The following is a 72,089-nucleotide window of genomic DNA, read 5'->3' on the forward strand; positions in this document are numbered from 1 at the left end:
TTCAGCCCTTCTCATGTTCTTCTCATAACACCTCTTGTTGAGACTGGACCTTCTTTTGGAATAACTGTAGCAAAAAAAGCCAAAGAAAAGGAAAAACAGACGTGCAGAGTTAATTCTTAAATGCTCACTGAATTAAAGTATTCTGGCAGTCTCGAACAATATAATATCAGAGTCATGCATGATGTTGGCTAGTATAGGTGGGACCGAGTCATTGCTTTGCAAGTCACAAGTGAGTCTCAAGTCTTTGCCTTCAAGTCCTGAGTCAAGTCCCAAGTCAAGACAAGCAAGTCCAGAGTCAAGTCGTAAGTCCAACACTACGATTTTCAAGTCAAGTCATGTTAACAACTAAGTAATTATATATTTGAATACATATAGTATTTATATATTTAATTAATATATGATATACTTATATAGTTAGCATATAATATTTATGTATTAAATATATTTTGAAATCCATACTTATTCCTCCATCCATTCATTTTCTGTACCGCTTTACCCTCACAAGGGTAGCCGACCTCAACCTAATAAACAAAAACTGCTTTTCATTATTTTTCATCCATCGATTTTCTGTACCGCTTTATCCTCACAAGGGTCGCGGGCATGCTGGAGCCTATCCCAGCTATCTTCGGGTGAGAGGTGGGGTACACCCTGAACTGGTCGCAAGCCAATCGCATGGCATATATAAACAAACTACTCAAGTGCTTTGCTAACTAGGGAGCTGATAAATATTTTGCACCTTCAAAAGCGATCGTCAAGGTGGCGTCATCAAGTTTTTGTGCCTTCAAACCCGATCGATACTACGTTTTCATCCATCCATTTTCTGAGCCGCTTCTCCTCACTAGGGTCGCGGGCGTGCTGGAGCCTATCCCAGCTGTCAGCGGGCAGGAGGCAGGGTACACCCTGAACTGGTTGCCAGCCAATCGCAGGGCACATAGGAACAAACAACCATTCGCACTCACAGTCATGCCTACGGGTAATTTAGCGTCTCCAATTAATGCATGTGGGAGGAAACCGGAGTGCCCGGAGAAAACCCACGCAGGCACGGGGAGAACATGCAAACTCCACACAGGCGGGGCCGGTGATTGAACCCGGGTCCTCAGAACTGTGAGGCTGACGCTCTAACCAGTTGTCCACCGTGCCGCTCATAAAACACAAATATAAATAGATTTCAGTTTCAACTTGCCATTTCTTGTGAGTTTCAAAAGCATAAGGAATTAGTTAAGAAAAAAAAGGAACACAAGTTTGTCATCTTGTTATAAAGGCACAATTTTATTCAGCTGTGGTATCTCAGTCAGAAAACTAGGGGGCACTGCATAAAAATATTACGTCAAAAAGAAGCGAAGAAGAAGAAAGGGACACGAAGAAGAATGTTGAATAGATGCTAGGTGTGTCGATTGAAAATAAACTGAATAAAGAATAAATACAAGACTGATTGTTGAGAACACTACACTCACTAAACCAGACTGTAATGAACAGGAAGCCCAGACAGCGCCCGGCTGGCCTGCTGTGGAACTAGTTGCGTGATCGCTCACAAAACTAGCTGCTAATGCGACTGAAAACAACCATATGTGTCGTCAAGCCGCACGATTGTGAATTCTGTGCAATGTGGATTTTTTTTTTTTTAATAAAAATGTCCTCATTGTAACAATAATTGTCATTTCTGTCATTTATGTTGCACTTTATTTCTTTTTTTTTATAAACCCATTACTTTAGGTTGTGTCTGGAAGAGACCTCCTAGTCAGTTCATCACCTTTGTACATGCCCATCAGGGTGGTAACTATTAAAAGAATTAACCTCTAATTGAGCACGAGTACAATGGGACACTTCTACCTGAGTGATGCCCGATGAGGACATCTTTATGATTACATAATTCTGAAATTCTAATAATAAATTAATCATTTGCATGTTGAGCTAACGAGAGACACCTGCTGAGTGTTTGTTAAAAATTCAAATAGAAAAGCAAAACAAACAGTCGTATGACGCTCGCTGAACTGAGGTTGACAGGCAGTGATGTTCAATTTAAGAAGGATAATTTTCTGAAAATTTTGGGATCATTTCAATACGGTTTCAGGGGCATCAACTTAAAAGGTGTCACAGCACATGTTTATTTGTGTATACAGAATAAAGTACACTATATGACTAGTGCTCATCTCACAAAAGACCTATTCCTTGAGGCAACGACCTAAAACACTGAGTGAGCAATAAATCTGGCACCTAGGGGAATTTAAGTTTCTCACTGTTCTCAGTGTCTTCGAGTCTACTGCCCCAAGTGCTGTCAAATGTTCTTTGGCCCCACGACATCCGCTGTCTGTGACCCCTTTAACTCCTCTTTTGTTCTCAGCACTGCAGGCCCCTCAGACTACCCCCACCACCAATTCCCCCATCCATAAGACACACAGGCACAAAACCACCCTACATGGCAGACACCCCATGAGACAGACCCCTCTTGACAGTGTTCCTCCACACTAGCCTGGTAGCCTTTGACCTCAGCAGCACCTCTGCCTCTCTGTGTGGCTGCCCTTGCATTCCAGCACAGCTCTGAAACCTGAGCCCGCGGTGAGCTCATCGCCGACCCGCACATTTTCAAGAGTTAAATGATACCAAAAAAAAAAAAGAAATGTAGAGGGAAGAGAAAACAGGGAGAGGGGAAAAAAGGGAGAGGCATCCACGGGTTTAGGACAGGTCTGGAAATGGTTCTGTTTGTGTCTACTAGCCAAGGCAGCTCAGGGGTTAAGTTACATGAGAGACAGCGAGGAGGAAGGGGAAGAAGCTGTCTTTGCTTGTTGTCGGTCTCCTTTTCCTTCCAGGGCCTGACTGACTGCTACCTTCATTTTCCTCTTGACACGCGCTAGCAAGCCGGCCGCCCTTCCATATGTGCTTAAAATTTAACGACCTCATATGTGGGAGCCGCCCAGGGATGTGAAGGTGACCCGGTGAGCTTGTGTTTGCCACTCTTCTTCTCTGCGATGACTGCAAGTTGTCCAAAGACGGTAAGTTGCTCTCTTTAAAATGACTTTCAGTGTGTATTGAATAAAACAGGCCACAACATTGCACAATCTAGATGAGATGTGATCCAATACAGGAGCTGTGTCAAAAATGTCCACTGTAATGCAAATTTTTGATCGACACTGTCAGAGAGTACGGAGATAATGTTTTATGGTGTTGTTAATTACAGTACCTGCACTGTGTAATGCTGACATATGTAGTAAAACAAGGTAACCACGAAAAACTGTACCTCGCAGTGTGATTCGGTGCATTTCTACACCTACAAAAAAAGGCATATATCAATAAATAAATACCTCTCTGATTGTGTTAATCAAAACTGAGAATTTGTATCTTTGTAAAGAATGACCTCTGCAAGTGGTTATGGCCAATAAGTGTACATATATAACTTGCATGGGTGCAAATGTATTGTGTGTAAATTGAACTTTCTGGTACCTTATATAGAATGTTTCAAATCCTCCTTGATGAGTGCTCCGGCTTAATCACAACACACATAATTAAACCAATCACTCTCACTCTCCTGCTGAGTTTAAAGGATGTCTGAAGAAAGTGTGCAAAGTTGAAAGAGAAAGAGGAAAGAAAGAGAGTCAGCACCAGCTGAAAGCTCGGATGAATGCTTAAAAGTGGGACCTTTTTATTTCATGTATTATTCATGACTGCCTTGTTTCTTTCCTTGCCCCAGCCTGTTGTTTAGTGACCCGGTACACTTGCCTTGTCAACCTGGTTGATGTTTCTCTGAAGTTCACTTTAAAACACTTACTGATGATTTTAATAAGTGGCCCAAAATATAAAAGAATGAGCACACAGTTTCCCAAGACATAAGAGAATATTTACATCTTTTCATGGTAGTTTTAAACAGAAAATAACAATCATCTGGAGGGATTTCAATTTTATATTCATGAATCTGTCACCGTTTCCTCTCAACGTGAAAAACAATTTAAAGTAATTGCGAGCATTTTCATGCTATAACTTTAAAAGTGTCTAAGGTGAAACAGCAGCAATTATCTTGCAATGGTCTCATTATTTAAATGGGTGTGAAGTGCTCCATTGCTCTTGCAGGTAAACACACAATTCTTCATGGGAAATAATGACACGACTGTGATCAAAAGCTTTTTTTTTTTCTTTTTTCTGTCCCAGTGAGAGCTGCCCCAATAACTTCCATTTACAAAGCCTATTCACAGTATTCACTTAACAAACTAGCAGCAAGCCAGTACTGCCAATGAAGATGACGAATGAATAAACATTAAAGTGTACAGGGAATAGTAACCCATAACGTTATCATCCGCAACGCATAACCCCAACACCTTAATGACTGCATTGAAGTCAATGAGGGGTTTTGCGGACATGCATTTTGGCTTTAAGTTAGTTAATATTTCCTGAAGCTTCTCATGAAAATACAATGACAAATAACATTGTTACAAAACTATATTATCAGCAAAAGCAAGCTGTGACTATTTCACTCCGTTTCCAACATTTTCCAATTAAATGAGATCAAGCATTCTTGCTGATCTAACCTGCCCAGTGTTGTAAATGTGTTTGTTTTTGTTGACCATGTGCTCGGGTTGAGTAATTAATCAATGTTTTGGTTGCTTATTGAAATTTACACTCTGTTGTGCAACCAACTGTGGTGGTAGCCGCAGTCCAGCCACTCATCTATGAAGTCATTATTTTTCACTAATTAGCCAATTAATTGAAATTGCTAATCTAATTTTAAAGACTTGCTCCACTGAGAATCTTTATGATGCATTGGTAGAATGCGTATCTTCCAGCATATGCAATTTGTTTCAAGTGAGTAAATTTAAAGGATGAGCTGTCTGCAAGTTGTGCGTTAATGAGTCCATTATTTTATTGCTTAGAAATAATAATTCATGAACATTTTAAGTCGCTATCGTGAGGCTTACCTCATGTTAATGAAAAAATTTAACGTTTCGTACCTGAGGGATAATAATTACCACTTTAAAAGATTACCTTTTAAGAACTTGTATTATTTGCAAAAATCACATAAAACAAGTATGAAAGACAAAGACAAACTCTTAGACTTTGTTCTTGCATCAGAGCAACTGCCCCTCATTTTTCGCCAAATCTCTTTGATACATTGTCTTTGGGGCGGCACGGTGAAAAACTGGTTAGAGCTTCTGCCTCATAGTTCTGAGGACCAGGGTTCAATCCCCGGCCACACCTGTGTGGAGTTTGCATGTTCTCCCTGTGCCTGCGTGGGTTTTCTCTGAGTACTCCGGTTTCCTCCCGCATCCCAAAAACATGCACGCTAGGTTCATTGAAGACTCTAAATTTCCCGTAAATTGTGAATGTGAGTGCGAATGGTTGTTTGTTTATATGTGTCCTGCGATTGGCTGGCGACCAGTTCAGGGTGCACCCCGCCTCTCGCCCGAAGATAGCTGGGATAGGCTCCAGCGGCCCGCGACCCTTGTGAGGGTGAGCGGCTCAGAAAATGGATGGATGGACTTTGTCTTTGGACTAGCATTTTATATATATATATATATATATATATATATATATATATATATATATATATATGTGTATGTATAGGTATGTTCCTGTTCTTCACATTATCATGTCCTTCAAATCCAATCTTCAAGCAAGTAAGTATTTATTTTGGATACAAACAAAATATTTGTGACCTTAACTACACAGTGGTATAACTATTACACATATTCTTGAAATATGAAACAAAAACTAAATCCCTAGTGAAGGGTTAAATGTATGTATACCATAACTATTATATTTTTATTTCTAAAGCTATAATACATAAAGTAAAATATGTTTAGCCATATTTGAATATTTTACCTAACGCATTTAACTGACGTTGGTTAAAAAAAGAACAAACCTAACGTAATGTCTACAGATCACTCCAAAATCTGTGAATATCCCTAGATGAAAAACATTACGCATTTTCATCTATCATGTCTCATTTGATGACATCTGAAACTGAAATTGGGAAATGTTTGGAAGTTCGAGAAGAAACAAGTCGCGAAGCATCAATTAATAGAGAAAAATGCAAGTATGAATAGTTCTGGTGTAGTCTGATTGTGTGGATGAAAAATAGTTTAAGGTTGTAATAGAGTTTTTTAAAATTCATTTGTATTTATTATACTCATTATAATCCCTCAAGTAGAAATGCAATTTAGGCTTGTCTACATTTTGTGTTGCACATCAGACAGAGAACCAGATCAAACAAATGCAGGCATGCAAGAAGAGATGGAAAGAGAAGCGCAAACAGTGCTGCACTACTTGAGCTTGTTCAAAGGCACCTCAACAGAAGCCAGTTTGTCCAACAAGTGTTCCCCCTCCCCCTTTTTTTCTGTAACGTTCATTTTGAGGCTCAAATTAACAATTCAATATGAAAAAAATACAACAAAACATATCTAAGTATAACAAATTTGTTAAGTTGTTTTGTGGTTGTTTTTTTAGAATTTGTACTTTTATCATTATTCTGCAGTTATGTCATTCTTTGACCTGTTTACAGTAGAATTGATCAGCCTCCCTGCAGGAGGCTAGATCAATCCACCAGGCATCCCAAAGCTGAAGTAGTTTGGACTCAGCTGAGGTCTGAAGGCATGAATCAGACGAGTGTCTGGCGCTGGACATGACCCGAAGACTGAGCTCAGATATGCAGTGAGGGAACAGGAGAGCGGTGAACAAGCAGAGGAGTATTGAGAGGGTGAGGAGGGGGAGACTGGGTAGAGTAGAGACTGGTCACAGGCCAACTGGGAGATCCAGCACAAGGAGAAGCTTGTTCTCATTTTTTCTCCACTTGCACCGCCTGGACCTAGAAAACAATAATAATTCTGAAATACCAACGACAATGTAATTATAGACAAATAGAAGAATGGGGGTTAATTGGAGTTAAGTGTCTGTTAAAAAAAGATAGTTAATATTGTATGTGCATGTATAAATAAGTATATGTGGGTCAAACCTCCATTCTGCCAGTGGTGCAGAAGGAGCAGCATTCCTACCATTGCTTTAAAAACAAACATCATTCAGTAGTTCCGAAAGAATGCTTTGAGTGTATATTTTTAGGAAGATAATACCTGGCTATTTGAGGTCCAGTCATTAGATTATAGTCAACTTTGACATGAGATGATAATAATGTTGAAAACATGAAGCTGCTTTAGAGGGAAGAGAAATCCAACACTCCCGTTCTGTGATGAATTCCACCTCCTGCTGTTTTCATCCAACAATCATAATCTCCCACTCGTGACCATCCATGCCCTGTTTTTGTGTGTGTGCGGGAAGTATGGGGTGGGGGGACTTCACTCATAGCATGGAATAAAAATGTGACCCCTAAAATAAATAGAGGACAATATTTACTGCTTTGGTCATTCAACAGATTGTGTGATGAATGTCTTTCTCTGACATAAGCGTTACGGAAAATCACCCGCACGTTAGCGATGACGTTATTTTCGAAAACATTCCTGCATAACTAGTGTCTGAAAGGACTAACCCTCGACTAACCCTCGACTCAAGCATGCCATCGTTCCTTCTACAGTAATCAACTCTGACTTAAGCTAGATGCAAATATCTGGAGTAACACGAGGGCTTTCACCCAACAAGATAAACACCATGATTATAAAACTTAAACTACTACAGTACATATACACCATATAAACTATTTTTGTTGTATATTAGATTGCATACGCAGAACAGTGGTTCGCACATCTCCCTCACAGTTCTGGGGATCGGGGTTTGAATCTAGGCTATGTCATTATTCCTTTAGGTAGAATAATATTTTCTGGTTGAAGTGCTGCAATTTGACTGAAGTCCAACCTAAATTGTTGGATTTGAGGATCATTTTAGTCTCAATGCAAGGGACTTTCGACTCACATGATTAACCCATATATGAGCACACAGTCAGTTATTCCTTATGTCTCCATGTCTGTGAGGCCCGACAGTGCAGTGGAAATTATGGGGTATTGTATGAACGACAAGGACTAGCGGTCGGCTCGGAGTTTGAACAATCTGGTCATTTGCCATCACATCTGGACTTTGAAAGAGGTCTTATTATGGATTCCACTGCTATTCTTGGCAAGCCACGCCCTGCATACCGTGCAAGTTCTAAGACTGGCCGGAGACAGCTGACTCTCGCAAGTTTACCTTCTTCATTGCAAAACGTTATTTATCAGACAGCAAGATTATAGTTTATAATGATTTAACAGGCATGGTCTTTTCAAAAATATTTGCAGGTTTTATACAGGAGTACATCACAATTAACGAGACTTATTACCTCTTATCATCTCTTGAGACGACCTTGAATACAACCTGATGGCATATCGGGAGTTGTAATTCCACCAAATCATTGTAAAAATGATTACAGTACATTTTAAGTGCGCTGGACGACAAAATGCTAAAGCATTTTGTGAAGTACTGCGCTCTGTCTGACGGCGTAGGTTTGACATGCAAGTTTTATGGGCTGTGAGCGAGGCCATTCTTGTTTGCTTTGGAGCCTTCTGAAAGAGGCCCAAAAAGCCCTAGTGAACTCTATCCAGACCAGCTGCCAGTAGGAGTACAGCACACTACTTGGAGCCTAACTGCTTGATTTTTTTTGCTCCAACCACACTGAAGTTTTAGCTGACTCGATCCATTCAGCCGACACATTTTCGATTAAACAAAGGCCTCCATCCTCCTCTTCCCGGCCTACTTCTCACCTCATAAAAACACAATTTGTCTCTCGAATCTAATCTTTTGCAGTAAGTCCTTTTTTTCAAATTGTCATTTACAAGCAGTGTTCGAAGCCTATCAGCATTACTTCTTTTGTACTAATGCGTTCAGTGCCTCATGTTACATGTTTCCAGAACAGAACGAACATAGGAGACGTTGGATTAGAAAAAGATTGAAGATGTATCCTCTCACACACTCACATCAAAGCGAAAGAAGCCTCAGAGACGAGGAGGATTCATATGTACAGACATGTTTCATGTGGCAGGAGCGGTGCAAGCAGTTTTAGTTCCTTACTTCAATTTTCCCTATTTTTCCTTGTCATGGGTTTACTGGCAGGTCTGTAGTTAGCTGAGAGATAAACCATGTAAGCTTAAGTCTCATTTTATTTGTGAGATTCCAACTGTTGCAAATTTATTTTTCTTTGACTATAATCCCATCACAGACTCAAATAAAGCGATATTCAGTATTCAGTAGTCGGCTATTAATATTTAATGTATTCACAGAGACTTTTCACACCGACCACCTGACCGTACAAAAAGCCTTTAATAATTCACAAAAGCAAACACCTGTGTTACATCCATCTTCCCAAACTGTTTTTAAAGATCTAAGAGCCATGAGCAATGCAGTAAATAAAACGATGAGCCGACTAACCCCGAGTATTAAGCGGATATTAATCTGCATGATTCACGAGCTTTGCAATGAAGCGTTACAGAGATCGATTTGAACAGGCCAACTCAAAAGTATGCAACCTCATGATTTTCACTCATTATTGTCTAAAATACATCCTGACTTTAAATCTAGGTGACAATTATTCCACATGGGTTCCACAGAGCATAGAGGTATAATTTTTACAACAATTCTCAAGACATTTTAAGCAGTCAAAGAGTATCAATAGTTTTGTTCTCAAGCTATTTTCAACACTTTCAACTGGTTATAATGCATACAAATAACAAAGTGGGGACAGACCTATAGTATCGATTTGTCAAAAACTATGAAATCGACCACATTTGGACATGTACGGTTTCTTCCAGACAGCGACAAAATGCTATAAACTTCAATACGCTTCTTGAAAGGGCTACCAATGATAATTGCACTTGTGCTCCTGTATGTCAAATTAGAGTAGGAGGAAAGACTGGTATTTCAAAGGTTCTGTTGACATTCAGTAAATATGTTAAGTTCTTAGTTATTGTTACATTGAGCAGCAAGAGGCCATAATAATTTAAAATCTGATCTGGAGAAAAAAAATTTCTTTATGCAGCAGTTAGCTAAGATATCACTGTCATGTCTCATTCTTCTTTTCCTTTGGGACCCTTTAGGGGTCGCCACAGCACGTCATCCTTTTCCATGTAATCTCCTGCATCCTCCTCTCAAACACCAACTGCCCTCATGTCTTCCCTCACGACATCCATCAAACTTCTCTCTAGCTCTTTTGCCTGGAAGCTCCATCTTCATCGTCCTTCTACTTATATACTCACTATTTCTCCTCTGGACGTGTCCAAACCATCGAAGTCTGCTCTCTCTAACTTTGTCTCCAAAACATCGAACCTTGGCTGTCCCTCTGATGAGCTCATTTCTAATTTTATCCAACCTGGTCACTCCGAGAGCGAACCTCAACATCTTCATTTCCGCCACTTCCAGCTCTGCTTCCTGTTGTCTCTTCAGTCCCACTGTCTCTAATCCGTACATCATCGCTGGCCTCACCACTGTTTTATAAACTTTGCCCTTCATCCGAGCAGAGACTCTTCTGTCACATAACACACCTGACACCTTCCTCCAGCTATTCCAACCTGCTTGGACCCGTTTCTTCACTTCCTGACCACACTCACCATTGCTCTGGACGGTTGACCCCAAGTATTTGAAGTCCTCCACCCTTGCTATCTCTTCTCCCTGTAGCCTCACTCTTCCCCACCACACCTCTCATTCATGCACATATATTCTGTCTTACTTCGGCTAATCTTCATTCCTCTGCAGTGCATGCCTCCATCTTTCTAACTGCTCCTCCACCTGCTCCCTGCTTTCACTGCAGATCACAATGTCATCTGCAAACATCATGGTCCACGGGGATTCCAGTCTAACCTCATCTGTCAGCTTATCCATCACCACTGCAAACAGGAAGGGGCTCGGGGCTGATCCCTGATGCAGTCCCACCTCCACCTTAAATTTGTCTCACACCTACAGCACACCTCACCACTGTTCTGCTGCCCTCGTACATGTCCTGTTTTATTCTAACATAATTTTCTGCCACTCCAGACTTCCGCATGCAGTACCACAGTACCTCTCTGGGTACTCTGTCATAGGCTTTCTCTAGATCTACAAAGACACAATGTAGCTCCTTCTGACCTTCTCTGTACTTTTCCATCAACATCCTCAAGGCAAATAATGCATCTGTGGTACTCTTTCTAGGCATGAAACCATACTGTTGCTCGCAAATACTCACTTCTGTCCTGAGTCCAGCCTCAACTACTCTTTCCCATAACTTTCCCATTGTGTGGCTCATCAACTTTGTTCCTCTATAGTTCCCACAGCTCTGCACATCATCCTTGTTCTTAAAAATGGGCACCAGCACACTTTTCCTCCATTCCTCAGGCATCTTCTCATGTGCTAGAATTCTATTGAATAAACTGGTCAAAAACTCCACAGTCACCTCTCCTAGATGCTTCCATACCTCCACAGGAATGTCATAAGGACCAACTGCCTTTCCATTTTTCATCCTCTTTAATGCCTTTCTAACTTCCCCCTTACTAATCATTGCCACTTTCTGGTCCACCACACTTGCCTCTTCTACTCCCTTCTCTCTCATTTTCCTCATTCATCAACTCCGCAAAGTATTATTTCCATCTATCTAGCACACTACTGGCACCAGTCAACATATTTCCATCTCTATCCTTATTCATCATAACCTGCTGCACATCCTTCCCATATCTATCCCTCTGTCTGGGCAACCTGTATAGATCCTTTTCTCCTTCTTTAGTGTCCAACCTGTCATAAATGTAATCATATGCCTCTTTTTTGGCCTTTGCTACCTCTACCTTTGCCCTATGTCACATCTCAATGTATTCCTTTTGCCTCTCCTTGGTCCTCTCAGTGTCCCACTTCTTCTGAGCTAACCTTTTTCCTTGTATGTTTTCCTGTACTGTGAGGTTCCACCACCAAGTCTCCTTCTCTCCTTTCCCTCCAGAAGATACACCAAGTACTCTCCTGCCTGCCTCTCTGATCACCTTGGCTGTCGTGGTAGTCTTCTGGAAGCCCCGAAAAGCCGCACAACACTCGTCCTGTCTCAGCTTCCACCACATTATTCTCTGCTCTGCCTTTGTCTTCCGAATCTTTCTCCCACCACCAGAGTCATTTTACACACCACCATCCTATGCTGTCTAGCCACACTCTCCCCTACCACAACCTTACAGTCAGTAACCTCCTTCAGATTACATCGTCTGTACAAGATGTAATCTTCGACCTCCGCTCTTATAGGTCACCCTATGTTCCTGCCTCTTCTGGAAAAAAGTGTTCACGACAGCCATTTGCATTCTTTTTGCAAAGTCTACCACCATCTGTCCCTCCAAGTTCCTTTCCTGGATGCCGTACTTACCCATCACTTCTTCATCACCCCTATTTCCTCCACCAACATGTCCATTACAATCTGTACCAATCACGACTCTCTCTCTGTCTGGGATCCTCAGAACCACTTCGTCTAGCTCCTTCCAGAATTTCCCTTTCACCTCTCGGTCACATCCTACCTGTGGGGCATAGCCACTAATCACATTATACATAACACCCTAAATTTCAAGTTTCAGCCTAATCACTCGATCTGAGTGATTAGGCTGGGACGCCCAGACTTCCCTCTCCCCAGTCACTTCATCCTGCTCTTCCGGGGTGATCCCGAGGCGTTCCCAGGCCAGCCGAAGGACGTAGTCTCTCCAGCGTGTCCTAGGTCGTCACCGGGGTCTCCTCCCAGTGGGCCCCCCCGAACACCTCACCAAGGAGGCATCCGGGAGGTATCCGAATCAGATGCCCCAGCCACCTCATCTGGCTCCTCTTGATGTGGAGGAGCAGCAGCTCTACTCTGAAATCTTCCTGGATTAGCTTAGCTTCTAGCTTCTCACCCTATCTCTAAGGGAGAGCCCGGACACCCTGCGGAGGAAACTCATTTTGGCTGCTTGTATCCAGGATCTTGTTCTTTCGGTCACAACCCACATCTCGTGACCATCGGTGAGGGTAGGATCATAGATTGACCGGTAAATTGAGAGCTTCGCCTTTCAGCTTAGCTCCTTCTTTACCACAACGGATCGATATAAAGTCCGCATCACTGCAGACGCTACACCAATCCGCCTGTCGATCTCCCGTTCCATTCTTCCCTCACTCGTGAACAAGACCCCAAGATACTTGAACTCCTCCACTTGGGGCAGGATCTCATCCCCGACCTGGAGAGGGTATGCCACCCTTTTCCGACTGAGGACCATGGTCTCAGATTTGGAGGTGCTGATTCTCATCCCAGCCGCTTCACACTCAGCTGCGAACTGCTCCAGTGAAACTTGGAGGTCACGGCTTGATGAAGCCAACAGAACCACATCATCTGAAAAAAGCAGAGCTGCAATACTGAGGCCACCAAACCAGAGCCCCTCTACGCCTCGGCTGCACCTAGAAATTCTTTCCATAAAAGTTATGAACAGAATCGGTGACATAGGGCAGCCTTGGCGGAGTCCAACCCTCACCGGAAACGAGTCCGACTTACTGCTGGATATGCGGACCAAACTCTGACTTAGCCAACTCTTCTTTTAAAATAACCCCGACTCCATTTCTCTTCCCATCTACACCATGGTAAAATAATGTATACCCTGCCCCTAAACTTCTAGCCTTACTGACTTTCCACCTGGTCTACTGGACACACAATATATAAACCTTTCTCCTAATCATCATGTCAACCAACTCCCGAGATTTTCCTGTCATAGTCCCAACAATCAAAGTCCCCACATTCAGTTCTAGGCTCTGTGCTTTCCTCTTCTCTTTCTGCCGAAGAACCCGCTTTCCACCTCTTCTTCTTCGACTTCAACCCACAGTAGCCGGTGGCGGACGTTGTTAACCCGGGCCACGACCGATCCAGTATGGAATTGTTTTGATGAACGCTCATATTTGTTTGGCAAAATCTTAAGCCGGATGCCCTTCCTGACGCAACCCTCTGTATTTATCTGGGCTTGGGACCGGCCTACAGTTTGCACTGGCTTGTGTCCCCCATAGGGCTGCATTATTTCACTGTCATGTGTTCTTGGTTACATCCTGTGAGTGACGTAAAGGACAGTTAGAATCAGATTTAGATATGTAGGCTAACTCGGAAATTTGATTTGAATCAGATTTCAAACCACCTACAGCATAACTTGTAGTTATTTCTTGCCATTGCACATTAAAAAGGGTCTGATTTCAATCTTGATCAGCCAAAAACCATTTTGTCAGTGTAAACATAAGACATATTAGTAATTTTTGCCCTTTCCTCTAGGTAATCCACTCCGTCTGGCTGTCTTTAGCCTTTGTTTGACACTCTTTTCCTCACCAGACAGTCTGACATCATCTTTTTAGTTACTGTTGCAATATCCAAACAACACAATAGACCAACTTCACTTCTAAACTTCACAAAGGCATTATGCAACTCCCTGGACTTCCTGTTTTTGCTTAAGCTTCGTCTTTAATAAACCTCAACCGCAGGATAATGAAATACTTAAATATTTTTTTAATGTAATGCTTTAATACGAAGTAGTACTTTTTTTATATCTGATAAAACTGTCATTCATACAGCTGCTTTTTTTTTTTTTTTTTTAATTGGCATTGTGTGTGGGGCCGTTTACATTTTGTGCATCAAGATTCTGGCACCCTCCACCCTTATTTTATTACTTGTCACTCACTTATTTGCTTGCTATCAGGTGCATGCTGAATGATGCATTCCTTATGTCTCTAAAGATTCACGGTAATTATACAGTAATTGCCTGTCCAGCCTCTCCGCCCACCCACTCTTTTTGTACCTACTGAACTTGGCTGAAACAATACAAGTTCAAATGAAAAAATATTCTGCCCAGTGGCAAGACATTGACACATGTTTCAAGACCAAATTATTCAAAATAATCTTCACTATATTTATGCAGAAAGAAATAATCTCTCCCAGGTGGCATACAGTTTTCTCTTTGTTTTAGGAAAAATAAGCCTTCTTGACTGAACATAGCCGCAGGCAAGTATCCAGCTGAACCACATTCCACTTTCACATGACCTTCTCGCAGACCTGGCCTGGAGCAAGAGCTGCACCGTTCATTTTTGGCCACACACCCCTCGCATTTGACTGGCCTAGAAAATTTAAGACCTATTGTTCTCTTCTTTTTCTTCCTCAACATTTATAAGCTCAACTCTATTCCACCAGAAAAGCTATTGGCTTGTCAATTTCATTCATGTGCTTTTACAGGTGCATTTTACAAGGAACAGAAACATCTCTAGTCAGTGTGGGCCTTTGAAATTCATCATCGTGTCAGGCAATGTGCTTTCTCTCATAAGATGAATACGGTTTGTGCATGAGCATGTCCTGTGTTTGGCCAGGGTTAATGACAGGAATTAATCAGGCCATGCCCAAACTCAGGCAAATACCAATTAATCACTTAAAGCTGCACTAATACATGAACATTTATTATGTTTGTATTCATTATGTTAACACTAAGCAATTATATTGTTGTAACACTTGGATATGGAATATGTAGTGAGAAAAGTTTCTTGTACAATGTTGACAAGGGTTGCAGTGAAACATCCCCCTTCTATTACATCAATTAACCATGCATAGTGGACATTCGGTGTGTCAGTTGAATTCCTATTAGTTAAATGATGCAAAAAATGAAACACACTGTCCTAATGGCCATTATTCTCAAAATTAATGATAAGTCTGTTTTGGAGTGTTTTAGGGGTTTATTCTAGTTCAGTTGAATGCCTTCATCCTTTTTGTATTTTTTTTCTGGCTGTGTCTATTTCAAGTGACACTCCCGATTTGACTGTTTCATTGACAGAACACATGAAACTACTCACTTGCGGAAATGCCCAAATTACACATAAATAACCACACATGCATCAACAACAGGCAGTGACAACCGGGAGTAAACAATCATAAATAAATAATAAAAATATTAAATGTTACATACTGTTGAGTTGTCCACCGCTGACTCATACTCCAATTGATCTTAAATGAGGATAATAACCGTCACATTATTTCACTGGTTGATGTCAAGAATTATTTATTTATACAAATAACAATACATTTGTGTAAAGTGTAGTGTATTTAATGGTTTATGCTTTGGCTGTAGTTTTACAGCGGGTGTTTTAGGTGGTTAGGGCAGGCGAAGGTGTGTCTAGGTTGCAGATTGGTGTATTTTGTCATCAAGCAGTAGCGCTCTTAGCTTGAAGGGCACATTGTATGAGACCCCCCCTTTGACACCCCCATGTCCTCCTATTCACCACCTGCACACACACACACACACCGATGGAAAACACTGGAGTGGACTTTTATTTCTTTAAAATATATTGAATTATAAACAAACCTGCAAACTTTGCTTGTTTTGCCTGCTTTTATTTTCTTCCGAAATCGTGCACCTGATGGCTTTAATCTTTTCCTCTCCATGTTTACGATACTTTCATTCACAAATATGGGAAATGTCTCAAGCTCTACAACCATGCAATTTTGTGGAGAAAACTTAAACAAGCTCAGATAAAACTATATACCTGACTCACAAAGGTCTCATCCAAGCTGAACCTGGATCTTTTAGACTGGAGGGAGACATGCTAGACACGTGTTCTACCGTGCTGCCCGATCCCACTTCTGAAAAAAAATAAAAATTAAATAAATATATATATATATAGAGAGAGAGAGAGAGAGAGAGAGAGAGAGGTGGCATGGTGGAAAGTGGAAGACTGGTTAGAGCATCTGCCTCACAGTTCTGAGGACTGGGGTTCAATCCCCGGCCCCGCTTGTGTGGAGTTTGCATGTTCTCCCCGTGCCTGCATGGGTTTTCTCCGGGCACTCCGGTTTCCTCCCACATCCCAAAAACATGCAAGCAAGGTTAATTGAAGACTCTAAATTGCCCGTAGGTGTGAATGTGAGTGCGGATGGTTGTTTGTTTGTATGTGCACTCCGATTGGCTGGAAACCAGTTCAAGGTGTACCCCGCCTCCTGCCCTATGATAGCTGGGATAGGCTCCAGCCTGCCCGCGACCCTAGTGAGGAGACGCGGCTCAGAAAATGGATGCTTGGATTGAGAGAGAGAGAGAGAGAGAGAGAGAGAGAGAGAGAGAGAGAGAGAGAGAGAGAGAGAGGGAGAGAGAGAGGGAGGAATTGCAGGTTGGGGCATGCGATTTCAGATGTTTCAGTGTCGGTTAGGTTTGGGGGTGATGTTTAGTGCCTGTTTAATCCAATAGAGGTAGCAAAATTACACAGTGTATCGTCAAACAGTTATTGCAGTACCAGATTGAATGATAATGTTTTTGTAGGAGTATCTCATCCAATGGAAAATAATTAATAACCACAAGGAGCGACCACCTCTCCAAGATTGTGACTTAAATCAGACAACAACTCGCTTCATCAAGCAAAAATAGATGTGGATATCACAGAGCAGCATGTGTTTGTGTTGAGAAGTCAGAAACAGACAACGTAGAAATTTAATATCCCCAACAACAGTGGGAAGATGGGGCATCTGTTTGAAAATGCCACATCAGACGAAACGTGTCATCTGAGGTTTTTGCATATATCTCCCCTTGTACTTGACATCCCACAGGAAAAGCCAGGCGTGTGGAGAGAACTGATGCGTCCTCGAGGTTTTTGATCAAAGCTCCACGTGAAAATAAAAGACAGCAAACAGAACAAAAAGCATGCACAACTCCCAAATGAATTATCTTATTGGGGCTTGGTGTTCTTTTTCTCAGTGGAGGTGAAGGCAGGGATGTTTTTTATTTTATTTTATTTTTTACTGCGAGGGCATCTGGTGCACATTAAGGGAAGACCTGACGTTGCTTGGTGAAACATGACTCGGGGATGGATGGTGGCTTTTAGACCACTGTCTGCCTTCCCACACGTTGCTGTTCTTTATTTGCCCGTCACCCAATAAAACATACACGTTGTTATGTGACAGCCAAAAATCTCAGCAAGAAAACAGAATCCTCCAGATCTACTTATTTGTCTCTTTTGGTTTGTTTTTTTCTCCCGTACGAGGCAGGAGATGTGCCTTGGAACAAAGTCAAGATATTAAATATTTTAAATTAGCTGCACAGACTACACACAATTTATAGTGAGAAAATGTAATTTGTAAAGTCAGTAAATGTCTACTTTCTTCTTGTAAAGGAATGAACTAAAGTAAGACCGTTGGAGGTTTGGGAACGTGAGGGAATGTAATGTACGAACAATTTATTCCCAGCAGACACCAAATTACCTGCAAAAGTGATCATATTCAGAGGCTTTGTTTAGTTACAGTCAACATTGCTGTGGGTAGGACGCTTATTAGATCCTGCCTGTGTTTCCACTTGTGGCTGAGTTGAGGCCCCCTCGACAGCCTTTATCCAGTTATGTCTGGGCACAGCGCTCACATTTGCTCTTCTGTTGTGGGGCTGAGGGGAACCAATGTCCCTGATGCCACCTGCAGTTTGCGCAAACAAGACCTTTCACCACTCAGCTGGGTACTAAATGCAACAAGAATTGACTGGAAGTCTGGATTACTACATCAACTGATTGGCCACTTGGTTTAAGGGTATCCAGTGGAACCTTTGAGGTTAAACACAATGCGTTCCTGCGATGATGGACCTCCAGTTTGCTCAGATTTCTAAACAATTTTACCATAGGAAGTGAAGGAAATGGAAATAATCTGTTGTAGGGTCAAAATGTCAGCAACATAAAACGTTTATTAACTCTACAGGCAAATTTTATGTCACATTTTAATATTTTAAACTGTTTTTACTCTTTTGTTGAAGTGTGAAAGTAAGTGTAGTAAGATCTCTCTCTCACACAATATAGTACAGATTGTAGAATTGTTTTGTGTTATCAATTGCTCTTGATGAATTGCTCTTGCTCTCTGTACAGTATATTACATTTTTAAATGTGTTCATGTTGTTTTACATTTAAGATTTAAGTGTTTAAAGATCTTTAAAAATTGCATACATTTTATAAAACCATGCCTCGGTCTTATTTAAATAGGTTATTTATATTTCGCCAATAGTTAATTTCATATTGGGTTTTTATATTGTTAGTATGAATTTTAATAGCTTAGCTTCAGTAGTTTTCATTTGGAAAAAAAATATACTGATCAATGATGAAAATGAATAATGAAATGTTGGGACTCAACCAGATTTTTGTATCATCAATCCTAATTAGGTCCTTTAAAAAATAGCATCTATGTAATATGTTTTTTTTTATTTTTTTTTTATTTTTTTTTACTGTGGACATTTTTAAAGGCAAACAAAACTTTTTAGCCTGGCTATTGATTAAATCGTATTCATAAATTTTATATATATATATAGCGGCAAGGTGGCCGAAAAGGGGCAAGGGGTTTATATCCCGGCCCCGCCTGTATGGAGTTTGCATGTTCTCCCTGTGCCTGTGTGGGTTTTCTCTGGGTACTCCGGTTTCCTCCCACATTCCATAAGGCTGCATGGTAGGTTGAATGAAGAGGGTTAGGTTAGGTTAACCCTAACCCGAAGATACCTGGGATAGACTCAAGCATGCCCGCGACCCTAGTGAGGATGAGTAGTATGGAAAATGAATGTGTGCGTGTGTGTGTACATAAATATTCCAACAGTCTTTTGTCTTCATTTCATAGTGTGTCTTGGCTGCCCAGCTTCTAGTCATGTACAGTATATATATATTTTTTGTTTGTCCAATCAGATTTCAGCTGTGTTGCAATGGAATAATATAATCTGTCCAAGGCCTTCAGAATGAGAGCAGCGTCAAACACACACACACACACACACACACACACACACCATTGAAATAGCTGTTTTAGATTCACCACTCTGCGTCTTCGCGACACCAGCATTTTCCATCCTTTGATCGGTTCAGGTAAATAGTCTGTTTACCAGTCTCATTAGTTGATCTGAATATGTGCATGAGATTGATTTACTGATTAGTATGATGTCAGATATATCACAATTAATTTTCCAGGCTCACTTTTCAAGAAAAACTCATCTTCGTTCGGCTAAGTTGACCAACATAGTTGCTGTCTGGCTTGTTTCAACCCGGAAAATGATTTTTTGTGGCATTTCTAGAGCAGTATGTCCATATTATAAGCATGACAGCTAGCTTACAGAGACAGGCATGAGCAAAGAAAGATCTGCTGCGTCTATCATCAGCTCTGGGGAGTATGATGTATTTTATTTAAGGTTTTTATGTTTTTGTCATGTTATTTAATATTGATTGCAAACTGCTATAGAAGTTTGGAGTTGTTTGGAGGTGATTTTATTTAGAACATAAAGGTAACTGTTTATTGCTTAAGTAATAATGGTATTCATCCTCAAATATTTAACGTCTATGTCTCTTCTTTAATGCCACTCAGATTTATATACCATGTTTGTACAATATTTTGCAACGTGATATTAAGAGGCCCAGGTCCAAAACTCACCACCGCCGTTGAATTTTTCAACATTCTTAATTTTCATACACTGAAAAACATCAAAACAAAAAAAGTAACAGTGGCTTAACGTTGATAACGAGTGACAAGCGCACGGCTATGATGGTGTCTAATGGATTTTTATGCGAGTCAAGCTAACTGTATAATTTTCATTTTAATGTCTTTAATGTCTGCTTTGCTTGTTCCGCCAATGAAAAAAGTCAAAAACGTGCAGAGTTAATCCTTTGATGCTTGTCGAACTGAGGTATGGTGAGGTGTTGTAACAACGGATTGCTAGCTTTTGGAGTTAGTGTTATAAAAGAGCCCCGAAAAGACAAATTTTGTTGAACTGAGGTGCTCTGTAGTATGCTGATGTCTTTTGTGACCTCATGTATAACTGCAAAGTGTTATGGGACTTTGGTGGACACAAACAGTATTTTGCCCCCAAATTTGGGTCAAATTAGTTAAATGGTTTTGCTTTCACCGTATAGGTCAGATATTGCATGGTCTCCACGCAGCCTTCCATCTTTGCATATATGCAGGATGTTGACATTGATTTTTGTTTTCATATTTTGTTAACCGTGAGAAAAAAAAATAAAAATGTGAGATGGGAAAGCAACTTGACACACTGAAGTAGAGCCCTATCTGGTTTTGCGTGCTCAGCCTGACAAGTGGCCCCTGAGGATGTGTGAGAGGGAGAGATACAGAAATAAAACCGTTTCCATTGCTTTACCTAATCAAATGCAAGGCTACACAATGTCTCTCTTTGAGTATGTGCCACTATTCTGGCACAGGTTTGTATTTCAACCCTCTGGGCACATCAGCAACATATTTGCTTCCGACTGCCATTTATTACAAGCCAATTGGAAGATTCCAAGGTATGGGTCATTTTGTATTGGTTCTGTGGGAAGTTTAGGTCTCTTTACACAAAGCAATTTTAGTATTCAGGTCTCTTTCCAAAGAGTATCGCAACTCTCCTATTGGGCAACCCCCCTCTAGTATGTTCTTTGGAAGTATAAAGCCTAAAGCAGCTATGAATATGGAACAAAGCATCAGTAAAGCTGGTAGCTTGCAGTGACATCAGTGCTTCACTGTCTGCTGTTATTACTGTATTTTACTTATATCGCTGATATTGCTGAGGCGGCACGGTGGCCGACTGGTTAGAGCATCAGCCTCACAGTTCTGAGAACCCGGGTTCAATCCCCAGCCCCGCCTGTGTGGAGTTTGTATGTTCTCCCCGTGCCTGCGTGGGTTTTCTCCGGGCACTCCGGTTTCCTCCCACATCCCAAAAACATGCATGGTAGGTTAATTGACGACTCTAAATTGCCCGTAGGCATGACTGTGAGTGCGAATGGTGTTTTGTTTCTATGTGCCCTGCGATTGGCTGGCAACCAGTTCAGGGTGTACCCCGCCTCCTGCCCAATGACAGCTGGGATAGGCTCCAGCACGCCCGCAACCCTAGTGAGGAGAAGCGGCTCAGAAAATGGATGGATATTGCTGATATCGAGCAGCCACAGCAGTATGACCTCTTGCACAATATAATGATATCCAATACAATAGCCGTATCACAAGATAGCAATGTTCAGTTTGTGTCTGAGACTGTCAGAGATTATCAATTTAACTGTTTATTATTGTGGTTGGAGTGTTGAGTGGCTGAATATATATTATATACTACTATATAATACTATATTGCATCCTAATGAGAACTGTGTCCAATATTTACATTATTTAGTCACCTCAGTTACATTGGAGAGTTAAGAACATTGTAAACCGTTAATTCACAACAATGTTACAGATTTTGAGGGGCATTTGACACAAAATGGTTTGGGTAGCTCAAGCAAACACACATTGTTTTCATTGTCTCAGGACGGCCTTGGTAGTTTTTATTTCAAAGTAAACTATCGATGCGCATTTGATGGCACCGAGGAAAGAGGACAAAAAGGGAAAACAGGTGAAGGGGATTTGCTAGCAAAGGGGAGAAATCATGCAAGTTGGGCCCGTTCACGTAAATGAAGCTATACAAGAAGCAAAAATGGTTTAGGGGGGACTTTTACATAAGCCAGTGCTCCAATGAGCAATAAGTCTACTTATTTTTGGCAGGGTCATGTGTCAGAAGGCTTACCTTTTAAATTAGCCTAAAAGTTTTAAAAAGAGCAGTTTAACTTGAAACAAAATGGCCTTCTTTACAAGAGCAAATACCAACCCCCCATGAGGTATTCTGCTGTTTATATCAATCTATATATTATCAGGGGATTTTTATTTACACTTAGTAGTAGTCTAGATATGAGTTGTGTGTCTGTATTCACTCCTGTGTGGTATTTGTTTTCCTTTTCTGAAGTGAAAAGTTGCCCCATAAAGTGAAGAATGCAGCATTGTTTCAGTGACAGTGTGTGATGTTTCCATTTCTGAGCGCATGAGCAGTGTTGGAGGAGTGATGGAGGTGATGAACTCTCCCAACACCCCCCACCCCCACACCCCTCCCAATGGTTTCTCAGGTTTGTCTCCACTTTGGACCCAAACTACCCCCTTGAGGTAAAGCCCTGATTTTCTTTCAAGACCTTAAAAATCCACCATGACCTTTCTTTTAATTTTGCTCATTTCTTCGTTGCCTCAGCTCCACCATCTGACATGTAGCCCCAACTGGCATTACGGCACGCTCTGAGGCATGTAGCTTTATATTAATGTTGAAATAACTACTTAAGAAACTTGGCTTTAAAGTGTACTATTCTAGATCTTATGACATAAATGTGGTATGACAACTGTGCTTTGTGAGAGTGCACAGGAAACTACACATTACTTTTGGGAAGCATTTCTCTTAATGGGAACAGTCACTTGGAAGTGCGACCAAAAAGCAGCAGCAGCTTCTTTTGGAACAAACTTAAATTCTGTACAAACAAGCAATGCCCCCATGGTAAATTAAAAAAAAAAAAAAGCACTTCCTGTAAATCAATAGTACAGCCACACCCATAGACAGCTCTCTCATTTTATGTTGGTTACACTTCTGACTAGTTATACAGTAGATAGAAACCGAGCGTTGAATCCATCCATCCATCCAAAAAATTCACACTACGTGCACGGAAATCAGACAAATGAACCACTACACCATCAGTGACTTTATTGTTACAGTCATCAATGTATTAGGACAAACCTGGGAAACAAATCAGTCACATGTTCCAAAACATTTGCTCACATGAAAAATGGATGGGTCATATATCATATCCACATGCAACTATTTCATATCCAGATGTAACTGGAAATAAAAAGGGAAATGTTGACAGAAATGGCCTCACTGTTCCATTTTTAAGGTAAAGTTGGAATACTGTAACTTCAAAAAAACAATAAAAAAAAAAACCCAGTAGTTTTGTACTCAACAACAATTGAATTAGTTTTCTCGTTCATTGAGATTGTTTACTGAGCCAAGGCAAAATCTTACATTAGAACAATCTCCTAGCACACCACCAAACAAAAATATATAAAAGTATACTGATTTTAAAGATGATCTTGTCTCAATTTACGCACGAATGTATGTTGTCAGTGTAAAATGTTGGCCAGTGTTGTTGAGTACAAAACTACTAAAAGTGAAATTGGATCATTTCTCATGGCACAATGTGCCACGGCTCACTGGTTGAGGATCACTGGTTTAGTATACTTGCCCGATGATTAGTTTCCCTGGCACTCTTTGTGTTCCCGCCAATCAGCTTCAAGGCTTCCACAATACAGGAAAAATGTGAAATGGAATTTATCCACAAAGATTTGACACTCACCATTTATGTGACCGGTATTTCTGGTCGGCGCAATATACAGGGATCACAATGAATTATTTAATTATGCTGAATCTTTTTGTGACGTTGTCAGGCAAAAAATGAAGACATCCCTCTCACTTTGTGAGTCTGTAAAAAGATGTTCTTTTAAACTGCAGCTAAGTTTTACCACTAATAACCCAATTTTAGGGGATAACCAATGTATTTTATCCATATTAATTTTTGACAGGGCACTTATTATTCATGGATGGTTTTGCATTAATGAAATAAAAAAAACATTGGTGGATTTTTGCAAAAGGTTTCCCTCAGGCCCTCGTACCCCGTAGAGTTTAATTCAACGTTTCCATAAAAATATATTCTCATAAATAATTCATCTCAACACAGCAATCAAGATGGTGTGTTTGAAAAAGAAATTAATGCGATAATAATAAAATAATTTTAAAAAAACAAACAAAAAAAACAGAACAAACTCCATCTGCTAACACTTTGCATATCTGGGCTTCCTGGTTTCAGAGTTTCTTGCCCCAGAATTATGGGACTGCTTGATAAGTAGTTGCGTCGATTTGGAAGGTCCTTGGCGAGAGGCCTCGGCCACGACTGGAAGACGATCAGAGAGCAGAGTCATTAGAAATCCCTCATTCGCACTCTGCAGTGTAAACGGCCCAGCGGTCTCCATCTAAAGGAAGCCAGAGGAAAGATCACCTCTGTCACTCTGAAATTGGAGCATGCACAGAGGAGGGGTGCTGCCAAAGCTGAGTTGGGGGGTGAAAAGAGTTATGTGCTCCTATTTATTGATTTGCCCGCCGCACAAGATCACTAAACTGTTTCCAGGGAGGGAGAATGAAGTTGTTTTTTTTTTTCCCAGAATCACCGCACACATTAAAGGGGCGACAATTTGCCTTCATAAAAGCCTGAACACACTATGGATAGAAGTTTTCTATTGCAAATGTACTTAACCCCTCATTATGGTCATTATTTCCCTCTTTTGGTTTGCCTCACTTAGCAGTAAGTTATCCCAGCACAGGATGTCCCTGAACATATCTTAAAAACCAGAACCAAGCATAATTGATTCATTTTTACTCCTGATCTCCCCCTGAAGTTAATGGAGTATAATTTAGATTTAACCCACTAAGGTATTCCCCCCCCCCCCCCCCCCCCCCCCCATAGTGGTAAATTAGATTTTAGATTACTTTAGCTTGCATTTGTGTTTTTCAGTCAAGCAGAAGCAAACATTTAATGTGTAATATCCAATATGCATTTGTGTGTTGCTTGTCGTGGCAGACTGAACTATAATGTGTTTTGAAATACTCTTGTATGAGAGGCTTGTATTCTTTTGCTGTGCCCTTGTGCTAAGTACGCAGTTGTGGCCATGTGCACAACTTTGGCATGTGGACATTTTTAGCCCACTAGTTTGAGTTTCATTTAGAATTGTTCTGACCTTTTTCTTTGATTGCGGGCCGCCGAGGTGCTGTGCTCTATTTGTCATTCCTTTTGGGACGATAATTAAATGACCATTGATCTTGAATCGTAACGAAGCCATATGAAGGTACTCCTATGCACATGCTCATTTTCAGACACACCTTTGCCCATTTTTAATTAAAAAAAATATATATAATCAATTTACAGTATACAAAAGTTATTAGAAACCTTTGACTAATTTCACCTAGTCACAATTAGAATGATTACTTAACACACCTGATAAGCGCTTGAAAAAAATGCTGGTCTTCCTAATAAAACAAGTGTCCTAGTGAGAACAATGCTTGACTACTTTTTAAAACGTGTGCTTTTATGTAGTCACATCCGTCCGTCCCTTGCCCTCCTCCTGGCTTTACTATGCAGGTAAGGGGGGTGTGGGCTGAGGCAAACAGTCCTCCACAGCTCTATTACTCTCCTACATAATCTCTCCTCCGCTCTGTATAGTGCCGTATTCAATAAGCCATTTCCACTTTAGAGCAATCTAACCAAATGTGGAGGATTACATTGAAATCCCACTCATAACTAAATGGAAGAACATCACATCACTGATCCTAAAGATATTCTACCTTCACGATATCAGTAGTTTTAAAGCCTCTTAGCCCAATTATAGGACATTAATACATGAGCGGATGTTAGACGTTACACTACTAATGATGTTGATGTCACTTTATTATGTTACTTGTGTTAACAGTCAAGATGACACAGAAAAAAGGTCAGAATAGCAGAAAAGGTTGTCAACATAGATGATTATAGACACATTTGTCCTAATAAAAGTTTGTGCTTTATGAATTGACAACCTTGTCCGAAATGATGTATAATTATGTGATCAAGCATTTAAATGATTCACTTCATTATTTTTCTCCAGCCTTGGATCAAAAGGACATTTAATAGAAAAAAACAACAAGCATTGTATTAGTTTCAAACTGCTTGGCATGAATTCACCATGTAATGTGAATTCTAATTGGTGAGGTTTTGGGCCATGTCAATTATACCTGTACTTACATCTTCTTTAACAGGATGTTTTATAACTATTACTGCAGCAGAAGTGGCAAACTTAATCATTTCATATAATGATCAGATATCTATAAGGATAAATGTTGTAATTAGATGAAGTGGGGAAAAAAATGATCATTATGTTGGTGGTCTGTGCAACTGTTTAGGGTGTCTTGACTTGAAGGCAAAGAGCAGCGTCAGAGCACAAAGCAAAAACCTCCAGAGTGTTCTGAAGCCATGCTACAAGCTTGTACTCATTCCCAAGAATAATGATCTGTTTGAAGAAAAAACATTTAACACCTTGCCTCCGCAGGGACCTGACTTTTTATGTAATTATATGACACACACCATGAGCAATGCAGCGTTTGGCTTCTGTGCAACGAAAGAGCAGGAGCTGCATTTTCCACACACTGTAGACACTGTGTTTACTTTGGGTAAGAGGATTTCTTCACCATTCGTCGCTGTAACTAATATAATCTATTGTGATCATTATTTATCCCTGTGCCTCTTTCCCACCCTCTTTACTATTCACCGCATATACATACCCAATTACTCTCTCATCCATCCAGAAAATGTTGCATTTGCTACAGAGGAGAAGCTTTTATTCTGAGAGGACATTTAGTCAGTGCCTCTCCCCATATTAATGCAATCCTGGGACGAGTAGTCCTAAAAATACACCAATCAATAGCTGGATTAAATAATGCATTGCCTATCTAGTTGTAAAAATTTGTTTTTGGTGATGCAACCACTGAGAAATATTTCCAATATATGTTTTCTTTTTGTACTTACTCTCCTAAATTAGTGTTGCTTCAAGAGAGTTTTTTTTTTTTGTACTTGTGCTTAAATGTGACTACATACACTACATGCAAATGTTGAATGTAAAGCACTCTCATACAACAATCCTCCTCAGCACTAACCCAAAACCTCTGGCAGACAATGATCTGAGAGATGATAACAATTAGACCAATCTGAAGAAAACTGACTGAAAATTTTGTACAAATATCTAACCATCCATGACCACAGCCAACCGGTGTATAACTAGGATGAACATTTGACCCCATTTTTTTTCTTGCTTGAAAATGGATGGGTGGATTATGGAACCAGGTAAAAGAACCTTCCATTTCTATGACAGTGTTGTATTGAGTAGAGTAACGCCGCCTGGAAGAGTTATGCCATAGCAGAGGTCTGATTGGATGTACCTCGACTTCCAATAGCTGATCTTTTATTGTTCTTGGAGACGTCTCTGCCAGTTTCAGCGAAACAGTGGACCCTTTTTTGCATCCATTTCTTCAAGACACAAACTTTACACAATTCGGAACTCTAAATTGATCACTATGGTCATTCCTAGTGTCGATCCATGTTGGAATCCTTTGGCCTTGGTTGAGGTCTGTGCTCAATTGAATGCCATTGGATCGCTTTATAGTGGCAGTGAACTCAACACACTTTCCAGTAAGTTGCTCTTTGGCAAATAGTGAGCAATTTATCAAATAAGAGGCTTCAAGATGTTTAATGCCACTCCCAGTTGAAGTTTCCTCGCCTCGTCAAACCTTGCATGCCTGTTTCCCTTTAACTTTGACAATAAATTTGACACACAGCATTCTACCTTCCTTCCTTTTGGCACTTGCCATGATGTTTACGCTTATCAGTCTCGCTTTGGCACGTGATCTTATGTGTTCCATTTACTGACCCTTATCGGCGCTTGACAAAAGTCTGAGTTATTGTCCGAGTGTATAAATTGGTTACATCACAGTATTTATCTAGCCATTCCCTTTCAGTTATATCACAGTTGTAAAATCTAAGACATAATTTGTCATTTAATGTACTCCAATAAAACACAGCACCCACTACAACCTTTGTGATGACGATAAATAAAGTTACTACCTTTGTAAGAGTGTCAACAATGACCCCTCCCAAAAAAAGGGAACTTACAAGGTTCATATAAGTCAAAATCATGGCAGAGCTGTTGTACCGGATGTTTACAATCCATTGAATGGCATCTTTTATTTGCTGTCATCATCCCTGACCATCACTTGTATGGTAAATGTATGAGCCAAGACAAGTTAGAAAACCGGCTCTGTAATCCCATGCATGCAAATACTGCACAAACACAGTAAACTCAGTAAACTGGTGATATTTGAGAGCCGGAGGGAGAACCATGCTGATAGGGAGATAACTTTGTTGTTAAGATCATTTGTACTCACCTCACACGAAAACCTGGATCATCGAGGATCACAACAATCAACCTCCCTAAAAATGTTACTGCTATTTCATGTATTTACAAAAAAATCCAATATAGCAGCGGTAGATCTTCCTCAGGCACGGGCCATATTCTGTAACCTCAGATGAAACGAGTGCCGAATACTCCCTCTCTGTAAGGCAGTAGAACCCTATGGTTTCTCCTGAACAATAAATAATGATGATGACTTCCATTTACAATTCATCATTATAAATAAATGATCAATCACATTTTAACATGTTGTATGAAAATAACTTTACGAAGATATTACTGTATTAATGATTCGATTAACCCTTCTACATACTGTAGGCAGCAATAACCGTAACCTTACTTCAGTCTAAATGTTATCATATTTGATGGTGTTTTAATTGGTGCCTCTGTCATCTTTTTATACATATTGTAGAAAAAAAGTCTTGAATGGAGTCACTCCCACTTAAGTACTGACATAATACATCGTCTCCCAAATAGCATAATGTCAATATATCCCAAATGGTTCTCCCTCCTCAGCCCAGAAATGTGTGTTTTGGTAGCCATTGTTAGGAGTGCAAAATAATGATGTGACTAATCTCTGAAACCTCCAATTTCTTAATCATAGTCTGGTTTATGATGAATCAGATTTTATTCAGGTTGAGCCATTCTGCAAATGTTGTTTCCATTGCATTGTTATCCATGGAGTGCATTTCTAAATGTTGCTGTTGCCAAGAGTTCATTTTGGCATTGTGAGCAACTAGACTTGTGCAGTTAACATAAATTCTGGTTTTATTTTCTCACAAAATATGGGAATTTTGGCAATTGCTCTGCATCGTTGCAGTGGTGGGTTGTATTATCAGGCGCAACAGGTGCCACATCGTAACCCATGAAGTGACACACGAACACTCAGGCTGTGTTTACAGGTTCAGGTGAAGTAGTAATTAATTTTTTTCCCATTCCAAAGTAGCACAGTTAGAAAGGAAATGTGGAAATCATGGCAGCTTTTTTGGGAGAAAACGGAGAAATCGTGGCATAAAATGCATGAAATCTGAGATCCTCAGACCAGAATCGTGCCTTGTCCAATCGTAATAAAAAAGTCCAACATTTATCAGCTACTGCCAACGTGGCTGCAGACTAGGGTACCCTGTCAATGCAAGCCAGATGCCATCAAAATACAGACTGATGACCTATATATACTGGCGTCTGCCCTGACAACACTAACAAACATTGGGACCAGTGTTTTATATATATATATTACTAAAGTATACTATTTTTTGTATGAAATCCTGCTACATTTTTATGAAAGGAGGTGGGAGGTTCAATTGACAGTTGTTTATCATGAAGGGAAAATGTTACTTTGTTTGTTTTCTTGAGTCGTCCAATAAATATGGCAGTTTTATACTTAAGTGCACTGCCTTTCTAAAAAAAAAAATCGACTAATTTTTTCTACTGTTTTTTATAATGGGCTCATGGTTAGAACATGATACTTTCAAAGCTTTGAAATGGGATAATTTCCCGAGGAACACCTGATGATCTCACACTGCACACTAATTTGCTGTGGCATTGTGGCTGTGAATCACTCATCTAAACTACTGCAAAAGCATAAACAAATACAGGATAATAGATGTGCATCAATCAGTAAATAATGAAAAATAATGAGTAATGCCGAGGTTGCCCTTATTAAAAAAAAGAACAGTCAGTCGCTATTCAACGTATTGTTGTGTTGTGTTGTAGCTGGCTATTGTTCTTGATGTAAATTAGATATAGGTACCAAATTGGAACTGGGCACCTCAATTGCAGGTTTTGGATGGGAATAGATCTTCAGTAAATTTTACTCTTGTATCTATATTTTTGTCTGTAAGTGTTTGTCTGCTTTGGTTTGTTGTTTTTTTCCCTACTGTATGCTCTCTCCATTTGTATTTGACTCGGTATGAGTCAATTATTTGTAGATGTGTCTGTGACTATCGGAATGGTGGCTATCTGTGTGACCGTCTCTGCTTTGAGTTTGTTGATGTTTTAGTTTTAAGTGTGTGTGTGTGTCTCTGTGTGTGTACAACAGAAATAAAGCTCCCCATTGATAAGAACAAGTTCTTCTTGTTAACGTATCAGCAAAGCTGGACGTGAGCCAGCACTAAAGTCTCAAGGGCATAGTTCTCCACAACCCCTTGCTATGACACGACAGTTACTATACTGCAACTCCAAACAGATGCACGCATGGCGAGATAGTCCGGGAATGGAACATATGTTAACACTCTCCTTCCAAGAGATACATTGAAGAGGACATTGAGCAATGTTTCATCTTGCATCTCTCTAGCAGCCAACCGATTGCAGGCATCTAAAATGCTTCCATGTGCAGTCTGTGCATTCCGATTACCTCTCTAAGGCATTTCAAGACTCCCCTCAAAGATATCAGATACCCAGGGGAAAGTAGATAGTCATGAGAAATACTCAATAGCTCTTAGTTGCCATAACAGTTGAATAACAGGACGAGGGATTTTTGTCATTCTGGTTGCATATTTTGGTACTCGTGCCTGCAATTGTTTTCCTACTGTTATGCACCAAGGAGATGGAGTCAGGTCTTCTTTATGACAGTCGTAATCACCAGCCCTGGCGGCTGCACAAGGACATCAGCTCCAGTGGGCTGTTGTAGGGCACACCTTGCTGTCAAATAAAAGTGTCTGGATGAAGGTCGGCGGGAGAACAAAGAGGTTCTCTGTGTGGAAAAAAGCCACTCTCGGAGGGCGAGATACAAACCCGTCTGTTACAGCGTATGCAATGTTCTGCCTCCAGTCTATTTGTTTAACCATCACACATCAGTGTGGATGTCAGTTTGAAGCAGCGTAACTGGCCTGTGCTCTCCTTCGTTGACAGTACCACATGCTCGATCCCAAGGTTGTGTCAAACAAGTGACTTGCTATGACAAATGGTGTTTAGTGTCAAAATTACAGACATCATGATTGCATTTAATAAAAAAACAGGATTACCACATCTTAAATAGGGGGGTAATGTATGGATACATAACATCTGGTTTCAGGGAAAGATCAGGAAAGGGCATTTAGCATGACAAAACCACAATATTAGACAAGGTTTTAGTTAACTGCAACAGGAAGGGAAGTATCATACTGTATAGAGACCCGTCCCAACTGATTTACTAACCCTCCCTTTAGCATAAGACATTTTATGGTAATCCAAGAAGCAGTATTTAAAGAGCATGAAAGAAAGTGAGGACTTGTATTTCAAAATGTCTCTGATATAGATCATAGCAGCCACCACCAAAGTGTTTCGACAGTACCACTTTTTAAAAGCTTCCTATTGAGTAAATGCAAAATGACAAATCCAAAAAGGATTTCAAACAAAGAATGGTTTAGGTCTTACAATTGAATATTAATTTCCCCATAGGCAACCACCTGATGACCACTTCAGGGTCTAACCACTCAATCAATTGCCTTTCCACGTATGCCAATACATCCTGATCTGTGTAACGACTGTGGGTGCTTCATGACACAGCTGAGTCGCCAATGTTCTCGTACGATAGCAAAACCTTGTCCCCAAGGGGCTGTGAATAAGATAGTGGTGACATCAGAGCAATCCATTTGAACACTTTTTGAGCATTAATATCTTTTGGCAATGTCATAACATCAGTGTGTACATTGTTGCTTCGCTCTCCAAAACACTGGCTTTTCAGAAGAAAAAAAAAACAGAACCGATATACGGCTTATGTTACAAACATCATACCACACCCATCTCAAATGAGATCTTCATTTTGTACTTGGTATAATTCACATAAGTTGACAATGGAGATACCTTTACGTGTTTTATGTTAAAATAAGTGACACTGACTTGTAATTTAAACACTGTATTTATTTCACTTTAGCATTCATCATTTGCTTGACTCTAAGGGTACATATATGCAACAACAACCCAGTTTAAAGGGCAAGTTTTTTTTACTTTGGGTTCCTGAAGGTTACACATACTGACAACACGACAATGTTGTCAAATTAATTCCAATCATGTAGAGCTGCAATAAGACAAAACATGTAATATGCATTCCGTCACTATGTAAAGAAATCAACGCACATGCACTCTAACTGCTTTTCCTCCTGGTCAAAACTGTCTTTTGGATGTAATTTGTTGCAATGTATGAGCGCTGACTGGGACATTGATTTGTAATTAGGTGTAATCAACACCCTGCCGGAGAAGCGTTAAATGCTACTACAAACCAACATTATTGTTGTGGTTGGTATGCACTTGTACATGCCTAGACTAAACTCACAGACCACTGCCTTCAGCATAAAGATGTTAGCAGTGTTCTTGTTTTCATAAACATATATATATATATATATATATATATATATATATATAATATATCATGATGTCACATAAACATCTTATAAGGTATTACAGAATATTATCAGTTGATCAATGATACATGCTTTTAATAACGCAGTTTGTAATTGTAACTCGTGTGTTCATTGCAATACCAACAATGTCCCCGATCCTCCCAATATATACTGTTGTATTTCTGCTTTGAAAAGAACCAATGTCAATAATTACAAAGAGAAACAAAAGCCCTCTCCATGCGTCTTTCCCATCATGCTGTGTTGACATGACAACCCAATCCAGCAGCCTGGCAGGGTGTTCAAAATGTCACTTTGGTCAACATTTCTCAATACGTCATAATACACCCTTTGCCAGCATTAGTGTCAGGTTCTCCTATTGTTTTAGTGGTTATTCTGGGCACTGTGCCTTTATATAGGGCTGATCAAGACCAAAGGGATGAGGCATTCATCTTAATGTGACATGCTATCAGACAGTTGCACTGGCTTGCTGCTACCTTTTGTAGACCACACAATTAATCTGCTTTGTGCCAAGTTAAGAGCAAAGAGGGTGCGAGAAGAAAAATGAAAAACCCAAAACCCAAAGAGAACGAATTAGAATTTTACATTGAATTCAAACATCTTAGATATAAGATAGATAGCTAGATTATAATGGATCTGAGATATTTTTCTCTATTTGTGTTGAAATAGACGGCGTGTGCAATGATCCAGGAATGACTGAAGTCGTCTGTTCCTGAAATAGAAAGAAAAGAAGACAGGAGGTAAGCCACTGACCATTACATACTGTTTTTCTTCCACAAGGCAATTTATTTACTATTATAACATCTTGGCTATTTCCGCTTTCATCCACAAATGCAACATGGCTGCTGGTAGATCTGTGATTGGGTGAGCGAGTGCATAGGCAAAACCTCTATGTGCACTAAAGCGTGGAGAATTACTTTGTCGTGATTAGGCCGACATTAACCTTTCGGCGTCTACATTAAACATTTAATGTCATACATAGTGACGATACCTGTAGTATTTTACCAGGAAAATAAAATAACGGACTTTTTTGCCACGTAAATCACAAATCTAATGCGGGACGCTATTAAATTTTGTCAACAGACACGACAGTCTTCAGTCTTCCTCCGCGGAGCGGTGAACTGGGATTGATGTTTTTGGGCATTTTCAACTGACAGTAATCAATATGAGCCATTCTGAGGGCTAATTAAGAGCAAAAGAACATTGATACGATAAACTTATTACAGCACGTGATGCAGAGAGCCAGTGATGGTTACGCAGCACGAGAAGAAGCACAATATAGATCCTTTTACTGGTCCATGCTAAGAATGTTCACACAACAAAAATAGCACGTAAATAAAAGTTTGTGCATAACCTGAATTGTTCATAAAAACGGTCGATCGTAACCTGAGGTTCCACTGTAATAGTTTACTCACCTTTAATGGAAGAAGTGACAGAAACAAGTGCAGCTTGTTTTGAGTACATTATATTATTTGCATTGTGGGTCGAAGTGTGTGCCTCATTCCCAAGTCACAATAACTTCTAAATCTAGTTTTCTGGTCACCATCACACCTTTACCTTTTGCCTTCACTGACTTTGTGGTGCTGGCACAGTGATTGACTGGTTAGCACATCCGCTTCACAGTTCAGAGGTTGTGGATTCAGATCCGGGCTTCCTGTGTGGAGTTTGCATGTTCTCCCGGTGCTTGGTGGTTTTCTCCGGGTGCTGTGGTTTCCTTACACATTCCAAAAACATGCATGTTAGGTTAATTGAAGACTCTAAATTGTCTATAGGTGTGAATTTGAGGGTGAATGATTTTTTTCTCTATATGTGCCCTGCGATTGGTTGGCGAACAGTCCAGGGTATACATCGCCTCTCGCCCAGAGTTAGCTGGGATAGGTGCCAGCACGCCCGCGACCCTAGTGAGGATAAGTGGTATGGAAAATGGATGGATGGAAGGTTTTGTGGTGGCATCACAAAAAATAGCAGCACATTTTTCATTTATCCTTTTGAATTCCTGAGCATAATTTCAAACTCAAGTCATAGAATAATTTAAGGGGCATCCATCTTGGACAAACAGCATGCCTGAACAGGAACTCAGACGACACTTAAGAAATGACTCCAACAACAGTAGTTTGTGCATTATGAGGATTTTGCAGTTGAACCTCTTCTCTGTATGAAATATAAAATACGTATTGAAAGAAACAAAACCAATGCCATCAGCAGGACCAATCCCCTAATGCAGAGTCATCACTGGAGTCCACTGGGGAGATAATAGCCATGTGATTTGTTTACAAAAGTGCCTTTCAATGAATCTGCGCACGCTTGCAGACCTCAGGTTTGGGCCTGGTGCCACCTGATCGTGACAGAACGAGCTGTCTTCTGCTCTTCTGGGGGATGAGCATTCAAAGGAGATGCCTTTTCAATCGATTTGCTTTTACATTGTCACTCACACCGAAGTCATCGCCTTGACTCCCCTCCTCTTCCTCCCACACTCTTTGTTCTTCCTCTTCACAAGACAAGAGACAAGACCAGCTGAGGCTAAACAAGGCACTCTTGATTCATCAGAGGCACCCTAAGAGGAGCGCTAATTCTCACGCAGGCGTCCACCAAGAGACACCCTTAGGATGTTTTGTCAGTCTATTTCCAAACTGGGGCGACGTGCTGTGGTAGTAAGTGAAAGCAAAAGAGGAGGGAGGGGGGTGCTCAAAGTAACCACAGTGACCAGATGGAACCGCAGATTGTTGCAAGGGGGCTAACTGCCTCAGCAAAACCATATGGGTCAAAAATGCCATTTAGAGAAATCACATTTGTTTTTTTCATGACATGGTAAGCAAGACTGGAGGATCCTGTAAACAAAAGCTAAAGTTCTAAGGGGGGGAAAAATAGAAGAAGAAAGTCCAGCAGTTTCATCTGCATCAGTGTGTCTGCAGGGCATTCAGTTCCTTGAGGAGTTATATTTCGACGTGTGAGCACAATTCCAAACGAGCTAACGTACACACGCCAAGTTGAAAAACCACAAAGCATTAAATTACAGAAAAACTTGCCAAGGTTAATGCTGTGGAGCTGATTGTGACTAGAAGAAATAACAAAAGGAATCATGATGATGATGATGAATTAACGACAGGAAAGAAATGAAAGCCTCAGATCAGACATTTGAATTATGACACCCCAAAAGAAAAGACAAGTAGTGTCATCAGCATAGAAAAGGATTAAACACCATAGCTTAGCCGTGTCTGAAAGAATAATTGTATTTGTAGCTGTCTTTTGGAAAGCGCTTTCACCTGGTGGCTGATGTAATCTGGATTTATCCGACTTCCTGTCTCATCTTGCAACAGAGGATTTTTCAGTCTGTGTGTCAGCGTGGGGACTTAGACAGGTAATACAGCCCTGCAACATACTGCTACTTACAATGCAAAATGTTGCTGCTGAGAAACTCTAAAGCTGAAAGCTATTTAAACTGAATATAAAGAGAACAACTTCAGCAGCTCAGTCTGGAATAGATAATGCAACCTCAACCTGCGATAATAATAATGACAGAAACACTAACCATCTCGTTTATATAGGCATGATTCAGAATTATAAGTAAACAACCAGTTTAAATATAATTATTTGCACTACCTAGGAATTTTGAGTAATTAAAATAGAGCAATTAATAAGCCTCTCGAGCCATGTGAGTGTAAATTGCCATGAGCCGTTCTCCACTCAGAACTAATTTGAAAACATGGAATAATAAATCAACAGTGAGAAGGTGTCAGAAGAGAAAAGGTTCAAGGGGCTGTGGTGTATGGTGTTTCAGGCCTCACTTCATTAGTTGGAGGGGAAAGCTGATGATAAACACACAGTTGATAGGCGTTCTACGAACAGACACAGCCTTTTAACAGCTGTCTGCAGCATTAAAGGTGTGGTGAAGTCATAGAGCCAGACTTCCAGCAATTGTTTAGTGATAGAAGGGTTTTTTAACTAATTCAGATGTGATCCAATTAGTTGTTTTAACATCTGTTTCTCACATGTAAATTTTAATCTGCTGTCTGTCATTTGTTTTAACTTTACCCATTACAATTTGTTCCAGACTGGAATTATGTACATTACAAACAATTGAATGAGGACGTTTTGTTAATGTGTTTTTATTTTTCTGATCCAAGAATTGACCCTGGTTATAGCGATGTTAACATTTACATAATATACATTTGATCGTAACACTAATTTATATAATATAGTTGACTGTACCAGCCTTTTTAAAATCTTGCTATTAAATGGAAGGTTGGTATTTTTAGAAATGATTTGGGGATTTGACTACAATTAATTTGCTGAAGCTGGTCAATCTTCAATTTGGTCAACTTTGGGACTAAGTCATAATGTGCAAGCTGCAAGTACTGTAAATCTTGGACTTCAAGTGCCAAGTTACTGTAATGAAAATCACGCAAGGCAAGTCTCTACTGAAGTAAATGGGACACATTTTGCCAAACCAACTTGTTCTACCATTTGGGATGTAATATTCTTACTATGGTGCCTTGGTAAACATGTGAAATATGAATTAAAATTGTCCAGACGTTTTTCTGCCAAGAGGCCTGAAATCAGGTCATTAGAATTTCTCGAGCTAATCTACGTCACTAGCATAAATCTCTGCCTACCTCTCTGCCCTGAGCCAGCGCTGTCAACATAACAAACACGTGTGCTCTCACAAGTGGGTTTTCTACATGGAGGTAACCAATCAGAGGAAAGTGGGCAGTCTTAGCCAAATATGGACAAAGTGGATACAAAATTGTGTCAAACAGAAGTAGCTGTCAGAGGGGCCTTTTCTGGACACTCATATGACAAAACCAATGTTTTTTTCAAAGAAATTGACACTTTTATACACAGTCCATGTTAGAGAGTCACTCTATGGAGGTCCCAATAGCCAAAATACGGGACTTTTAAAAGTATGTTGAGTCAAGTCTTTACTAAGTTTAAGCAAGATCTAAGTCAAATCATACAAAATTGCTCAATTACCCAATACTGTATATTGGAGTGGAGTAATGAAATATTTTGTTTACTAATCGTAACAGAAAAAAAGTGCACTTTTTTGCCTGGTTTGTTGGGTGCCCAAAATAAAAAAACTTTTCTTTCATAAGCAAAAGTCAAACGCTCTTGAAATGTGCATATCTATTGTCATTTGTAGTAATATTAATTGGGCGTTGATTTACATCTGAATCTGTGTTAGCGTTTTCATTTCAAGTTAACAGTAATAACGTAAATGAAATTTAATTACAATATATTGAAAGGTTATTATTTTCCTGATTTTGTGGCTCTGCCCTGAAGCAATGGCACACTTAGCATTCACCTCTATTGTATTCTCACCAGGCCTGGAATTTGGTGCCTGGTGGAAAACAAAATATATCGCACTTTGGGCTCCACTACTTCAATGCCGCAAAATGAAGAGAGTATTTTGTCACACAAGTGGAAAATTAATGGAATTGTTTTTCTTTCTGTTGTTACAACCTAAATTTGCCCACATGAACATCTGAGCCCTCTCAAAACGCCAGCCTGAATCCAGTTTGATAAATGCAAGTGAGGCAAGTACTGGATGCTACGTTTATTCAGCTTCTGAGTGAAATGACTCATGGCTTACAGTTTTTGTACAGTAAAGCCTGGAAGGCAGCAGCCGCCCTTCCACCCACCAAGAAGACTTCCTCTTTGCTCGAGTCAGGAGAGGAAATTGAGCCCAGATGTGACTTCAAACAAAAGAAAAGCTACAGGGATAGGAGGTGGGATCAGGCCCATCTTTCTCGTGACCTGGAGACCTGCTCCTTCCTCTTCTAGATTGTCTATTGTAAGTTGCAGTCCATCCGATGCTTTTCTGGCTCTTCACTGACATTGTGTCATCTGTACTTTCACCAAATACTGTAAACTGAACAACCACCAATTAATCTCCCATTTTTCAATCTTATGCTGCATCTTTTCCTTATGGATCAGCTGCTAAATATAGCTAAAATCACATTCCACAAAAGCCGTGTGATTTGACATTTGAAAAATGTTGAGCTATTAAGCATCATCCAAAATGAAAAAGCAGGATGAAAAATTGGTCTTTCCGCTCTTAAATTACGTTGTAGTCTTCATAAAACAAGCTCTTCGGAGACTTCTTGTTTCCGGTGTTGCACAATGTTTGAAAATTCATGTTTTGTTTAACACCAGTTGTTCTGACAATGTCTTTACTCAGACCCAGAATAGGCCCATAAATCTTTTTTTAGCATCGGAAATTGAGCATTTTTTCATCCAGGTGGTCAAAACAGACTTTTATAATGAGCGTTTCCATATTTGCATCTTAGGTATCCGGATTGTGGTCTTCCTTTTTCACAACCAAAATTACAACCCTCTCTGCTTCAAATGATGAATCCAACTGCACCACAGTCTCTGTGATGTGTTTTTTTTCTCACTGATTGCAGTGATTAAAAAGTTATTACGCACTATAGATATGTAAAAAAATGTCCGCTAAGTACAGTGAACAATACCTTTGTCTGGAACTGTACTATATGGTTACAGTGAGCTACAAAAAAAAATAAAAGAATAATCATGCTCAGGGTATAATTAATTATTGTGGTTTTTGAATGACTCTCCTTAAATTGCTGTTGGAAACGAACTTGAAAAGAAACCTTGCAGGAGCAGAGATCCCCCACTGTGAAGCCTGTCAAAAGCAGTCTCAGCTCAAGAATCAAACAACAACGCCGACATCTGATCTAACCGTCATGCCAACCTCCTCCCCTCAAACTATCCTATCACTGGATTAATGCACATTTATAAGCAATTCATGCAATTAGTTTGCTTGACTAGATGAATAGGTATCTGAAAATTACTACAGTTAAATATATTGTCAGGTCATACTATTCGCATTGTGATGAACAATCTGCCTTTTAAGTCAGACAGTTCTTCAGCGTTCAAAAAAAACAAAACCTCATGCATGAAGTCACGTTCGACGTTTGCATACCTGAGTGAATAATGAATGATTAACTGGATGTGTATTTTGCTTTTTGTGACTTTATTGTACACGTATTCCAAAATCAGAATATAATCGACGTAGGTCACATGAAGTAAGCGGACCCACCTTCAACGCAAATGTGTCGTCTCTTATCCAAGTTCATGTGTTTCTTCGCTGCATTTAACTTTTTTTAACAATTGATAATTAAAGATATTTGGGGCACAGAAAATCTTTGCAATGCAAAGAAATAGGAATGTTCAAATTTTACTTTAAAAATACAAGTAAGAGAAGTAAATGTTTTACGATTCCAACAGTTTGATGGTGTTTCCAACTGATTATTTCCACTCTTGCGATTGAAAAAATGTTTCAGAATCTGAACAGAGGTCAACCAGCGTCTGGAACAGATTGTGTTCGATCCTATGAGTTCCGTTGAGAGGAACAAAGTGTAATACAGTCATGGAGACTCAAACAGATGCTGTCCATGGATCCTTTGAAGTTTATTATTTGTATATTGTTGCAGAGATGCAAAGTTCAGCAAAATAATGGCCAATATATAGGCGTTGCCGGACAATTGCTGCGTGTGTTGCTAAGCAGCCAGCTTGAGTATTAAATCTTAGGAAGACAAGGATGAATTCGGTGCCTCATGTCAAAAATGCCCGTAATCCACAATCCTCTCATCCTGTCCTCTTCTAAGCCATTTCAGCTCCATTGCCTTTTCCTTCGAAACTACTACACCAACACCGCCCTCTGCATGTTTCCTATCCCTCACCCCTCCTGCTACCGAACTACAGGGGCTTACTTGTAGTCAAATGTTTTTACAGGCTGGCTTCAGCATAGGGAAGAATTATGTCAGGACTTTATCTAGCACTATAACTCACAAGGCTGCCTTCACTATCATTCCATGCAATGACCCAGATTCAGCCTTTAGACAGGGCTCAAAAAATGGTTATAGTCCTATCAATATAGTTTTGTGTATACGTAATCGTGTTCACAAGACTAGTCTAGTATAGTATAGTGGTACATGCAGCTGCCTCACATGCAGACAGCGCAGGTATGATTTCTTGCCAGTGCCCCAATACTCAGTCAACTGCCAGCCCCAAGCCCAGATAAATGGGAGGGTTGCATCGAGAAGAGCATCTGGTGTAAAAACTATGCCAAACAAATCATCCAAGTGACTCACTGGTGTGACCCCTGAAGGTACAAGATGAAAGTCACATCCCTCAGTGTGCATGTGCAAACTTAGGCCAAAGTTGATGTATAGAATTTCATAGAAAAATGAATGGGAAAAAATAACAATTTTGTACATTTTCTCTGAGATCTTACTAACTAAATTTGCGAGAAACGTAGATATACCGTTTGATGCCAAGTTGCAAATATGGAGGCCCACCGTTGATCTTATGCTCTATTGACTGCAAAGAGGGTTTATTTGTTCAATCAAATGGACAAAGTCCTGAAAGCTACATGAGGTTAACCGTATATTTATTTTGGGCCAGAAAATATCTCAATGAATACAAAAAAGCAATAAAACTATACATTTTTGACGTAGGAGGGGAAACGCTGGTACAATAATCTGACTCTGAGCTTGTGGGAGGAAGTACCCTGAGAAAACCCATGCAAGCACGGGTAGAACATGCTCCACACCGGAAGGCCTTAGCCCGGATTCGAATCCCCAACCTCAAGATTTGTGAGGCGGATGTGCTAGTCACTGGCGTGCCAACGTGCCACCCTACTCTATACATAATCAGCATATTGTTAAACCACTAAAATCTCCAAAGCAAATGCCTTATATGATGGCTTCAGCAATTCTGCCATCATTTCCCACAGTTTGTTAAGTATAAGATACGTGCAGGGATTTCTACTTTTCTTGTAACACTAATTTGGCTGGCACCTTTTGAAGTGTTTTGCAGTGTCCAGATGAAAATAAATGCAGAGAGGAATTGGATAAGCTAATGATGTCTCTCGGGAAGGTAATGAATTTGACCAAGGGATAAACATATCTGCATATCTAAGTTGACTCCCCCCTTTTCTCTGCCCTCCATTAACAGTTTGGAGTGGAAAAAACGGACATCAGCTTTGCATATGTCAGGATCTTGTGTATCTGCAGTTTTATCAAGGTGCAGAAGCGTGCAGAGTAAATATGCCACACCAAAGCTCTCCAGGCGCAGCAAAGAAAGGGAATTTCCACTGAAATTACAGGTTATTGACTGAAAATATCTCTTGTGTTTGTAACGTATGGTTCTCACCCTTAAAATTGTTTCCTTAAAATAAATATTTTATGGTTGCTTTTTTGCATTGACATCAATACTAATCTAGTATTAACCCAATTATGGCAATACTCATACTTTTCTGATTAATCTTATCCTTAAGGTCAAAAGTAAACAGTAACAGATTTAACTCATTCACTGCCATGGACGGCTGTTGAATTCAAATGGACGGCTGTTGAATTCAAACATCCATTTTAACATGGAGGACTGGTAGTGATTAAAGGGTCTCTCTCCCTGGCGGACATATTGCCAAGACTGCCGAGACTGATCAGTCGCGGCGACTCTGGGACCCGGGAGACCAAAATATTGCTTGCGCTCTCTTCATGAATATGTCTCTGAGATGTCACCAGAAAATATGACACCAAATTAATCAGAAATTGCTCATACAAGCCTATATAATCCAAACTATGGCCGATTGTTCTTGATTGAATTTAGTTTGTCTCGTTTTGTCAAGTTTTCCTCTCACATCTTCATGTCCTTTTTGCTTGTTGTTTTTGTCTCCACCTGTTCTCTCGTCAACCCTACCTTGTGTCAACCAATCAGCTCCCTCCATCCGCTCGTCTTGTCCAGGTGTTCCTTGTTGTCTGATCAGTTTGCATGTATTTAGTTCCCTGGTTTCCTTCAGCCCTTCTACAACAGTCTGCTCACAGTTGTGGATGTAAATACAACCATTGTCATGGATTATTTAACATGGTTGTGGTTAGATCAGATCAAATCGATTTAGATCAAACCCATGAAACCACGGTAAATAAGCACAATGGGTAAATTGGCTTTTGTACAAGTATGTCTACAAAATAATGATTTTCTGGGTCCATTTTATTCATATGCCAAAGAATGACACAAATTCTACATCATAAAGATCCTAGCAGCCCACTGCCAAACATGTCCATCAAGGCAAAAATAAAAATAGACTGTTTCCTCTAAATTTACACTATCAATAATTCATGCGTCAGGCGAAAGCTCCTTTTATGAAGGAATTGAATTTAGACTACAGCCTGCACAGCCATGCATGGCAGGGACATGACAGCTGAAATTAAGGCAAACAGTGAGACTCAATAAAATTGTAACATTAGCAAAATTCAGATTTGTACAGATTTAATTTTTAAATTCAGTACCTTGATACCAATACTGAAGTCATACAATGGCAAAAAAACTAAAACATCAGTTAAAGCAGTGCAATTATAGATAATAAAATATGGAGCTTCAAATTCTTAGCCTTTTTTCCCAATTCAAAATAATATTGGGAAATATGCTTAACTGGTGATTTGAAAAAGGACTCATGATTTGTCGTTACACTAGTGAAGGGTTATTATACACTAAGGTAGGTCAATGAAAGTCATAATGACGTGTCAATAGTGTTCGTTAACTAATGACAGATCAGAAATGTACACCTCTTGACCTCCAAGGAACATATGGCTCCTGTGAGCATTTCTGACCCTCAAAACAGTGCTCCGTGACCTTTTTAACAGAGGACACAGCAGTTTAATAAGTGTGATGCACAAATTAGAAGGATAGTATCAATATAATGGTACTGCAAAATAGGAATTTTTACATTTGTCAAATGAGGCTCTTACATATTTGCTGAGCATAACTGAACATATTTTACTGACTTCAACAACACATTGAGTTACCTTCAAATGTTTTGACAAGCGTGTGTTTCCTTTGTGTTTAAAAGTTGGTTGTGAAGTGTGCTTGTACATAAACGAAAGCTGTGTTCTGCATTCTCATTAGTTGAGCGAGTGGATTCAGTTCCCACTCAGTGTCTCCATATACGCTTTTTATTTGACTGGTGGCCATTCACAGATGTGGTGTGCCAGCAGGTCCAGCTCCAGCTCCTGCAACCCTCAAAAGGATAGGGTGCAGAATATAATTTTTTTTTTCATTAGCAAGGCTTTCAAAAAAAAATAATAATAATGTTGCCTGATCGAGACAGACAAGTTTTTAAATATTTCTCCAGTTGGAACCAGATAGTCCAAAAATCCATAGCGTGTATTTAACATGTCAGAGCTTGAGAAGGTGTTGAATGTATTTCCCCACTGGTGAGTGAAGCTAGTCAACTGAGGCAATCTTCACATTGTTAACCAAGTGAAGGGAATACCTAAGTTAAATATATGGCACGGTGAGCAACTGGTTAGCACATCTGCCTCAGAGTTCTGAAGTTCAAATCCGGCCTCGCCTGTGTAGAGTTTGCATGTTCTCCCTGTGCCTGCATGGGTTTTCTCCGGGTATTCCGGTTTACTCCCACATCCCCAAAACATGCATGGTAGGTTAATTGAACATTCTAAATTGTCCGTAGGTATGAATGTGAGTGCGAATGGTTGTTTACGTGCCCTGCGATTGGCTGGCGACCAGTTCAGTGTTTACCCCCGACTCTTGCCCAAAGATAGCTGGGATAGTCTCCAGCATACCCGCAAGTGTGAATAAGGGGTATGGAAAATGGATGGACGGAATATACGGTGGTCACTGCAGACTTCATGGCTTAGTGAAAAAGAAAATAGCTATTGGGCTTAAAAAAAGGTAATCTTTGCAAAATAACTTTTCTGTCATTTCTCTTATTGGCACAAGGAAAATGTTGAAGTCCTAGAAACACCGCAAAACAGAATTGTTGACATCCCGAAACAGGCTACCAACTGTTCAACAATTCAGAAGTCAAAATTACTCACGCACAAAACACCTTTTCAGAAATAGGCATTTGTGAAAACTGTCTTACTTGGGTGCCCTGCGATTGGCTTGCGACCCTGTGTACCCTGCCTCTCGCCCGAAGTTAGCTGAGATAGACGCCAGCACACCCTAGTGAGGATAATCAGTTTGGAAAATGGATGGATGGATGAGTTACTCGGTTGTTTAATTTCACACTTGATGGTTGGGGAGGCACTCCAGAATATACAAGTATTTAAAAATTAAATTTTCCATAATATAACCCCTTTAAAGGTATAGTTTGCCGTTTTCAAAATAAAACATACAGTACATATGTTAAAACTGTCTATCTGTTTGAAAAAAAAAATCACCCTATATGGCCCCATCTAATGCCTCTATTTTAATTATTATTTTAGAACTGGATATGGTGGAATAAAAAAAGCCAATCAGAGTGTTGTGACAGGTGGCATGACCAAATAGTCCGTAAATGATTTGCACACGCCCGCTGCGCACACGGAGGCTCGCGAGGACGCACCACAGCCTTTTTCAGTGTAGACTATTATATTTTCTTGGCCTTATTATTTAACTATGGCTTGCAACAAAAGATAAAAAGAAGGACTTGAGCAGCTCTCTACTTCAAATCAAAGGTAAAGATATATAACACTGGTGTGAATCCTATACACGGACAACTGCATGGCTGAGTTTGGAAAACCAGCGCTTACTTCATGTCACTGTTCTCACTGAGTCGTCAGGTATATTGATTGAATTTTTTATACTTTTGTTTGATTGTACGTTTCAAAAAATTGGACAGCTCACCTGCAACATGTTCTGTAATGTTGGTGCTCACAGTGCACTCTTGTGTGAGGTTGGCTGCAGGCAAGGGGGACACAGGTCCTTCCTCGTTCCTCCAGTGGCTCGTCGCAGTTGCCTGGCCAACTGAGGAGCATTCTGAGGCGGGCAGCAGAGCGCGACGGGCCGCTGTCTTCCTGGTTCTTTGTCATTGAGTGAGCTGAGAACATTTCTTTGTGCAGACATGTGAGGTGGCTGGGCGGGGGCGGTGCGGTGCACGGTGACGAAGATTAGCTAGATTCAAATCGTGCTAGCATTTTAAAAAATTGTATATCCTGCCTTTAGGAACCATTGAGTTAACCCAAGGCCAGTGTGCATAATTTACTGTATGTGTATAAATGTGGGTGCATCCAACACTGCCATGCTATTATCCTATAAGAAAAGCTGTGAACAAAAGATGTTAAACATCACAAACACTAAACAGTTCATCTCACATCGCAAGCACGAAAGAGCTCACCATTGACATAACAAACACAGTCTAACATCTTTACCATCTATAATAACATGGGCACCAAAAAGTCTTACCATCGTTAACGTCAGGGACGTTATATGACAACATAAAAGTTTCTCATGTAAATGAACTTATTCTGAACTCTCTTTCATGTTGCTCAAAGATGCACAGCTTCATTTCTCAAACACTATAGATGATGAATGGCTGAATGCTGAACACACAAGCCGCACATTCCCGCAAGTTAACTTTACCACATTTGCCTGAAAGATTACATGTTGCTTCGTTTGAATTCTGCTTGAAAAACATCAGTTTTCACAATGTTTTTATGTAGAAATACCTTGGAAAATGTTCATATGAAAGAATAAATGTATCTTAACATTTTCATACCAAATGGCAATATGACAAATTGCGCAAACATAAAGGATGAGTCTATAGTCTTGTATTTGGAATGTAAAGACCAAGCCAAGCATTTAAAATTTAAGTACTGCATACATGCCTGCAAGTTCACTCTGCATGCTTTCGGCTAATTCTGTTTGACCCACTGTAGTTTACATTTTCAGCTTTGAAATTTTAGGGCCAATAATTATAATAAATGTTGATAAATTTTGAATTATACTGCAAGTTCTCCCACGTAAAAAGATGAGAGAGGCATGTAATTTTCATCATAGGTATACCTCACCTATGAGAGACAAAATGAGAAGAAAAAAAAAATCCAGAAAATCACTGTCCGATTTTTAAAGAATTTATTAGCAAATTATGGTGGAAAATAAGTATTTGGTCAATAACAAAAGTTAATCTTAATACATTGTTGTATACCCTTTGTTGGCAATGACTGAGATCAAATGTTTTCTGTAAGTCTTCACAAGGTTTTCACACACTGTTGCTGGTATTTTGGCCCATTCCTCCATGCAGAGCTCCTCAAGAGCAGTGATGTTTTGGTGCTATTACTGGGCAACACATACTTTCAACTCAGTCGAAAGATTTTCTATGGGGTTGAGATCTGGAGACTGGCTTGGCCACACCAGGACCTTGAAATGCTTCTTACGAAGCCACTCCTTCGTTGCCCGGGCGGTGTGTTTGGGATCATTGTCATGCTGAAAGACCCAGCAACATTTCATCTTCAATGCCCTTGCTAATGGTAGGAGGTTTTCGCTCAAAATCTCACGATAAATGAGCCCATTCATTCTTTCCTTTACAGGGATCAGTCATCCATGGTGCCTTTGCAGAAAAACAGCCCTAAAGCATTATGTTTCCACCCCTATCCTTTACAGTAGATACGGTGTTCTTTGGATGCAACTCAGTATTCTTTCTCCTCCAAACACCAAAAAGTTATATTTTGGCTTCGTCTGACCATATGACATTCTCCCAAACCTCTTCTGGATCATCCAAATGGTCTCTAGCAAACTTCAGACGGGCCTGGACATGTACTGGCTTAAGCAGAGGGACACGTCTGGCACTGCAGGATTTGAGTCCCTGGCGGCGTATGGTTTTACTGACGGTAGCCTTTGTTACTTTGGTCCCAGCTTTCTGCAGGTCATTCACTAGGTCCCCCCGTGTGGTTCTGGGATTTTTGTTCACCGTTCTTGTGAGCATTTTGACCCAACGGGGTGAGATCTTGCGTGGAGCCCCAGATCGAGGGAGATTATCACTGGTCTTGTATGTCTTCCATTTTCTCATAATTGCTCCCACAGTTGATTTCTTCACACCAAGCTGCTTACCTATTGCTGATTCAGTCTTCCCAGCCTGGTGCAGGTCTACAATTTTGTTTCTGGTGTCCTTTGACAGCTCTTTGGTCTTGGCCATAGTGGAGTTTGGAGTGTGACTGTTTGAAGTTGGGGACAGGTGTCTTTTATACTGATAACAAGTTCCAATGTGTGTCATTAATGCAGGTAACGAGTGGAGGACAGAGGAGCCTCTTGAAGAAGTTACAGGTCTGTGATAGCCAGAAATCCAGAAATCTTGTTTGTAGGTGACCAAATACTTCTTTTCCACTATAATTTACTAATAAATTCTTTAAAAAATCAGACAATGTTTCTGGATTTTTCTCTCTCATTTTGTCTCTCATATGGGTTATATCTATGATGGAAATTACAGGCCTCTCTCATCTTTTTAAGTGGGAGAACTTGCACAATTGGTGGCTGACTAAATACTTTTTTGCCCCACTGTAACTACTCTATGCTTTCTTTAAAGGGTTAAAGTAACGCACAAATTCAGTTAATCATATTTTAAACAATTGTTAAAATTGCTGCAATTTGAGCTTAATACTTTTGAGTTTACATCCCAGTCAAGAATCATAATATAACAGTTGTAATAATGAAGATAATTTGTTAAAATGTTTTTGTTAATTTCAGTTTTTATATGCTGCAACGGATTGTGCATCTGAATTTTTATAGGTCGCCATTTGACTGCCAATAATATGGTTAGTTTAACACATGCAACCACAATATTTTATATTGTAAGACATATTTGTCTTATTAGGTGTTATTACATGAATATATATTCCATCCATCCATTTTCTGAGCCGCTTATCCTCACAGGGGTCGCGGGCGTGCTGGAGCCTATACCTGCTATCATCGGGCATGAGGCGGGGTACACCCTGAACTGGTTGCCAGCCAATCGCAGTGAATGTATATTAATATAATAAAATTAATATATGTTTTACCAAAACACCATGAAATCTATCAATTTGAGTCAATGTACAAACCCTGAAAAGCAATCATTCCCAAAATTCTTGGTTTGGTGCTTGGTAGTGTGTAATGTTGCGCACAGGGCCAAAAGTATTTGTGCCCTCTGACCTGAGGACCAGTAGCGCTCCCAGTGTTCCAAAAGTAGAATCACCATGTTTAACAAGTTATAGTGGAACAATAGAAAGTCTGGAATAAGATCAGTGTGGATCAATGTCGATCAGTGTGGAAAATGTTGACAGTACAGAGCTAAGAGAATGTAATATTCGTGTTTCCCTCTCGGAGGAAATAAAAAAAAAGCAGCATGGCATGGGGGAGAAAGGATTAACTCAGGCAAAAAAAAAAAAATCCCAAATATATTGTAAAATGCTCGGAGTATAAATTACACAGTGCAATATGTCAATGGTGATGTATTTTCAAAAGATTGGTTCCCAGGAAATTGTCCCTTAAACTGAAAACAAGTTTGGGAATCCTTAGTTTGAGGGTAAAGTGATGCAAAGAAAAGCTCCAGTGGAGTTTTCTATGAAGGATATGATGTCAAATCAATTCAAAGGAGTGCCCACGTCATTGTTAAGCTATAGACCGCCTAATGGCATGTACTTTAGTGTGTTGAGAGACAAAACTATTTTCTGCATTGTGAGGACAGCAGGGAAGATCTGTGGCTCACAGTTATCACGGGGGCTGCTGGGGGATATGCATTCTTTATTCTGATGAGGGGAGGGACTGACGGAGAGAGAGAGAGAGAGAGAGAGAGAGAAAGAGGGGGGAGGGAGCAGGAGACTGAGAAAGAGAGAGAGGCGCAAGGAGCGCACACGTCGCACTATCAACTGGATCCATCTAAGAAAACAACTCCGGACAAGTCTTGTGCGAGAAACAATAACGTGGAAGTAGAGGCGCACTGAAAGAGCGCATCGGGCGGACGCAGCCAGCTGTCATGGCCCGTGACAAATCAGGCGGCGGACACTTCCACGAGTGGGTCCTCGCGGTTGTGCTTGAGTGGACGGGGAGCAGTGGGAGCTGCGAACGTCGCCCTGTATTCTGCCGCCCTCGCTCCGTGTCGAGTTAAAACGGCTGGCAACACTACAAAAAAACAAAGGAAGGAAGGATAGAAAATATGCTGCTACGACGCTTGGTCGGAACCTCCTGGCTAAAGCGGCACCAGACGGACCTTTACGCACGATCATCCAGCAGGACTGCATGAAAGGAGACTGTGAGGAGGGAGAAAAGTTGGACACAGTCGCGGCTTGGGGGCAACCCGGATAACGACTCGACAGAGGTACCGGTGTCGTCATCACTGCCAAAGAAATCATGATTTACGAATTTTTACTTTTATAAATGTGCAATTTTGTCAAATGCCCCTACATAGGCGAAATAAACATTATCTCTGCAAAAATAGAATACAGGTAGGACTATGTATTCATTTTTAAATGCGTGCTTTGTTATTGCATTGATTTTATTATTAGTATTATAGATTGTATTTCCTTTTTTTTTTTTTTTTAAATTCAACCGAATTGAAGATTACTACTCCTAAAGTGTCTGAGCCCATGGAGATTGCACTCTCTATGCACCTCACGCCTTTCAACTGCTCTTAGAAATATTCCATCCGAATGAACACCGTTCACCGGGCAACCTTTGAAGTATGCCTGATCCGCCTCTTATCGCCTCTTAAATACCTTCACCGTTTTCAACTTTTAATTGCGTTTCCCCCAGTAAATCCACTTCTAATCCGATTGTCCTGACCACGTATCAGAGCGCTCATCTGGAGGTGCGAATATGTGCTCACTCGCCTGAAAATTTAATAAGGGGGGGATAGAACACTGGTGGGAGGAAAAGTCTTTTTTTTTCTCAACCGAAAACTCTTTCTTCTATTTGTCCATCAGGGTTTTGTTTCTCTGTAATATTCAATTCTGTTTTGAGAATAGTTGGCGTGTTTTATTTGGCTTTTTGTGACTGCAGCAATAATAATAATGTGGATGCATTCGCCTTGTGCTGCATGTTTGCGCTGCTGTGGCAGCACGTTGTATCGCCTCACGTTGGTTGCTTACGCTCCACACAGCTTATTTGATTAAATATAGTAGCGCTTTCAATTTGGCAAAGTAGATCACAGATGTGTGTCTAGGGATTGTTTGTCTGTCCGTCCCACAAAGCAGCCATACAAGTGCCTCCCTTGCAGGGAATTGAAACAGAATTATTTTCACTAAATCAAAACAGTAGGGTTCCCTATCATGCATACAATAATACGATGATTATTTATTATTCGGCGGCCAATTGGCTTGCAGAGCCCCAAATGTAACAGAATGCGACTCTTGGCCTTCCCCGTGCTTAACATTCACCCCATACTTCCCTTAATTATGTGTTATCCATCAATGACTCAGGGTGGAGCTTCAGTAAGGCTGCAAGCAACCGATGACAAGCAGAATCTTTCAATCATATACGGCGAGAGAGAATGTTTGACGGCTCATAAAACTTAGACTAATGGATCTGTGGTCCTCAGTAATACAAGTGGCCTTGTGCTTTACTAGAAACCCCTCTGTTGTGACAAATAGCCTGTATCGATCATTTATTGCAGGTGGAGAGACTAAATTACTTTGCAATCCCATTTCATTTGACAACTTGTGTATGTCACTGGAGTGAGAGGTGGAACCCTTATGCAATTCTGTGTGTGTGTGCGTGTTTCCCATTCTTTGTTTGCGCTTCACCTGCAATACCATTATTCACACTCTTATTAACTCTTGAGTCTGATGAAGGTGCAGTATGGCCTAAGCATAACATTAATAATAATAAGGTTCTCATAGGCCACTGGCAAAACATCCTCGCTGTTTACAAAACGTATTTACTCATAATTTGTTCTGGACAAAAAGGCAGTTGTGCTGATTTTTCTGTCCATGTATAGAATATACAGTCCATATACAGAACCTGTTTCTTCAGTGATGTCTTTCAAAACCAAGCAGCGCTAATATTTCTTCCAACCTCTGCAAACCCAAGCCCGCGCATGTGTGTGTGTCCTTGATCTCTATTCCCTCACTTGACAGAGTGCGAAGGGACAAAAAAAAACCTTTATTTCTGTGATACCGGATATGCAAGAGCTGTTCTGAATATTTATCAGATGGTTTAACTTTCTTTTCCATTCTAATCAGCCAGTGCATAAATTTACATTAGGGGTGAACAATGTGTTTGTCGCTTATGTCGTTCTATTCTACATCATAAAAAATAGTGAGGTTGAAGGAGAGGCAGTTCATGTTCTTGTGTGCATGTGCGTCACTGAGATAAAGAACTGTGAATGTGGAGGTGCTGGTGCGGGGTGGTGGATTTATGCGTGGGGGGGGGGGGGGGGTTTACCACCCTGAAAATACTAGCATTTCTTTGTTTTCCCACAGGTCTCTGGTTCCAAATGTCACCCTCCTTGGACTGTGCCCCACTCGGGGAACAGCAGCAGTGTGTGACGGACAGACGAATGGAGCCTGCGGTGGCTCTCTGCCGCGTGGCTTCAAACGGGCCCTGGATGAGCTCTGCATGGCGCAACCAGTGAAGAGTCCTGCTATGGTCTGACGTCTCAGCATGGATGGAGTCAGTCATAGAACCGGCTGCCACTAATGAGACCATTGCTCTTCAGTCCAGGATTAGCATTTACAGGATTACTCCCATACTTTCCTGATCATTTCCCAGCAACCAACATCATTACCAGACTCTCCGTGGTGGACTTTTTTTTTACTTGAATATTTTTGGGATTAATACACTATTTATATGTAGATTGTTTGTTTCACTCCCTTTTTCTAGTTTGTTTCCCAAATTCCTTTTTTATTTTCAACTATGGAGTTTCTGGCTGGACCCTGGAATAAGGATTGGACTTCATTCTTACAATTTTGGTTGACTGTAATACTAAGCCTTCAAATGCAATTCAGCCCAGGTGCCTCTTGCCCAGAAGAGTGTCGTTGTGACAAATCCTTTGTGTACTGCAACGAACGCAGCCTGACATCTGTGCCACTGGGGATGCAGGAGGGCTTCAAGGTCCTCTACCTGCATAACAACCAGATCAACAATGCTGGCTTTCCTGTGGAACTCCACAATCTGGCCTCTGTGGAGACTGTGTATCTCTATGGCAATCAGCTCGATGAGTTTCCCATCAATCTGCCCAAAAATACCAGAGTACTGCATCTACAGGAGAACAATATTCAAACAATCTCCAGGGCAGCCCTAGCACAGTTGACTCGATTGGAGGAGTTGCACCTTGATGACAACTCCATCTCCACTGTGGGGGTGGAAGAAGGGGCCTTTAGGGAGGCACTAAACCTCAAACTCCTCTTCCTCACCAAGAACCACTTAAGCAGTGTTCCCATTGGCCTCCCAGAGGACTTGAAAGAGCTGCGATTGGATGAGAATAGAATCGCTGTCATTGCAGAGGAGGCCTTCCAGAATGTGACGCATCTGCAGCGCCTCCTGCTGGACGGGAACCTGCTGACGGATGAGGGCATTGCGCCTGGGACATTCCAGGAACTGGCCAGCCTCCGAGAACTGGCACTGGCCCGCAACTCGCTCACCTTCCCCCCTCCCCTTTTACCTAGCCAGTCCCTGGTCAAACTCAGCCTGCAGGAGAACCAGATAGACCAGATCCCAGTAGCAGCTTTTGCAAACTTAAATAGACTGGAGAGGTTGGATATTTCCAGCAACCAACTTCAGACTCTCACGCAGGGTGTATTTGACAGCCTGTCAAGCTTAAAGCATCTCATTGTGCGAAATAACCCATGGCGCTGTGACTGTTCAGTGAAATGGGTGGTGGTGTGGCTCAAGTCATTGCCTTCCTCCATAAATGCCAGAGGGTTCGTTTGTCAGAGTCCAGACAGGGTGCGTGGCATGGCAATCCGTGAGCTCACATTAGATATTATTGAATGTCCAGTCGATGGCGACCAACCACCGTGGCCAACCCTTGGCTCGACACCTCCTCCTCCGCCCACCACCACCCCTCTCACCACCGTGATCTCCACTCTTGTAACCACATCGATTCCTGACTACTTTGACTCGCCTTCTCCACCCTTACCCCCAATCTATAACAATCCTCCAGGGCCCCTGCCTCCTTATGAGGACCCCCTTCAGATTTCCTTCCATGTGGTTAACTCTTCTAGTATAGAGGTGAGCTGGGCTTCCTATTTCACCGTCACAGCCTACAAGGTCACTTGGGTTAAACGGGGCCAAAGCCAAATAAATGAAGGGATGCAGGAACGGACAGTGAGTGGGGGCCAACGGCATATCATCCTCACCAACCTGGAACCCCGGTCTGTGTACCGGATCTGTGTGCATGTATTGGACACTCATAACTCCTATAGGCCCGGAGAGGATACAATATGCTCTGAGGCCAGGACCAAGTCAGCCTTGCCAACCAAGTCTCCTGGTTCAGGGCAAACTCCGAAAGAGAGCGTTAATTCCACATTGTTAATGGCTGGCATCATAGGCGGAGCGGTCCTCATCATCTTAGTAACACTACTAAGCCTGTTTTGTTGGCACATGCACAGGAAGAGCCGGTCATCTTCGACCAAGTGGAAATACAACCGAGGTCGCAGAAAAGACGACTACTGTGAGGCTGGAACCAAGAAGGATAACTCCATTCTTGAGATGACTGAGACCAGTTTCCAGATAGTGGCGCTGAACAACGAGCAGCTGCTCAAGGGAGATTTCCGCATTCAGCCTATCTACACACCCAATGGGGGGATTGGCTTTAGAGACTGTCACCTCAGTAACAACAGCTTAGCCTACTGCAAGAGCAGCAACGTACCGAGTACAGAGTTTTGCCACACGTGATGCTGTGGCAAATAGTGCAGTGGCACACCCACAAACTCCAGAAACGCTTGACAATACACACAATACACACATACAATGTTTGTGTAGACAATAACAGAAAAATGTAAAAAATTCTAGTGAAATATAACTACAATATATATATATATATATATATATATATATATATATACATACACACACACACACACACACACACACACACACACACATATATATATATATATATATTTCCAAGTTCTGTCTATGAAGTAATTTATACTGTGGATAATAATGTGGGATGCTCTATCTTTTTTATTCATAGAAAAAGGAGATCCAAGTGTTTCTTTTTTTATAAAGAGCAGGGTTTTTGATTTAATGGTCAATACTGTGCATGAACACAGATTTGTACAATCACGGCACCCTGGGTGTAGCGTCTGGCAAATGCTGTCAGCCTTGGAAAATGTTGGGCACTTTGAGGGCTGGGATCCTTTGCTAACCACAGAAGCAAAAAAAAAGAGAGAGAGAGAAAAAAAAAAGCCTTTTTGCGCTTTTGAGACACAAAACCCTCCCAAGTTCATAAAATGTCATCGATGCGGAAATGGCACTGAATAGCTCATTGTGGAAAAGAGCACCACTGGTGGCATGTTGTTAATAAAACTAAAGTGCACTTTCCAATTCATGGAAACAATAGTGGTACTTGCTTTATGAGTTATTGTGGAAGAGAAATCCCCAAATTGCCTTTAACTCTAAAATCGTGTTTGCTCTGTTTGTTAGCCCAGCCAATATAAGCCTTGGTTAACAGACAGTTTTTGGAAAACTGAATAGGATTTGTCATATTCTGCACACTATTAATTGGAAGCGACTTGATTAACATGAACATAAAAAGCAACAAAGAATGTTTGTCCTCGAGTGCAGCGCACGAATGTGAGGCCACAAGGGGGCAGTTTCTCTCAGCATAGTGTAGAACAGGGGAGGGGGGGGGGGGGGGAGACAAAGCAACAGAAATCCTTACCACCACCATTCCCTCCATAACATTGCTCAAACAGCATTGTTATAATGTTAATGCTCATTGGGTGTCTTTAATGATGTGGAATCATTTCAAACTAATTGCGTCCTCTGTGCTTTGTGGTGAAATAATACGGCTTTTCACCATTGTGGTCTGTCAGGCTGGGCTTTTCGATGTGATGAGACAACACACAATACTTGAGCCATTTATGTTGAACTTGTGCAACTTTTCACTGGACTTTTTGGGAAGTAACAAAACAATAACCTGTGATCATCCACAATGCAAAGTGCTCATTATGATTTTCACTCATTCTTTTGGTTATAAAATGTTTTGTTTGTTTTCCACTTCCTGGCATTAGGAATGAATGGATCCACCATCCTCCTCTTCTCTGGATGTCTGCCTCCCTGTACCAATATCTCTGATCCCAGCATGGGCTCGATTAATGCAGTTTCTCTGCCCTTCAGCTCACGGACTCTGGCAGCAGTGCTTGCGTGCAAGAGTTGAGAGTTCTCAAGACGACACTATTTGATTTGACATTTTCTTTTGAGGGAGCCAAGATTAGGAGTTCCCACCCTAACCTCTCGGCTCCCCCACCCACTCTCTTCATAATCCTCCACCAAAAAAAGGGAGACAAATATGTACACTTTACTTTCACTTGGCTGCACCCAACTCACGCTGGGCAAAAAATGTGTTAACTCTTTGTGCACACCTTCACGCGCGCTTGGAAGGAAAGGGCTCGTAGTCTGTATTCTGTACATAGAGAGGGGTTTCTAGTCCAGCAATACGGTAGCAACTAGACTTTTCACACCCCATTTTTAAAAATGTAAGACATCATTTTGTGTTATGTTCAAAGTATTACACAAAATTGTTTTTCTCATTAAACCAAAGTAGCCTTGTTGTGTTTGTCTGACATGGGCTCAATGAAATTGAATCCAATCAAGGCTAATCAAGAATTGAGTCTGATTATGCCTGCCCAGTTTTTGGCAAAGAATTGAGCTGTAGTTATTTTTCCCAAAAGTTTATAGGTTACTATTTCAAACAGCACAATACACATTTCAATTCCTCATCTGATGTTATTCAATTTTAGATATATCGTTTATTTTCATCAGTGTCTTCTGTGGTTATCAGAGCATCTCCACTTTATGTTGAACTTTTTCTACAAATCTAGACATACTGTATCAGCCCACCCAGAAGACGTACCAAGTGTTCCTGACCTGCCCTGCTTTAACAATCGTAAAGCATAGCTGATAAAGCTCTGAACCAACAGTTCGTTGTGTGGTTTGCTCTACATGCTGCACCCACAGACCATAATATCCGGCACAAAAGCAACAGAACATTTCCACCTTGGATTTTATTTTGAAATCGGGTTGAGAAAATAGATTTCCTCCACCAGAGCTATACAGTATTATTTTGCCTTACCTTTTTATGCAGGATTGAATGATGAGGAGGACGTACAGAAAGAACACAGAATGAGACATAAGGAGACAGCAGCAAGAATCCCTGATTGAAAGCACATCATTTGGGCCACAGTGGCGACAATAACTGTGCCAATACGAACAGCACTTCTAAGCACGACACACACACACACACACACACACACACACACACACTAGCTAATGAGACTTTTCATCCGTACTGCCAGAGCTTCAGCGTTTACACGGTGTGGTTAATGATTCAACCAGGCTGGGAAAGCGCTTTAGTGGTTGTTTTGCAGTATGCATTACTCCTAATTTAATACATGGTTGAAGCATTTAACACAATGCTGAGACCAATGGAATTAAACTCAATGGAATGCAGACTGACTGCCAGTGTTGGTTTGTGCTGTTTTTAATTTTTCTTCGATTTAAGTCAACTTTTTTTTAACCACACTTTCCTGTAGGCGAGTCTTTCACTGCAGCTATTTGTCAGCAATTAACACAAATGTGTTGATATTTGCATGTAGTACCATCATTGCATATCATTTTGTTCATAGACTTAAAAGTATATTTGAAAGCAAACATCCACCGAGTGGTTGTGATACGGCGTGTCTAGAAAACCTGAGTTAGCTGCAAAATTTACAGAGCATGTAAAATGGCGACCTTTGAGATATTCTGCCTTCCCAGCTTCTCATTATGTTAGAAGACACACACCGAGATGTTTCTTAGGAACCAAAGTAAAGAATTTCTGTTCTCATAATGAAATGTTGATGTTGTTCCATGTATGTGCCTTGGGGTTGAATTTACAATGTAAAGTCCTTGAAACCTTTAAATGTTTTTGCACAAACTGTACATACTTACGTGAAGTTCTTTTTTTTTTTTTCTTTTGAAAATAAAAGAGCCATTGGATTTGAGCGCTCACTCCCATTTTATTCCGAGAACTTTTCCGTACAGACTACACAACAGATAAAACAGTCATTTTGTATTTTTGTGAAGACTAGCTATTATGGGTCAGCGCGCCATAATTGGAGGTCAAAGAACTGTGCTGGAGCACATCATTTGAAGTTTATATTCTTTGGTATGGGATGTTCAACACATTAGTGGAGCCACCCCAGCTTAGCACAAAGCACTCTTAACGGCGCAAATAAGTCAGTGAGCTGTCTTACTGAAACATAATACTATATTGGGTAAAACTGTGATTACAAACGGAACATTGGTATGATGCCCTAAATACTAAAAATGTTCAAATGTACTTTATTTTCATTTGTTTTTGGATGCAAGGAGTGTGGGTTTGGCAAATTACTTTCTTGTGCCACAAGACCCATGGAAAATCAAGTGTATGCTAGCCACTGAATATTTATCAGGATTAGATTACATAATCGTCAGTGTCAGGTACTCATTTCTCCGAAAACCATTATTTTTCAGGAAATTAAAAAATGCCAGATTTTTAAAAATGATTAAACATTGCATCGTTTCAAGTTTTGAAGCTATTTTAGGAAATTTAAATTGGGTAATAATCTGTAAATATAACAACTCCTCATGGCTAAAGACCAATAGTATGGTTTATGAAAAATAAATAAATACATTGGCCAATTTGGACATGTTTCCTTCTGCCTGACAGCGACAGGTATTATACAGTGGATACTTACCTTAAACACAATCCATTATCAAACAAATGTCAACATATGATGTGCTTGTTTCATAAATATTTTTTCCCCACTGAAAATAATACTAAGTTTTCACATATAATCTTTATTTACTATACTGGCATTTTAAACATTATTTGTCAAAAAGTGGACATACCTGCTGTCAATAATCAAATGTAAAAACAACAAAACACCATCTTAACATTGTCCACAAGTGACAACATGAATGGTCATGCTGGCATGCTGCACAAAAATTAATGACACACCGAAAGTCTTGCTGTTTTGCCCCCCACTTAACAACACCCCCCTCCTCAAATTTTGGCTGCATTTCAATTAGTAGGACTTGGGTACCATTCCGCTTCAGATTTTCCACTGTCCATTTAACATCTGTATTTTGGCTGGCAAATGTCACATTAGTAGCTATTACCCTTCAAGCACACGTTTTGTTGGTCTAAAACATTCAATCCCTCTTGGAATTTATTGTATCATATCAATGGGTAGACATTTATATATATATTTTTTTAACCAATAAGAGGGTTGTAAAAACTCCCCACTATTTGTATGCCTTAAAAAAGAGCGAAACAGGAAGATACTCTTCAAATGCTTTTCTGTCTCGCTTAGGACAATAAGCACAAACGGGAAAAAGGTTACCTTAGGCATTGCTCCAACTCCAGTATCCAAAAATGTCAATTTGTTTTTGTCTTAAAATATTTTCATGAAAATATGTTTGTTTCAGGTTTTTTAATATACTGTAAGTACAGGGGATCCGCTGTTCCAGTGCCGTTCCATTCCTACGACACCGATGTAACAACAATTTCTTTTTTTTAAGTAAATCGGAACAAGCAAGTCGCACTAACCTACGATAAAACAGTAATAAAGTCATTATAACTGAATATATTTGTATGTAAAACACTTCTAGGTCATACATGATAAAATAATAAAATGAGAAACTTAAATAAAAAAAATTGTTGTTGAGACCATCGTAAACCCCCTGTACAAAATATCTGATATAAGATTATTCAACCCCCCCACCCACCCACATGTACATCAAAATGTGTCAACCGTGTTTAATAATTCCGCACGATAGCTCATTTTTCAACATTTCAAGAGGAATCTCTCAAAGTGACGTTCTCTTTTGATTTAGTGACGTTTCAATCTTTCCGGGCGTACAATTATGCGACACAAATTAGAGTGAATTGATCAAGAGGTGCACATCTGCTGGCACAGTAACCAGGGAGTACACTTTGTATATTCAGCTTAATGAGTGTTCTATTTTATCTAAGAGAAAGCAGCTATGTTTGTCATATTCCATATTGCAGCAAGTAATGAAATGTGGATTTTCAGCTTTTGAAATGTTCTATGAACAGGTGTTAGCTCAAAGAGCATGTTTTTTTTTTATCTTTACCTTTAATATGGAGGGGAAAGTCATCAAATGATGGAATTTAGAGCAATGGTATTCAACATTCTCAAAGGTGGGCATCTGGCAGACTAAACACTGAAGTGGCTGCTTTAAAAGATTAACTCTGTAGTGAGTCACATCTTTTAGTGGGCTGGGAAGCCTTTAATTACAGCGTGAACACAGGTGAGGCCTCGGCCGCTATTCTCACCGGCAGGCTAATGGATGTCAGGACGGGGTCATTGCATTTCTCTGTCCATTTGCCGGCAACAGCAAATGCCACGACCATTAAGTCAATCAATTCAGTATCACCTTGCTCCCAATTTACATAAAAATGAATCGTAACTTTACTCTTTGGCAGGGAGGGAAATTTTCTTCAGTGGCACCTTCATTCATACTTACTTTTCCTCATTCAAATCAATGTATGCTATCATTACAGTTGATTTTAATTGTGTATTAGAATACAGTATTCCTCGCTATATCGTGGTTCACCTATTTGGATTCAGTGCCTTGCAGATTTTTTGTTTCATGTATCACACATGATTCACCGTATGGCAGGATTTTGAGTGTAATGCTGTCATACGTTTTTGTCGTAAAATGAACACTTTCCAAGACTAAAACATTAAAAACAACAATTCAAACATATTACAAGGAATAAAATGTACAATGTGTACAGTACTACTGTGAATTACTCTATGTTTAGCATTGAAAAGGTGTTTAAGAGTATATTTGGTGTGTTTATTGGTTAATGGGAGTGTGAGGAAGATTTTAATAGGAATCTGGGGAGGTTCATAAGCCTTGAATGTATAAATAATCCCAAAAATATGCGGTCACTACTTCGCGGATATCACCCATTAGATGTAACCCCCACTAATTGCATTTCATCGTTCTTAAACCTTTTCCATTGATACCATGGTTTGATGACGTTTTATTGGCTGAGAGGGCCAATAAATATGGTTCCTCGCTGCACTACTGTTTCCATGTGGTGCTATCTTAATATTAGTTGTTAAAGTTTACTGTAAGAAGTTGAACTATAACAATGAGAATGCCACAGTTTTATCGGATGTTTTACACAGGCCCATTTTAAAACATTTTGACAGCTGGATTACATGACAGTAGTGTTTTGGAGGTGGAAAGATATGCAACCAACACTAACTATAACCCCAAATCCATTATCCATGAAAATGCATGTTAAGTTTCCACTTTGTATGTAAACGTATCTCACAAAACCATAATTGTAGACCACAGGGCTTGTGCTTTGTGCTATTAACCTTTCTCCAGCAAATGGCTACTGAATCTGTGTTTGACATTACTAACTACTGGCGCAGCAGTTATTGTTTGCAGAAAATTGGATTTCTTTGACAAGGTTGTCACTACATGAACCAAAAAAAAAAAAAAAACTAGAAATAACTTCCATATGTACTCTGTCATTGTTGTATCATATATAATCATAGTTTTAAGACACGATCCACTGACTTTTTCATTCTGACCACATGAAATGTTTGCAAACGTCAGTTTTCTTCTTTGTCTTGACTTGCCAATTGAAAGTTTTCCAGTAATCACTTTCTATGGGCTGCTGATGACTTTAACTCACTTATATGACCTTATGGTTTGGGTTTGGGCCCTGCCGGTTACTTTTGCATACCAGTGTGCAAATGTGTTTTTATATGTAATCATTAGTTTGGCCTATACTGCTTCAACTTTTAATGAGGGTTCTTGAAAAAAAATATAGGAATTCAAAGTAATTAACAGGAATAACTTTGTCTAAGTTTTGACATTTCCAAAATTCACTTTGCACGGTTACCAGAAATGTTCTGCCTCTCTGCAACCCTGTGGAGAGTATTTTTTTTTTACAGACAGACCTTTAATGATTTTTTTAAAAAATATTATAATCAAATGCTGCATGCTGATTGCAAACAACTTTTTTTTTTTTTTTTTTTTTTTTTTTTTAATCAAACTGCCAGACTTGCCTCCAAAACCGTTTTCCCTTATACAACATGTAAAAAGTGACTCGGTAGCTGTACTTAGTTTTAATTGGTGACAAAATGAGTTTTACACTGAAAGCTTTTGAGTTAGTGCCTGCAAGGCTTTCAGACAAAAGAGGCATTTACAGACATTAGCACAATAAAAGCAACAAATTGTTGATGCTTACAATGATACTTTTGTCTGGACATTGACTCACTGTTTGATAGTTAGCAAAATTGTTTTTGAACAGTGTTTGTTTGTTTCAAAATTGTCCATCAAACTGTATTATTTTATTAACAAAATTTTAAGACAGACTTTCCATTATAAGTAGTCATAGACACCATCCGCAGATACTTTCACCCTAAAGAATTAGAAAGAGACAACTTGTGAATACTTCTTTGCGCCTTAATCATACACCATTACAAAATTGAAATTGAAAAATGTTTATCTAACACGAGAAAGAAACTGCTTCACAGCCAACACTAATTTATTTCACAATGAAGCGATGCAGTAGCTGTGTTAGCACAAGCATCTGAATACAATCTACAGTAACTCTTCATAGTTGTGTCTAGTATTTGTAAACTTTGCTGAGAACTGAAATAGTAAAGACAATATTTCTGTTTTAAATATATTTTTAAAAAAGCATCCTATTGCGGAGGCACACGTGAGCGTTTGAGCACGAGGGCACAGGTTTTTTAAGAAGTTTATTAGCAAATCTGTTCCATATTGGATACCTGATTAACTTAAACTGGTTTTGTATTAATTAATGTCTAGCTCTCTGAAGGCGTATAACGTTTTCCTGAATAAAATGCTGCCTTGCAAGATGTTGAATATCTCGCCACAGTGTGTTAATATTGAGGTCAGAAAACATTTTGCTTGTTATTCAAACTAACGATTTATATTTTTGCACTACCTTTTCTCTGGTGTGGGAAACTTGACCCTATTTATATGCTAATGGTTTAAAAAAAAAAAGTTTTGCATCAAGAATAAAGACGTTCTTATTAAACTGCTATGATGGGATAGGGGATAGGGGAACACTTCACCATTGAGGATGAATTTGGTCAAGACATGGCTTACTTGACTACAAAGATGTGTGCTCCTAAAAACAGTCTTGTGAACTTCCAGAATGGTAAAATATTAATCTTTCAGAAAGGCAAGTTAGATGACATGTCTGGTCAATGTTTATGCATTTGCACAGAGATAAAGGCAGCTCAAAATAACTTTGCAATAAATCCAGCGTCGTAGCTGTGATTTTTAATTTTTTTTTTAACTTGATAAAAGTGAAAAGTATTTCATGTTCAAACAAAGAGATGAGCCGCTTAGTCTTCACTCGTTAAAGTGCCTCCTGTCAGGGAAACTTGGAGCAAATTCCCAAGGAAGCTGGCCAGATTAAAGTTTAACTTCCTGTCCCTGGACCTCCGAGAGCTTGGTCACGCCACCATATGTTGAGCCAGTGGGTCAGAGGAATCACAATTCCTGGTGGGACAGAGCAGCTGTGACCTTGAACAAGACTCACCGCCTGGGTAAGACCTATAATGAATGAAGATGGTGATGAATAGTGGAAACAAGATGGTGAACAGGCTGAAAATGGCTTCTGATGTCCCTATGAGATCCCTATGTCCCTAAGAGCACCTATACTTTGTTAAGATCTGTGTGGAAAAAGGACAATATTCATATTTGAATGACACTGTCTGAGAGGAATTACTTTAACAGTATGGCTCCTATTGTGCCCTGCCACTGGCTGGGAACCAGTCAAGAGTGTACCCCACTTCTCGCCCAAATTTAGTTCAGCTCATCCGCAATCCTAATGACGACAAGCAGAAAATGGTCGGATGAAGGGTTTATTACTGTGGTTAAATGCACATCATTGTACTGAGAATTGTACAGAGTATTAAGTTAAATTTTAAATGCAGTTGCACATTCAGAAGCAGCGATGAACTATAAATAATGTTTATTAATATAGCCGGGTATCCCATAGCAAGTCCCCAGTACCAAACAAATGACTGTGACTTCTGGGTCCTCCCATCAGGGGTCACCACAGGTATTGATTGACAATACCAATATTGACATTGGTATTGTAGCCATGACTCCCAACCTGTCTTCCATACAATTATACTGTTTTCAGTATCCTTGATAATAGACGGTGATGTCATCAGTGAGGTGTGAGGGGTTCAGCTACAATACAGTATTGGCTTGTTTCAGCAATCATGTTCCAGTGTGGAATGAGGCTCTGATTCATCGGTGAACAGCCACATCCAGAGGTGGTTCAATTTGCATATGGCATAGTCCTCTTAAAAGGTGTGAACATAAATGTAATGTTGGCAACATTGAAAAGCAGTGAATCATCTAATTGTCTGCATGAACTTCATTCATGCAGACATTCATTTTCTATAGGCCCTATCGTTTATCTTCATTAGGTAAGCGAATGTGCCGAAGCCTGTCCCAACTCACGTTGCATGATCCTACTGATTTGGAATTATTAGTTAAAGACAAAGTTACATTTCTTTCACCTAAGTGCATTCTCCTGTCCAGACTTCTGACACACCTACCATGCGTAACCTGCAAATTTGTCCGCAACCACCAAAGAGGCATGACTCATTTAAGTTTGAGGCTGACTGTAAATCATGAAGCATTGTTTTCCTGAGACTTTTGAATGTCATTCAAATCCATTAGAAAAATATGGCACACTTTAAATATGGCGGCACGGCAAGATGGACAACTGGTTAACACATCCGCCTCGAAATTCTGAGAACCCGGATTCAAATCCGGCCTCGCCTTTGTGGAATTTGCATGTTCTCCCCATGCCTGGGTGGGTTTTCTCCGGGCACTCCGGTCTCCTCCCACATCCCAAAAACATGCGCGGTAGGTTGATTGAAGACTCTAAATTGTGTAGGTGTGAATGTGAGTGCGAATGGTTGCTTGTTTTTATGTGCCCTACGATTGGCTGGCGACCGGTTCGGGGTGTATCCCGCCTCCCGCCCGAAGATAGCTGGGATAGGCTCCGGCGGTCAAATACTGTTTTAATTGGGAGGGCTGGCACTGAATGAGTTAATACTAAGGTAAGCTGCAGTCAAAGATTGTATTTCTTTTTTGTTCGTTGTTGCAACTTCTTAACAGCAACTGGTTAGCACATTTCTTGTTCCTACAACACTACAAATACATACCTTGACAAATGCTTAATACTATTCCTATTTTAGTATATCAACTCTAAGTAAAAAACCAAAGAGACACACTTTACTTGATTTAAATATACAATTCCATATCATATTTTCCAACAAATGACCTTTGTGAAAGTGAAGTCTAATCACGCCATTTCACTCACAGGCATTAGAGACACGTTGTAATTTCTTGCGTATATCACGTACTTGTATTTGAATAACCCAGGGCACATGTTAGAGCCAGCTTTGAACAGGACCGTAGAGGTTCTTAGGGTCATCACCTCCTTGTCCAGAAACACTGGAAACCCTGTGATATCACAGGCTTTCAACATTTTTCCCATGAGTTAAATATTAATGCACTTTTATGGGACACAACATTAGGTACACCTGCACTGTCCAATTAAAGTGGTACCTTGACTTTCGATAGCCCCAATTTAGTAACAAGATGTCGCTTGGTTGTGTTTTTTTTTTTTTTTTTGCTTTGTTATGAGCAAAAGTTGATGCACGAGTGCTCTTTAGACACCCCACCCCTCGGATAAAGAGAAAAAAAATGGTGGAACCTCAGTTCAAAATCAAATTGGTTTACACACAAAATATTTGAACAAATATTAGTTGGATTTATGAACTATGCTTCTCAGCATCATATATCACGCTGTCAACATATATCAACATCAACTCCATCCTCAAAAAGGCCCAGCGGAGGATGTACTTGCTGCGGCTACTGAGGAAGCACGGCTTGCCACAGGCGCTGTTGAGGCAGTTCTACACAGCAGTCATCGACTCGCGCGGGCCCTCTGCGTGTAGAATTCCGCGGAGATAATCTCTCGTGATTGGCGTTCCTCCCGGTTCCACATAGCACCTACGCCACCGCCTTCTCGATCGATTTTGCAGCATAATTAAACATATCATCTGGTCATCTAGGTCCATTTGTTCTCGCAGACTCCGTTCCACGGTCGCCATTGTTGTTGCTTTGTTCCTTGTTACGGAAAGGAAAGTAAAAACGGCTACCGGAAATGGCCACAAAATGCAGAGGAAACTCCACCCTGTGGCGTCCAAGCCAATACCAGCCATAGCGACACCCCCGATTTAGAGAACTACAGCATACTTTCAAAACAGCGCGCGTTTGTTGCGCTCAAGTATGAAGGCAAACTGCGTGTGGGATAGCCACAGTGACGTCAGCGCGGTCGCTGTCGGCGCGAGTATTAAGAAGCCTTCAGTCCTGTGTTCTTCCATTACAGTCTGGTTTGGTGCTGCTACAATAAAGGACAAACTCCAACTGCAACGGACAATCAAAACTGCTGAAAAGATTTTTGGTGCCCCCCTACCCACCCTTGAGGACTTGCACGCTGCCAGAACTAAGATAGGAGCATGGAATGTCCTCTTGGACCCTCCACATCCTGGTCATCAGCTCTTCCAGCTCCTTCCCTCAGGTAGGCGCTACCGAACAATGCAAACTAAAACAAGCAGACATTCCAACAGCTTCTTCCCTCTCGCCATTAACTTCTTAAACAGTTAACTTACAATTCCACTGCAACATGCTACCAATTTTTTGTCTTGAGTTTGTTGTCACATTTATGTCGGGCCAATTATACATTACTCGTGCAGTAGTCTCGCCACGCTGCACTATTTGCATATCTGTGGTTGATCAATACTGGCCACTCAGGTGCCTGAGTAGCATCTGCACCATTTGCACAATCGCCTGAGTAGTATCTGCAACATTTGCACAATCGAGATTGTCCCAAATTATCGCACTACTACTCACGTTAAACTGCATACATTTCTTGAAGTCTTGGCGCCCTTTGCACAATGGTCATTGCACTGGACTGTTGTTCTATTAGTCATTTCAAACTCCTCTATTTGCTCTGAGGACTCGGCATCTTTTTTTTTTTTTTTTAAAAAAAGAATAAATAAAAAAAAAATAGTACCGGCATTACCACATTACTGGCAACCTTTTATTGCTCAGCGACTGTTTTTAAAAAAAATATATATATATTTTTAATTTTTATTTTTTTTAAAGTCTCAAACGTATTCTCCGTCAATTGACTGTCTGTTGTCATACAAGAGCGGCTCCAACTACCGGAGACAAATTCCTTGTGTGTTTTTGACATACTTGGCAAATAAAAATAATTCTGATTCTGATATGGTCATAAGCTGTGGGTCGTGACCGAAAGAACAAGATCCCGGATACAAGCGGCTGAAATTAGTTTCCTCCACAGGGTGTCCGGGCTCTCCCTTAGAGATAGGGTGAGAAGCTAGGTCATCTGGGAGGAGCCCAGAGTAGAGCCACTGCTCCTCGCAGTGAGAGGAGCCAGATAAGGTGGCTCGGGCATCTGTTTAGGATGCCTCCTGGTCGCCTCCCTGGTGAGGTGTTCCGGGCACGTCCCACTGGGAGGAGACCCCGGGGACGGCCCAGGACACGCTGGAGAGACTATGTCTCTTGGCTTGCCTGGGAATGCCTCGGGATCTCCTCGGAAGAGCTGGAGGAAGTGGCTGGGGAGAGGGAAGTCTGGGCTTCCCAACTAAAGCTACTGCCCTCATGACCCAACCTCGGAAAAGCGGAAAAAAATGGATGGATGGAAGGATATATATATATATATATATATATATATATATATATATATATATATATATATATATATATATATATATATATCATCATCATCATCATCATCAGCCATTATCTATCCACTGCAGGATGAAGGCCTCTTCTTCATGTTTCCAACTACTACGACATTTTGCAATTTGTTGCCAGTGTATTCCGGTGTGTTTAATGATTTCATCTATCCATCTACTTTTTGGTCTTTGCCGTGGTCGCTTTGTGCCCAGTGGTATCCAATTGACAGTTTATGTGGTCTACCTTTTGTCAGCTCTTCGGGCAACGTGGCCAGGCCATTTCCATTTAAGGCTTTTTATTTTTGAATGACGTCGGTAACTCGCGTCTGCTGTCTTATCCAACTGCATCTTTTCTTGTTGCGGATTTTCAACATTTGGCGTTCCATGTTCCTTTGGGTTATACGTAGTCTTTGTATAACTTTGGCATTCGAAGTCCAAGTTTCACTACCTTAAGTGAGGACTGGTAAAACACATTGATCGAAAACTTTTGTTTTCAAGCAAATGGGAAGATTGTTCTTGAATATAACACTAAGCCTTCCATAAGCCTGCTAGGCAAGCTTTATGTGGCGTTCAACTTCAGTGCTTGGATTTCCATCCATTGTTACGAGTTGGCCTAAATAGATGTAGTTGTCGACAGCATCTAGGACATAGTCCTCCATTTTGGTATCTTTTTGTGGACAGTAACGATTGAACATGACCTTCGTTTTGCTTTTGTTCATTTTCAGACCTGGGCGACAGCTTTCTAACGCTAATTCCTGAATACGACGCTGTAGTTGTTCATTGTCGGAGAATAAAATGATGTCGTCTACAAAACGAAGACAGCTCAAATAAGCGCCGTTAATTTTTAGTCCTTCTTTTTCCCAATTGAGCTTTTTAATTATTTCTTCAAGGCAAGCTGTAAATAGCTTTGGAGACAGTGTGTCGCCTTGCCTGACCCCTTTTCCAAGACTTATTCGCACTCTTTCATCATCAATTCGTATTGAACCTGAAGAATCATTGTATATTGATTGTAGAATGTTGATATAGGTTGGCTCTACCCCTTGATTTACTAGCGCCTGCAGTATCGAAGTGGTGGTGACTGAGTCGAACGCGTTTTCATAGTCGATGAAGGCTACGCACAGAGGCATTTCGTACTCGTTGTATCGTTCGATTATTTGTTGAAATGTCTGTATGTCGTCCATAGTATTAAAACTGCTACGAAAACCTGCTTGTTCACTGAGTTTGATTCCAATTCGTTTGTCCAATATCTTTGGAAATACTTGATAAATCGTTGCGAACAGGCTTATTGGGCAATCATTTCTTCGGTCCATTTTATCGCCTGATTTATGTAGCAAAATGATTTCTGCATCTTTCCATGTCGCCGGTACTTCTTGCAAGTCCAAGCAGCGTTTAAATAGTTTTACAAGGATCTTATTGAGTTCGTTCCCTCTTGCTTTAAGCATTTCAACAGAAATTTCAACCAGACCACAAGCTTTTCCGGCCTTAAGTGAACTAATAGCATTTTCAACCTCTTCATTCACGATACATATATATGTATATATATATATATATATATATTCAATTTTTGTGTCTTTTTGCTAAACCTGTACTAGTTTACTGTACCTTTACTGTACCTGTAGGAACATATTTTTGCTCTAAACAAATATCTATGCCTAAATTGGGAGCTCATTAGAGTTTCACACATCTACTGAGGGCAGAGAAAAGTGATACATTCCGAATTGATTTCTCTATATTTGGACCATGAAAGCTGAGTGCATCAGAGAAGGTGAACGCTTCATTTGAGAGATGCTTCACGGTAAGGCTGTCATTGAATTAAACAGGCGCTGTATGTTCAACAAGCTGTTAACAACTCGTGTTTGCCTGCTGTCCATCTTTAATCACTGACTCTTGTCAATGCTTTGATTGAAATAGCAAATACAAAAAACAGGACCAGCCTTAACAGGAGTAAGATCCTAAGAGATTGTGCTGAGAAAAGGGCCCATGGTGAAGAGGTAGTGACAGTTCATAGGGCAAAGCCAGAGCGAAGTACCCCTTAGACACAAAGCAGAAGCCCTTTGTCTCGCAGCAGGGAAAACTGTGGCTCAAAGCTGTTTAAATGTTATGCGAGAAAGACTATTTCTTATGGGGCCAGGGTCCTGAGCGCACATTACATGTTAATGACTTGGAACACAGACAGCCTCACAGAGTCTCAAACTGCCAATTAAGCATACGCTGCATATACCAGTGATGTTCAGACACAAACCATATGATAGTGCTCAGGCTTGGGGTAGTCCAATGGTGAGTCCATCCCAGAGGAGCAGAAGCATCTGTTGATTGTTTAATCGCCTGTCCAGCTCTGTCTTCTTCTTAAGCTTTTTTTCTTTGATGTTTTTTTTTTGTATCACTCATTATTCTCATGTTGTAATAATTTTGTCACGTAATTAGTAAACAACAGTTCTTTGGCAGTTTGTGGGGTTCAAGAAAGTATTCATTTCAAAGTTTTGGCCAGTACTGACAAATGGTAAACAGTGAGAGGGTACTGTGCTGATTGTTATTTGTTGCCTGTCAGTTATCAAAAGGTACATGAATAGTTTCCATTAAATATTCTAGACAGGGAGTACATTGGCCACAGAAAATCACATTATATATAATTTTTGTGCTGTTCCAGTACACTCGCATTGGGGCCAAGTAGTACAATGACCAGTCGGACCCAGCAGATAGAGCTGTTGTGAATTACGCTTGGCACCCACACTGTAATGTGGAATATGTCCAGCTGCAGGACTGCAGTGGAACAGTAAATTAAATTAGTTAGAAGAAACAATTCAATATTCAGTTTTTTTTGTAGAGAAAGGCTACACACTCAACTCAGTGCTAATCTTGTTGGAGAGAGAGATGAAATTCAAAAGTAATAAAATCTTGTTCCACGAAACACTAGCTGTGTGTTTAAGAAATTAAAAAGCAAATGGAAAATGTTTGAATAAATAACATGATTGGACGAATGTTGTGTCACCTTAGTGGCCCAAAGTCCGTGCTTTTAAGTCATGTTGTGCACTTCTGTTACAACTTCTGCTGTTGAAACATTTACTGGTACATTCTTTCCAAGGGTAGCCATTGTTGACAGGATTGCAGTTTCACTTCCACGGCATCCAAAGTATGCCCCAAACTACAGCATCTCTCCTCAAAGACTACTGATTTTTTTGGGGTGGTGGTATCCACAGACCATCACTTTCAAGCTTGACAACATTAATTTGTCAAATTGCATACATTTATTCTGACTTATCCCATGACACTGAAGCAAAATAAAAACACCAATACTGGATAATCTCAAATCTGATGGATGTCCATGAATTTGACAAACTTCTCCATAAATTCTGACTTGAAGGAAAGTCTGGTAGCCAGCTGTACAGTTTCAGGATTCCTGTTTATCATCTGCTTAACCTCAACGGTGCATACTTACTCAACTTCATTTGTCTGTATTTTGCTGAATGGATCCAACTCTCTTTTCCCAGAATCTCCCCAGGCCTGCTGCATGGAATCCTCCCAGCAGCAGCACAGCACAATGTTTCCAGTATGTCTTGTTTTATCTGGCTTACACCATCCATACCAGTGTTTGATATACTATGGCCACAATTTCCATCTGGACTCATCATACCCTAAATTAGTGTATCCATGTACTCACAACATAACCTTGTTAGTTTTGGCCTTTAAAAATGCTACAACCACTGAGACACTAAGGCAGAATCTGTTTTATGCACTGAGTTATTTTTTTAATCAAAGATGCCATGTACATTTGCAATGTTTGTACCACTCGTTTTTTAAATACTTTTAAATCTCATTCATTCATTCGGTTTGATAATGATGTTCAGTTTTGATTAAGCTGTCAGAGAAGTATTTAATTCACATAGTTCATTGCATCATAGTGACAAGTCTTAAGCTAATATTTCTCTGAATTAGTTTCATAATTTGAGGGACAATATTTGAAAATCCTCAGGAGGATGAAGTACACTTCTGGTGAGATATTAAATGCTGCCTGTATTTTAGCATTCATCAAGACTTGTACAACTATAGGACAGTATTTAAAATGCATTATCTCCTGAAGGACCTAAACAATCCTTACTTGAACACTGATTAGCCTTTTAACAGAAACAGATAATGCAATATATTTTCCAAAAAGATAAGGAACATCGGCGGCACGGTATATGACTGGTTAGCACATCAGCCTCACAGTTCTGAGGACCGGGGTTC

General features: G+C 40.3%; 1 protein-coding gene across 2 annotated transcripts; it reads left to right on the forward strand.

Annotated features, from left to right (window-relative positions):
• The first annotated feature begins 2,682 nt into the window (after positions 1 to 2,682).
• Positions 2,683 to 55,653, forward strand: flrt2 (fibronectin leucine rich transmembrane protein 2). 2 transcript variants are annotated; one of them, XM_061704836.1, is made up of 3 exons: positions 2,683 to 2,990; positions 33,745 to 33,815; positions 52,272 to 55,653. In XM_061704836.1, the coding sequence occupies exon 3, from the start codon at positions 52,705 to 52,707 to the stop codon at positions 54,685 to 54,687; it is 1,983 nt and encodes a 660-aa protein (XP_061560820.1). In that variant the 5' UTR covers positions 2,683 to 2,990; positions 33,745 to 33,815; positions 52,272 to 52,704; the 3' UTR covers positions 54,688 to 55,653. The 2 variants fall into 2 exon arrangements, with proteins under 2 accessions (XP_061560820.1, XP_061560819.1); XM_061704835.1 differs by lacking the exons at positions 2,683 to 2,990; positions 33,745 to 33,815 and adding an exon at positions 49,689 to 50,170.
• Positions 55,654 to 72,089: the final 16,436 nt, after the last annotated feature.

This window comes from Phycodurus eques, chromosome 18, assembly GCF_024500275.1.
Source record: "Phycodurus eques isolate BA_2022a chromosome 18, UOR_Pequ_1.1, whole genome shotgun sequence".
Taxonomy (NCBI): domain Eukaryota; kingdom Metazoa; phylum Chordata; class Actinopteri; order Syngnathiformes; family Syngnathidae; genus Phycodurus; species Phycodurus eques.

Excerpts from the sequence above, each read along its gene's own strand:
- flrt2 (XM_061704836.1), top strand. The coding sequence starts at position 52,705 with ATGGAGTTTCTGGCTGGACCCTGGAATAAGGATTGGACTTCATTCTTA.